Source organism: Electrophorus electricus, chromosome 2 (genome assembly GCF_013358815.1).
Source record: "Electrophorus electricus isolate fEleEle1 chromosome 2, fEleEle1.pri, whole genome shotgun sequence".
NCBI lineage: Eukaryota > Metazoa > Chordata > Actinopteri > Gymnotiformes > Gymnotidae > Electrophorus > Electrophorus electricus.
This window is the reverse complement of record NC_049536.1, coordinates 10,986,832-11,058,239: the sequence shown is the minus strand read 5'-3', so window position 1 is coordinate 11,058,239 and position 71,408 is coordinate 10,986,832. Positions and strand designations below refer to the sequence as shown.

Genomic DNA, 71,408 nt, shown 5'->3' with positions numbered 1-71,408 from the left:
TAGCTTGCCCTTAGACCCTGCACAGCTGTCCTTCATTGTCACCCACACCCTTTGTCCTATATCATAAGAAGGGGTCTCTCCACATTTCCTGTCAGCTTTCCTCTTGTATTCCGCAATTGTATAGCTGCTGATGTGTTTCCTCCCAGACCTGCATCGACACCAACTCTCTACTGCTGGTTGGTCTGATGCAGGGGTGTTCTAGGGGTAGAGTGGCAGCTGGTATCCTAAAACACACTCAAAACACGTTAAACCAGTCCCAGTGTGACGCAGCAAGTTTTGCGCATATTTGGCCCAGGAAAGGTAAGTGCACCAGGTTTTGGGGTGTCGTTGACTATACAGTCGCAGGAACTTACCTAATTCCTGATTGATCCTTTCTACCTGACCATTAGCTTGGGGTTGGTATCGGGAAGTCTGGCTGACTGTAATATTGAGTTTTCCAAGGAGTTCCTTCCATACACTCAAAGTGAATTGAGGTCCCCTGTTGGAAACGATGTCCACCGGTAGTCTGAATTGCCTGAAGATATGATGGAAGAGTAGATCAGCTGTTTCTAAGGCCGTAGGCAGTCCTGTTAAAGGAATAAACCAGACCATCTTAGAAAACCGATCAACAATCACAATGATGACCGTGTTACCCTCAGAGACAGGTAAGTTGGTTATAACATCCACTGCGATGTGTGACCACAGGCGCAGAGGAGTAGGCAACAGAAGCGGTTTACCTGCGGGAGGGGTGCGGGGTGTCTTGCTGTGTGCGCAGTCCGAGCATGAAGTCACGTAACTCACCACCTCTTTGTTCATGGCGGGCCACCAGTACCGTGTGCTCATCAGCTGCGCTGTGATAGACCCCGGATGCCCTGTCCCTAATGAGCCGTGTGCCCATGTGATAAGGGCACGAACATGTCTGGGAGGCACGTTGGGTGGACAGTGCAGATGTGGATTGAGCGCAGCTATTAGCTGGTTAAAATCCCAACTCAAGGACCCCAGGAAACAAGAGGGAGAAAGAACCAGGTCCGAACTGGTTGACTGAGCCACTGCGTGATGTTGTCGGGAGAGTGCGTCAGCCCTTAGCTTTTTTTTCCCCCGATCTGTACTTGGCCCAGAAAATGAAACTGGAGAAGAAGAGTGACCACTTTGCCTGTACTCCAGGTTTTTGTTGTCTGTGATCACCATAAAGGAGTGTTGTGCTCTTACTAGCCAAGGAGTTCTCGGTCTCCGTAATTCCTCTCTGCCGGGCTCAGTTTTCGTGAAAAGTAGGTTATGGGCCTCAGTTTCTCTACCTTTCCTGCGTATTACAAGAGCACTGCACCTGCTCCCACATCTGATGCATCCACCTCCACCATAAAGGGTTTCTGTGGGTCTGGTTGCTGTAGCACCGGAGCGGTAGAGAAGGCGGTCCTGAGCCCCTTGAATGAACTCTCTGCTTCAGGGTTCCATTTTACCCTTTGGGCTTGTCCCCTTAGTAGGTCGGTGAGAGGTTTAGCCAGCATGCTAAAGGATTTAATAAATCTCCTATAGAAATTCGCAAATCCAAGGAAGTGCTGTAACTCCTTACAAGTCTGCAGTCTTAGCCAGGCCATCACAGCTTCCACCTTGCTGGGTTGCATACGCACGCTGCCCTCCTTAATGATGTAACCCAAGAAGGTTACCTCTCTGCGGTGGAATTCACACTTCTCCGCCTTAAAGTAGAGGGCGTTTCGCAATAAGGTACGGAGAACAGCCCTTATGTCTCGCACATGTTGGTCCCAGATGGAGGAATACATCAAGATGGAGCTACCCAAGAACTCCCTTAAGACCTTGTTGATGTACGCTTGGAAGATAGAGTGCACCATGGACAGACTGTAAGGCAGTACTAAATATTCGTAATGCCCTGAAGATGTGCTGAAGGCAGTCTTCCATTCGTCGCCCTCTCTAATCCTTATGAGGTTGTATGCACTGCGCGAGTCTAATTTGGTGAAAAACCTGGCTCCCCTTAACTGCTCAAGCACCAAAGGGACCAAGGGCAGGGGATAGTGGTACTGCACTAGCAGCTGGTTAAGACCTCTATAGTCCACACATGGCCTTAAGCCGCCGTCTTTTTTTTTTTCTTTTTTTTTTTTTACAAAAAAAATGGTAGCAGAGCCTGGCCACTTAGAGGGATGGATATATCCTTACCTTAGGGCCTCTGTTATGTATTGCTCTATGGTTTTCTCCTCCTGAGAGAGAGGACATATTCTACACCTGGGAGGAACTGATCCCTTCTTGAGGGTGATGGCACAATCCAACTCACGATGAGGGGGAAGTTGCGTGGCTTTGGTAGGGCTGAACGCTTGCACCAGGTCTCAATACTCCTCAGGAATGGTTTAGTGTTTTTCTGCCCCAGGACTCTCTACAGACGTCGTTTGGAGTGGGATAACCCGGGTGGTTAAACATATTCAGTTGCAGGAGGGTGCCCACTTAAGGATATGGTTTTTGTTCCACTGCAGGTGAGGATTGTGAGCACACAACCATGGTAGACCTAGTGTAATGGGGTGAAAGAGAGAGGAAAGGAGGTAGAAGGCAATATGCTCAATATGCTCCCCGTTAGTTTCAAGGTTAACATGAGGAGTGAAATGCGTGATTTAACCCGAGCCCACTGGTCCTCCGTCAAGCACTTGCACATTTAAAGGGGAGGGCAGGGTGATGGCTTTTATTCCTAACCTCTTTGCAAAACCCCAGTCCATAATGTTGCCTGCTGTGCCAGCGTCGACTAGCACAGATGCAGCAAGCCGACGTCCCTGGTGGAATACCCTCACCAGTAATTTAAACATAGAAAGGGTCAGGGAGCAACTCACCAGATTATTGCATCTCTGCTGGTTCTCAGGCTTGCGCCTTACCCATGCCACTCCCAGTTCTATCGGCTCCTCTGGAGCTTCGGTCTGCCCAGTCACCAGAGTTCCCTCTTGCAGTAGCAACCCTCATTGAAGGTAGCGTCTTTGCTCCTGCCGGAGGTGGTCGTATGTAATGGCAAGGTGAACAACCTCATTGAGTGTGGTAGCCTCCTGTTTACATGCTAATTCCACCTGTAGATCAGCCCTCAGTCCGCTTAGGAAAATGTATATCAAGGCAGGTTTGTCCCAGTGTGAGCCTGCAGCAAGTGTTCTAAACCCCATAGCGTAATCTGCTGTGGTTCGGAATCCCTGCCTTAGTCTTAGCAGGACTTGTCTGCAGAGTCTCCCCTGCCATGGATGGAAAAATACCGCTTTCAATTCATGAATGAAGCTGCGGTAGTCATTCATCAACGGGAAAGAGTTGGCCACGAGTGCAGCTCCCTAGGTGCGTCCCTTTCCTGTAAGTCTAGATATCACAAATGACACCTTGGCATGGTCAGGCAAACGGGTTTGATACCCCAAAAAAAGTTTGCATTGAACTACAAAGCCCTCACAGCTTCTGGGTCTCCCCTGTACGCCTTAGGGGTAGCAATGAAATATCGTATCCCCTCCAGAACAGGTGGGGTGACGCAAGGGGTTGCTCGCTGCTTGGGACCCATGGTCAGGCAGTTGATACACTGCCCGAGACTCTGGACTAGCGAGCAGATTTCTCCAATCTCCTGCTTCTGCTGCTCCAGGGCAACCATCTGGACAGAAAGCAGTTGAGACCAATCAGGGCTGCTTGCCTCGCTTCCAGGTGGCTGCACATTCTGTGACAGTAGCGCCACAGAGGAAGCAGGAGGCAAGGGTGAGCCAAAGTGCTCTTTATTCTCCATTATTTTAACTAGACAGAAACCACAGCAATGATGAGACAATGCTTGATCCACTACGTGGTGTAGCAATCTACAATGTGGAAGAGAGCAGTCCGGCTTTTCACTAATGTGCAGTGCCTTCACTCGGGACCTGTGAGTTTATATAGAGGAAGAGAAGAAGGACCAGGTGTAGGTGATTAATAGGCAGGGAATTGGGAACGAGGCAGGTATGTTGTGCTATCTCTAGCAGGAGTGGGCATGTCCTCCCGTCTGGATGACCGGCCAACCATGACAACCCATCATTATAAATGTTCTATTTTCATTCTTAAGTATATGCATAGGTTAGTAGAACTAAGATGTGTCGGAGGGTTATTTATGGTTTCCTTTTCATTCTAAAGGTTCCTTAAATCATAATATAACCTGACTATATAACCTGAATAATTTAACTGTTGGGTTATACTGTTTTTCAAGAATATTTATTTTAAAAAATACAGTGAACTGGATATGTTCTAAAATATGATTCGTCTCTTGAGGTTCTGGAGTCCAGAGCCATTGATCATTTTATTTTTGTTCAGTACCTGGATATGGTTTATTCTATGCAACACAAGAAGGGTTTTCTGAAAAGATATTAAAGGCGCTGAATGACTTAGGGCTGTTCAGCACAAACACATTATTAATTAAAGTCTTATTATGGAGACGGCATGTCTCTCTGTGCTAGTTGGGCAGGTCACCTCCGAGCACTTCAGTCCTGCTCCTGCCTGTCAGCTTGCTCTGATGGAGCGCTGTAATAAATGAATGTTAGGAAGGCTTTGACAAACAGCACTATGAGCTGAACACATCCATACTCAAAGCTAAAGACTGAAAACATGCACATGCCCACACTTACACACTTGACAAGGTAGCCTTGTCAGATGTTCCAAGAATTCTGTAGTGCCAGTGAATATTAATCTAATTAAGCTTGCCTGCTGGAACCCCTCATTAAACACACCATTATAACCTTAGATAATGTCATTGTCAAGTCATAGATCATAGTTCCTGTACTTTCTGGAAAACTACTGAATGTGAGTATTTTTGTCTTTATTTTGTCAGAATCATTCAGATGCCTTACTCAAGCCAACACTTTTCTAAAGTCTCAATGTTTACTTAGCATTTAAAGGAGCTTAGTTCAAATATATTTTATTCAGAAAAGTGTTCTGACTACCAAAGACCAAAACCTTCACACTGTTTTTGTTTGGGGAATTCAGACTAGAATTCTCCGAAGAGTGAACTGTTTGTGCCTATGAACCTCATCAAAAAGCACAGCATAGAATAGTTTTGAAGCTGTCTATTTCAAGCTCTGCCAAATCCAAACAGCAAAAAATATTGCCCAGAAAATACTTCAAAGTAGATAGTCATCCTTTCAATCAGTTCCAGTGGAGAAATCATTGAGAATATTGCAATATCAATGCCAACCTCCAGAGCTTCCATCCTGCTTTTCTTGTGCATATTCTTGTGCGCTGACTTGTCATCACTGTGAGTTTAATGGCACATGGGGTAATAGGTAATAACAGGAGCAGAAACCTGTAATAGAAGTGTCTTTTTTCCTCTTTTCTCTTTCCCCACCTTGCCCACCTATGGTTGCCATAACTTTTCACCATAATTATTATAATGTATGACTTTATATTATAATATATAGCAAGATTAAGAAACAAATCAAACAGAAAACAATTCATGTACATTCATGTTTTTGTATCTAAAATATCCACTTTTATTTATATAAAATAAAAGCCCCAAAATGCATGTGGCTGAGACCACAAATTAAAAAATAAAAAAGATTAAATATGTAAATATCCCAAATTTAGTGTTACTTTATGTAGACTAGACACATGAATCAACAAACACTGGGGGAGTATTAAAAATATTTTACTCTGTGTTTTTCTACCTAGCCATCTCCTTATTAAATATACACAACACAAAGACACGTTACTGGTATCATATCCAAGGTTTCTGGATTCTGCATTAACTGTTTAATCAGATTTTTTTTGAGAGCATTTTAAATGTTTAGTGCATTTTGAATGTTTACAAGTAAAGGTTTACAAATTAGTAATTTGGTATATAACCATTTAATAATATTGTTGACACCTATTTAAAAAAGCATTTATATATACATTGAAGAATATCAGTAAAAACTATTTTGCTTTGAACCCTTTGCATTGACTCATAGATGCTTTGGGTTATTGCACCACAGTTGGAGAATCACCCGCCTCTAATCCGCTGAAAGGATTAGAGACTTCAGGGTTGCATCAGGGTAGCTCCTACATTATAATGAGCTACCTTGTTGAGTAAATAATTTTTGGCAGTTGTTTTTATCTTCAAGACCAAATTTGAATTTGCAATCATTGTCACCGGTACAGTGTAATTGTAAACAGAGCACATTCAGAATTTGGTACATCATATGGATAAGGCTTGTGGATAGAAGACCCTGTTACAGCTTGCTGAAGATATGTTATTTATTCACCATATTAGCCCAGCATTTTAAAATATCTTTCAAACTCTGAGATGCAAGACTATTGAAAACAATGTAGCGGTGACTGATGTGATTAGATTGTTTTCAGGTGTTTCTTCTCTGCATTATTATTATTGGGGGTTTTTTTTGGTAGTGTTTGTCAAAGAGGGGCTTTTCAAAGAGTAATGTTTTGAGAATTTCATGCTGATTATGTATGTATTTGTTTATTTATTATTATTATTATTGTTGTTCTTGTTCTTGTTCTTGTTATTATTATTATATTTATAAATACACACAGGTCATGGCATACAGAGATCTATTCATTTTTGTCACTGTCCGTTACAGGCACACACAGTATGTCGTCACAGAGCCTTGAATCAAACTGTCTTGCTTGGGTCATCAGAGAAAGCCAAACTCTTTCCTCAGGGAGCATTATGGGAATAAAGTGAACTGGGCCGCATTCTCAAGAAAACATTTGCTGGAGGGGGTCAGGACTTGTGACGGAGGTCATTGATTGAAATACAACCTAAGGCTCCATATTATTGCTTATTGTCTACTTGGGAATTGAAGCATGCAGTTTCAATGTACAAGACTATGCCATGCCATCATACCATTAGTGCCTTGTGCCATTTCTCTTTTCCTGTCATGGGTATGTCCTGGGAAAACACCAAGAATAGCTTTACATGGCAAGCTGCTGTTGTATTGTGTAATTGGGAGTACAAGAGAAGAGCCAGTCCTTGGGAAGGCTGACAGGAAGCAGCATTATTCTGCTTTTGGTTAGTTGCTGTGTGCCCCCTCAATACGTGGCCCAGTCAGAAATAAAATGCATGAGAACTGAAAGCACAAACTGCGAGTATGGGCTTATTACAGTGCTTGTATTGTCTCCTTCCTATCTCCTATAAAGTGAAACAATGGTAACTGTGCCGTCCTGTGTTCCAATGTATATGCTGAATATTTTTGAAACACAATGATATCTGTGTCTTTGTGAGCAGTACATTTTCTCAAATTCATATATACTCTGACAACCTGGGTAGTTAAGCAAAACATTTTTGACATCATACACACTCTTAGCAGCTCACTTCCCAGTGCAGAACAACCTGTGCTGCTGCAGGGTTCTTTAAACATTCTGCTCTAAAGTGTTTTGTACTGCTTTATTCAACAACCTGCCACATCATACATGGAAATAGATGTGCCTAAATTTAGCCTTGTCCCTCACTGGCTGTCGGTTACTCTGAGCCATGACTACCATCATTGAATTTGGGTCTACAATCAGTTCTTTCATATGCTAATAAATATAATTGCAATGGGGAGGTGCTAAGTCAGAAATCATTCTTGGAGAAAATTGACTAACCTTGTCTGGTAGGAGATGGGCTGGGCTGAGGATGTGCATGTACATTATGCACCAGAGAGATGACCTGGATTCAGTATTAGGGCTGCTATTGCAATGCTATTGTTGAAGTATAAAAGAAAGTCGACATGAATCTGCATGCCTGAAGTGAAAGCTTTAATTCTCTGTCTGTTTCAGTCTACAATTCTCCTTTAAAAATCAAAATTCTTTGTTGTTGGAAGTAATGGTTCAAAAATAAATTCACTGGGAGGGCAATCAGTAATAATTTGTGTTCACAGACGTAAATGGAACAAACTGAAGGAGCTGAACACCTGATTTGTCGGTGACAAAAATATAAGCACTTTGCATGTGTTGCATGTGGTGCTTTGTAAATGTGAAAGGCAAAGAAGCCTGTGCTGGAAATAGTGCTAGTCTTTGGCAGTGCCCATGCAGACAGCAGTCCCTTCAGGGCAGGTCCTGTAGGCCAGCTGAAGCGAAAGAGCCAAATATGTTGGCTTGACTTACAAAAACCCCAGAACCCAGGGAGACACACACAAAGAGAGGGTTAAGGAAAGTGGATATAATTGAGCTGAAGAAGAGGATGCAGTCAGAACTCTAGACATGCTGCCACCCCAACTAAAAATATAAGAAAAGAAAAAGAAAAGGCACTAGGTGTGTTCCTTCTGGACACAATTACTTACAATTACTGTTCAGGAAGTAGAATGCAGAAGAATAAGACGTTATTTCAGTTATGATAGTGATGATTATATCTAAAGTAAATACTAAGGGTCCTAGCCACAAAAACATCATAGAACGAACTGAGCCAGTCATGACAATGTACAAATAGAGAAATAAGGTTTAAGCTTTAATGAATCATGTCAATTGGCTCAAAGCCTTTTCACTTTGAGAAGTTCAGGTAAAAAATAAAAACACAAGTCTTTTTAGTTGCGCTAGTGTTAAAAGGAATGAAAATCACTTTGAACTTTTGAACAGTTTGTGCTGCTTCAGATATCCACTCCACTCCTTTCCACACCTCATTAGAGGCTGGACCATATGTTTAGACAAGTCGCAGAGGATAAAATAATGGTGTTTTTTTTAGCTAATGTTTTTTTTTTTATTGTGCTTATACAGATATGCTAATATAGGGATATTTTGGTTCCTAATATGAAGAAAAATAATTATGTATTTGTGCAAAGTATTACAAATTTTCAAAGGGTGTTCATTTGCAATTTCTGCAACATTGTGAATTCAGGTCACCAAACATGTTTCCTGTTTTCTGTGTCTTAATCCTCATGTGCTCACAGTTTTTGCTGACACTGTATTAGTAACACTGTATTAGTACAGTATAACTGAATTAAAATCAAAAACCCATCAAAAACCTAACACAACTCACACTGATCATCTGAAGTGTTGTTGACTTGTTCTCCAAAACATCTAAGGGTTCCTCCTTCTTCACATAAATGATATAGGTCCAATGATGTGAAGGTGCTAGTCTCACATATTGCTATCTTGGTTAAATAATCACTGGGGGTACAAAGAGCGTTTTATTGCATGTTCTTAACATTCTCAATTACTGTTCTCATCAATATTACATAGGATGTACTGATCCATGCATACTTGTACAAAAAATACTGACATTTAGGCTGTTGAACTGACAGTCTGTCTGAAACAGTGAAACTCCACAGTAACCGTGTAAAATGTGTAACTAGATAATGTTTAAAGTTGTAAAAGCCTGATAATTTATCTTAATTACAATACATGTATATGTAGTTGCTAGAGATGTTGAAAATGATTTATTTTTCAAAACAACTGTGACTGTACTGATGTGAAGGTGCAACACATAAATAACCCTACTCAATATGAAAGATCAGGACCATCATCAGCATGCTCAGTATGCCCCAGAGTCATCTCAACTCTTTTATCTCCTCTCTATGAGATCACCAGGTTTTCATTTTTTTAACAAAACAACAACAATGATTGAATAGGGAATGGTGAAATTATCTTCTATGAGTATGGTTCAAAATCTTCACAAGAACTCTGATTTTCTGCAAATAATTGTAATACATTTACAAAAGCATAAAAAAGTCTGGTTACAAGCATAATAAGCATTTTAAGATGGATGCACATACCTTAGCTCAGGAAACCGATGTTACAATTGCTCTGACAAAGACTTGTTTGATATGTTTGTATAAGTTCATTTAAATGGGTTAAAGTATTTAAATGTTATAAATACATTTATTAAAATATTAATTTTGTAAGTGGATTATGTAAATACATAAAGCTTCAAGAACTTTTGACCAAAATTAGCTTAGTTTCTTTCTGTAGTGCTGGGCTACAAGGAAGCTAGTTGCATCAGGTCCCTGACGTTGTGGTGATACTAGAATTGTATGGGCAGTAGTTTATTACATTATTGCAATCTAATGGGTGGGCAATCATTTTTAATCTTCCCTTTAAATCATGATAATATTTTTTTTCCATCAATTCTCCACAGCTTACTTAAATAAATAAAATCAGAACAGTTATGAGTAATACAGGCTACACGAATATCTGTTTTAATATGTGTGAAAAGAAAAAAACATTTGTGGTGTGTTTTGCTGTGGCTCAGCATTACAATGCCTTCAGATTACTGAAAAAGCAAACTATATGAATGTGTGACAGCTGACTCTAGGTAATGCAAACTAAATTACTTGCTAAATGGTACTCTTCATGCTATGTTCCTGAGAATGGTAATTTTATTCTGCCATTGACCTTAATAATATAGTTGGAATAAAAAGGTAACCTTTTTAATAATGTCAATACTTTCAGCCACTAGCAATGCTAATTGATGGCTGCTAGCCTTCCTTTATCTCCTTTATTATAAAAAAAAAAAAATTCATTACACTCTTTGGAGTACAAGGAGAGAAACATCATTTGGTCCCTTAACTATAAATATGACAGTACATGGCAAAAGAAATCTAATCTAATTTGGACCAATGATTCCAATGCAAGTGCTTGTGTGTTTTTATATTTCACATGATCTGACAGTGAAAAGGCTTTGAGCTAACTGCCACCGTTTACTCAAGTTTAAAAGTTTACTCAAGGGTATTCCTTCACTCTAAAATATTAACTTACTCTGAAGTAGCTGGATTTCAGTGGACAGTATTTTCTGGAGAAGAGAGAATGCTTGTGTCTCAGCACACTTCATCTAGTTACTCATTCTTACACACTCTCCATCTTGTTATTCACTCTTATGCACATTCCAGCTTGACTGATGTCTTGGAGCAAACCACAAAGCACTTTGCTTCCCACCTTCACTCTCTTTCCTCTCTTTCCTAAAATGGATCCTGCTGGATCCTCCACCAAAGTCCTCCAAATTATGTGCTTAATAGTACATAATTGTCATTTCTCCAGGCATCACTGCATTCACTTTCAAATAAGCTCATAAGTGTTTAGCAAAAAAACATCCAGCAGAATCAGCTTTCAAGATTTCAGATGTAAACATTCATTCACCCAATAGCCAACATCCCCTGCCATCTAAGAAACTCCTAACCCCTCCAACCTTCTTAAACCAAAGTATTAAGAAGAGAAGAAAAAATAGAGAATGGTCTGTGTGGGTTAGTGATGCATGGAAACAGCTTGCTCTGTTACATTATCAAACCACCAAGCAGTGGAGAGACAAAAGGCCACAGCACTGATACTGAAAGAGCACACTATCACAGCAGCAGTGTCAAGGATATTAAAAGAACTTATAAGTAGATTTTAGAGAAAGAGAACTTTAAGTTAGATGGTGCATGCACATACCAGCTTTGTCCACAAGGAACCTTGTGGAATGATGAAATCAGAGGTGAATGTAAGGGAAAGGAAAAAGGCAAACATTATATATATATATATATATATATATATAAAGACGAGTCATTGAGTTTGGTTGGGAGGGTGCTGCGGATGTATGAGGTTTAAAGATCTGAGATGACACTGAACTACATAAGTCTGTTCCTTGATTCCTAATCAATTTCTTTCCCCCTTCTTATTACAACCTTACTTTTTCTACACTAACCTTACTCCAACCTTCCTTTAACTAATGTTAAACAAATCACACAATTACAAGAAAGATGTAGATGGTCGCAGTTCACATCTGTGCTTGTCTATAGGTTGCTAAATTAAATTACTTTGACTAATTTGAGTCATACTGTGAGGTAAACTGGAATAATCATGAAAGCCGACTATATATAAACTGTGCTTGGCATACTGTAATTCATGGAACAGAGAAAGACAATCTGGAATAGTTTGTCAGTTTCAAGATCTAGAAGAAATTTGCTGCTTACTGATAAAATTCAAGTAGGATTTAAAGTGTACTGCCATTACATATTCCCTTCATGATCATATTTAATCATGTCCTACACCACCTTTGAGTTCAAAATGGTCTTGTATGCAGCTGAGTTCAATGATTCAGTACATTATATTGGACATTTGTATATTATAGGAATTATGAATGAGTGTTACTGAATTTCTAAGGCATCAGTTGTTATTTAACTTGACAGCTAGTATTCTGACTGTAGTCATTTCAGTTACTTGTTTCCTATAAATAACATTTCCAGCTGGTTTACATGCTGAAGTTCAAATTCTCAACCCACAATTTTCAAATGAGAGCAGAGCAGTAAACTGCATTCTGCTTACAGGCATTGTGTTCTTTATGAGTGCTTACAATAAACGCACACCTACTGGAGAATATGGTGTCACTACTATTGTGCAATCTTGTTCTATGCACTGTGGAAAGTAGTTGTGAGACATAATTTCCTAGAGGCAGGTAAAAAAAAAAACAAAGATCAGCACAATAGGTACCAAAGGCTGTACATTTTTGTATACTATTGTTGTGTGATTGGTACAATGTTTTTATTGTCAGTTTTAATGTTTTATTATGAATGAATGAAGGTGGTCCTACTTTTCTTTTCTTATTTCTATTTATTTTCTACTGCTTTCTTTGTACTGAGTGGAATAGCCTTAATCCCAAAACAAACTGTATGAATGGTAGTAAACTGTATGAATAATAATAATAAGAAGAAGAATATGATGATGATGATGATGATGACTGAAGAAGAAGAAGTAATAAAATAATTAGAATGCTTTCCTCGCCAACAGGTGGTACAGTCGTCATAGCTCACTGTGTTTAACTTTAGTTCAGTTAGTCTAATCAGAGCCAAGTTACTTGTAAATATCAACAACTATTTCAAGATGAATTACTAAAATTTAGTTAATTAAAAATAAACTTTCTATGAATTTGTATAAAAGCTCCAAGGCTGACAAGAAATTTGCATTTTACTGATTGTCTCTGTTTCTGTGTTCAAGAGGTCAAGACTTCAGGAGAACAAGGAAAAAAAATTTAAGAAGATGTGATTGTTGCCCCAGTCCTCAGACCAAAACCTTTTTGGGGAGGACTGTGCATCCCTTCAGTTCCTCTGTAAGGATCACCCTTCACAGCCATGTCTGAAAAACCTTGGAGAATCACTGATATGCTTGAGGCATTTACAGACCCAGCAGAACCAGGTAATTAATAGACCTATAGCTTGGATCTTTAAGTTACTGGAACAAGATAAGAGAGAAGTGAACTGGGATAGAACAGAGCTCCAGAATAAGTGTTACAGTCTTTCCAAGCAAAGGAACAAGAGTAGCTTTCTACAACCAGTACTAATTCATGGTAAAGATTTGTGAACACATTTGAGGATATATTTATAGGGTTTGCACTGCTTTGTGACCTAATATGGACAAATTACTATAATTGTGCAGCAGTAGGAGTATTTATTTGTATATTGTTTATGTATACTAGTCAGGGAATATTGAGAAGCAAATGCTTAAAGCTGCAATCAGAAATCACTGAGACAATGCCATTGGCTACACAAGGACTAGCTTCAAGTTTACTGAACAATGAGGAAGTTAAATGTTCGTCTTGTTCTTTATAGTGGGTGTGCTGCTGTCATCCAGAGGACTGTTTCAGTACCATAGTAAAAATGGTCTGGAAGTTATAGGGATGGATGATTTGGGCTTTAGCCTCCTGGGACCCATGCTATGTGGTTGTTTATATTTTTAATTTCTTGTTGCTATTTGTAACTAGTAGCACCTGAAAACTATGGAAACTAAGTAATGTTTTCAAACAGGAAGTAGAGTTGTTTTGTTTTGTGTTGAATTATGTCCTCACAACAGTACAGCAGGTTTACACTCACCAGCCATTTCATTATTAACATTAATAAAACTTCAGTGGTTCTGTTGTCAGAAACTGACCAGTGATGAACAGGGTTTCAATTTACAGTCCTGAGCAGCAAGAATCCAGCACTGCCTTATGATTTCCTTGCTCAAGCTCACCTGTTTGACTCATTTAACTGCTCATCTAATTGCTAGTTGTTGTACCTGTGTTTGAGCAGGTCATTTACCAACTGTGTTGGCCTCAGCACTGGAATTTGCCAACAGATGAGCTGTATTCTATATTTGTACACTTATAAAAAGCACCTCTAAAATAATGAAGTTTTCAGGACAGGAGGAAATTAATACTGTAATCAAAGGAAACTAATGCTGTAGTCAGTGAGTGTGGTTTATTGGTATCCTGTAGGAGTGGCTGGTGGGCGTATTTTCATATAACATTTAGATATTTTGCTGGGGTATGCTTGTTTAGAGATGCATACAAGGTTATTGAATTAAGGAAATTGGTTTTGGCTATTTGAAATCCACTCTGCCAATGTGTTACAGTGAAAACAAAAATATATTTCATAGAAAATTTTAACCTCTTGAGGTTTTAGGCTGGAGAGAAATGTTTCTGACAACAGCTCGACTATTATAAGTCCATGGAGGGACTATTTGGAGATTATTCTGAGTGAAGCCATTACATGACTGTATATTCACAGAACATGTCTGAGACTCTGAGATTCACAGCACACATAATGAAAATTCTTACATTTTGAAATGCTCAAGTGTAATATGGTAAAAATTTGAGATTTTGAACCATTTATGATTGTGTTTCCAAAGATGAAGTAACAGAGGATTTTTGTTAATATTACACAATAACATAAAACTGGAGATCATACTTTGTCATAGGTGTCACTATAAGTGACATTATGTTAGTTTAGTTGATTTTAATTGTGATGTACTGTATTTAATGTAGTGGAAGTCTCCTGAATTCAGATTTAGTTTTACTATTTACTCTTCTTTATAATTTATTTTTTAGTGTGGTTTTATCAGTGAATTGGTCAAATTATCATGACTGAAATATATATTACATAAGCATACCTATAGAAAACTACACCATAACAAACATTGTGTGGTATTTCTCCAGAAATGAAAAATACAATTTGGCGATCTATGAGCAATCCATTATAGTTTGTAACTCTAACTGGAAAACAATTTTTTTTTTAATGTAATTGATTAAATATTGCAGCGAAACTTTTTTAAACTATCAAGGAGTATTTTCAAATGCCAGGAGCATTATTTCAGGAACACCCAACTCTCTACTCAGTGGAATATGCATATTCTGAAACATACACTGCATTCTGCTGATCCAAGGCTGAGAAATGCTCCAAGACCTCATGACTGCTCCCCACCTCTGCACAATGTGGTTGCTTAGATTACCACCTCCCTCCCTGCATAAGCATCACACTGTTACTGTTAACAATACATAAATGTATGCTCCCTGTATGCTTACTGTGAGATTTTGTCAGATGTGTCGCTTCACATTAGACAAGAACAATGACTGTAAAGCTGTAATCCCTATTTATGATCAGTAAGCTTCAAGCATGGCCTATGGATTTATTGCAAGTGGTTACCTTTGAAAATGCAGCTAATGTTCAATTAGGTGATTGAAACATTAAGATCACATTTCTTGGTAGAGCTTGACATTCCCTACTCTGCAATAATTGGTCAGACAGGAGTATAAGTGAGAGGTAGGGAATTAGACTCACAGCTCCTAAAGAACGGACAGTGTGGGATGAAGAAAGTAAGAAGACAATTTTTAGCCCATCTGCTGCAAAATAGTAATTTGATTGAAAATGGAATGTTCAAATTAGATGTGCTCTAGCACAAAGATTGCTATTTAATCTACAAATAGCAGTTGATATTTAGATATGAATTATCAAAATGTCAGAAAACCCTAGGGCAAAATCTTGGATGCCTGGTCAAACAAGGAAATAAATACAATAATTCAAATAGAAAAATATTACAGTCCTTGATGTTCCACAATAAAATAATGACCAGTCACCCTTTTTTTTATTTGGGTTGTCCTGGTAACAGTTGCCTTAGTAACTCTAAACCTGTAGACAGCAGCTTTGTAGCTTCTGGTACCTTAAAGCAAGTGGTTTGTTCACACACACACTTGTACACCATGCATATATGTTTGTAAGTGTTTGCACATTCACATACAATCCAACACACACACACAGACACACAGACACACACACAAACAAACAAAGAGGCACACACTCTGTGAGCTAGTGTTTTCCTATTAGGTAGAATGTATAGTCATTATTTCAAGTGTACTTGAAATTGTTAACTTTGTACTGTTGCAGTTGGGAGAAATAAAGATATATCTTTCCAATTGTGTTTAAATGTAGTTCATGTTCAATGTAATTTGTGTGACTGGTGTTTCAGAAGCTAATGGTGTTACGATGAATTATAATAACCATTGTTTTTTTCATTGGGTTATTTAGTGTCCCACACTGTTAAGAGGTCAACACAAAGTCACTCTAGTCTGTCTTTCTCTCTGATGTTTTGAATCAGCTCGACAGTAGCAGCTGATCCATCAGTCCAGATTTCAGTCTGGCCACTACCTTCACATGCCCTCCTGGAGTTGTGAGAGACATCATTAAGGCATACAACAGGCTTCCTAAAGGGGTTGTAGAATTAGAAACACACAGACAGGGTTTTTCTGACTGCTCAGGTTTGTTTGAGCATTCTTTAAGTGCCTTAAGGAGCACTCTTCTGACTCATCATGGCAACTGCACTTTACCTAAAAGATTACATTTGAGTTACACCCCATTTTGCTCTTGCTCTCTCATATTCCTTCTTTCTTTTATAGAATAAAATAGGGTGATAAAGATGATCAGAGTAGATATAAGATCTCCATTAATCTTTGCTTTTGGCTCTATTTCCTTTTAACTGTCCTCTCAATTATCCAAAATACCTCTGTGGTACAAATGACATTAAAATTGAACATACTACTAGTGTTACTACCAGTATTAAATTATTATTCTTTCACTGCATCAGTTTTAGCCCTTTATGCATTAAAGTAATTTTGTTTATTTGTTTTTTTGCCTGAACTACTAAAATAAATGTTAAAAATGCATGACAGACTGCTTTGCAATACAGGTTTAATGAGTTATGTAAATATTAAAGCAATATTTAAGCCCCTCAAACACTTTGAAATATCTGTTGTCTTAACAAAACCTTTTATGCCACACTGAAAACATAGTAAATCCCATCGAAATATTGTCAAAAGTTTTTTTTTTTTAGAAAACTTGTCCTTTTATTTAATTTATTTTAATTTAATTTCATAAAATAACGAACACCAGTGCTTAAATTTTGTAGTATTTTGATGTTTATACTAAACATACACAAAACCATATAAAAATACAAAAAAAAGAAAAAATGGAAATGCTAAATTATTAAGACCCTGTCTCTAAAACATATATGCACTGACATAACCACTAAAAGTGTCCCAAAAATATACCAGAACTGGTTTGTTAATGGTGTTTTTCCCACTATAATTAGTGTTTTGAAATTTTTTGTCAAGTTTGATGAAAAGTTTATTATAATATGTTCTAAGATTAGTTTGCCTTTTCCATTTTGATAGTATTGCTGTGTTAACGGCACTCCAACCTGTCACAACTCACAAATATTATTACAGGAGGTTTTTTCAAGATAAATCTAATGCTGATGGTCTCAGACATCACAACTTAGTGATCTTCAAAGGTTCAAAATTGCATCTTAATGTCATGAAACTTTAGCTGACTTGGTTAAAACTGCATTTGCCAAGGTTTTGTTAAGAGAGGGGCAACATACCTATATTGGAACTATAGATCTTACTGTATTTTCTTTTTCCACATACTCTTACTGATCATCAGTCTGAAGCTAACTGACCAGATAGCAGAGTGAAGGAAGGACACTGCACTCCAGATCTTACAGATCAGAGATGCTTATTTGTAAGCAGGAAAAAGAGGAACCCATGAGAGCTAGTGTATCACTAGTGCATTTATTCCATCAAGACCAGCAAGGGGGCCAAGGGCAGCAGCCCAGAAGGAGAATGTGTGGGAGGGTGGAAGAGAGGGAGAGGCAGGGCTAGAGAGTGGAAAGATGGCGTGAAACAATGCTGTCAGCATCCAAATCCAATCTGCATGATGAGCAGTGCGGTCAAATGCGCTCTCACTTTCATTAAGGCTGGCAGGAATGAAGCTGTCTGAACAACTGCCTCGCCAGTCACAATGACAAAAGAACATCAGAGTTAATGTGGTACTCTAAGCTGACAGGAAGGTTAGCTTATGCCAGACATTTATAGAAGGTGTAGATTTGGCTGGAATTATTTGTACTTGTGCTTCTGGAACAAGGCATACAACACTTTGAGTGTAGCAGCCACATCTTGGGACACAATATCTGTCAGAGCAGAAAAAGAGAAGACATCACTGAATCCTGCACTGAGATTTCTTTTTGGTGAACTAGACACAGCATTCACAAAAAGTGCATTAAAAATTAGTTCAATTTATATGGTCCATTCATGCAGAAATCCAGCTAATTCCAAACTTTTTTTCTTGAAAGTGTAACTGTACGGTCTGTTGTCATATCCAATTAATTGGTCATCCTCTACCCTAATTCATTACTAGTCAGTTTCTGATGACAGGACTACTGCTGACTGTATGTCATTTTGGTGGTAGCCCCTTCTTAACCTGTGACAGTAATATGGTAGTGGGATAGTAGTATTGTGTTGGTATAAGTGTATAAGGCGCAGCAGTGTCACTGCTGCATTGAAAATGGTCTGTAATGGCAAAAATATCCACTCAACATAAAGCCTATGGTCATAAACTATTGATGAAGAGATATAGCACAAATTGTGCATGGCCCATAGGTTTTGAAGACATTAGCATGATCTGGTGGTTTGTTTGTTCATAGGGTTTCTGCTGAACTTTACAGTTGTCATAGAATATGTCATAGTATAGTATATGTATAAATGCTTTTCTGATATGTTTATGTGGTGTAGTTTATATACTGTAGCTCACCTTCTGGTTCCACATTTAATACTGGCATATCTCTGTCACTGAGGATATCCAAAGCCAGGGTTGCATTGTGAAGCTGGAAGTAAGCAAATAAGAAATGCATATTTTGTGTCCTTCATAAGTTATGCATATTTATATTTAATTATAATTGAATGGCAAGAATGTGATGTACTCTTTTTTTCTGAAATGAACGAATAACAGATTAGCCATTCTGTTATACTGTGCAGATGCCAGTCCATTTGGACTAAATGAATATTTGTAGTCACAGCTAGGTCTGACATCTGTCATCTCAACCCACATCCTGTGTTCAGCACTGTTATGAGTGGGTGAAGATTAATCATTCTAAATGAACAAAAGACAGTAGGCATGCTATGGGGGTTCTGAGTAACTTGGCAAAACTGGGTTGGATACAGTTCAGAAAATGATGATGCCATGTTATTTTTATGAATTGTGTTTAAAGGTTTACCAAAAGGTTAATTCACCATTTACTCAGTTGGTATTGACACTAACAAAGAATGATTTGCCAGGTTTTTTTTTTCTTTTTTACAGAAGTGATCAATCTATTGGCCCATTTTTCACCACTACAGAAGAGATACTTTCCAACCTTTTGTTACTCAAGGTAGTTTTTACTTCTTTATCTTGGATTTTTGCTAACTTACTTTTAGCCTGTCATTTTCAGGGTGTGGTGGCTACATTTCTCTCTATATTTATTGTACAATGTATTTTTTGTGCACACAGCACTACAATCCTTCCAACAGAGTGCTTCTACTAAGGGTTACTGCACCACAACGTCAAGGCTTTTTGATGCATTCAATTGTAATTAAAGCTTTGTGTTTTATATATAACCTAGCTTAGTGTTATTTTTCATTGTGTATTTCAGAAGTGGTGGTAATCAAACAAAGCCATTTGAATCATTTTATATGTCCAAAATATTATCATTGTATATAATTAGGAAGATTGGTCATCTTCAGGAAGTGCTATTCACCATGCTTTGCAATAAGCTCATTTTTAATATTGCTTGCTCTTTTTTAACCATAGGCCTACTTTTAAAGTTTATTTTTCATAAATTGTGATTGCGTTTTTGCATTTTGTATTAGACTTTCATGTGAAATGGACAGAACTAACCAAATCCATAAATGTTTAGGGTATGATGGTGGTTACCAGCACCATTGTAGTGAAATGTAGTTTACAGCAATGAAAATGCAGCATTAAACTTTTCATGGTGTCTTAATTTTGCACGCTCAGGGGCAATACTTATTTATAACTTAATTATAATAACAGGCAAAGTTGATAAAATTAAATCGTTGGAAGGTGCCTTCATATGTGTGCTTTGCACATAACAGCATTATCTAACCACATGTCTATAATGAAAAGTTTACTCTGAACAAAAAAAAAAAAAAAATGCAAATCAAAACACTGAAATTTATTGTATCAAATTGTATGGTGTTAGTGTACTATCGATAATTCCATTAAAATCAATAATGTCTATAGAGTCTATAGTATTGGTGTTTTGGTCTGAAATAATAGCAAAATCTGGTGGCATAGGGGTGGTAGCATTTCAAACATTATCATAGTAAAAAACAGAAATTATCCTTTATAAATGCATTGCTCCTTATACAATGACCAAATAGGTCATACCATTTCTGAATGGGTGGTGGGAGAGAGGTAAAACTCATAGAGTGGAATGAAGAAGCCCTCCAATTCACCAATCAACAGAAGGAGGATCACACCATCTGCAAACTGATGACATCAGTATGTAATACATACACATAATACATAGATATGAAAAAGATGCATACATTCTCCATTTGTATAGTTCTGACATATTATCCAAAGTTTGTTGCCTTATTTGGTGAGATGATCAGGTATTTTTATTTACCTGTTTCTCGATGTCAGCCACCTGCAGCCTCAATGGAGATATGTTCTTATTGACAAAGTGTAAGAGAGCCTGTAGGTATAGAACCATATCTGCAGTCAGTTTACTGTATACCTAAAATATTTCTGACCTGTTTGAATGGTAACTGCAGTGAGTAGGGTGCTACCTTCTTTACTGTGGCAATTTTATGTTCATCAAGTTTGAGCACCTCATCTATGGGGTCATCATCTTTTAAGAGAAAGACAAAAGTGAAGGAAAGTGGCAAAGCTCTTTTTTTTTTAATGTTTTCATGTTTCAACAACAATTATAATCACACTTAAAAATCACTTGACTTACTGTGAGATGCTCCACCTGCAATCTTACTGAAATCATGGAAGAAATAGTAGACGGGTACTGTACCTTTCTTAATATTCATCACAAATATTCACAGTTTATATTAAAATATAGTATGATTTGATGTTCATACCTTTGTGATGTAATGCATTCTATCTGTTTGTCAGATTTGATGCCACCTTTGTTAACCTTGATTTAAAATGGAGTTGGTGTATGAAAAGTTAATGAGTCAATTTAGGAAAAATGAAATCTTTGAATCATTTCAATATGTACATTTATTTTTAATATGCATACATTAGCATAGTAATTATGCTCACCTCAAGTAAAACAACTTCCACACTGACATTTTGGGGTAGTGCTAAGTCAGGCTGGTAACGCTTCACCATGGCAACCAGAAGATGAAGAGTCGCCAGCAAGTCTCGGTTGTGAATGACTGACCAGCAGAGATGACACTCATACACATTAGATATCGTCATAGAAGTTAGTAAATGGTGGGACCATGCATTTAATGAGCATGCCGTTACTCACGTTTCACATTCCATTTTGCTTCAGTGTCTGTCTCAGGCCCAATCCCAAGGTCCTGATTTAGGGCCTGCAGGATTGCCTCCAGTTTGCGCACCTGAGCTGCACTGTTCACTGCGATCTCTTCCACCTCTAGGTGCAGTCCTCCTAACTTGCCTAAAGTCAGAGCACACAGGTAAGGAATGCTCTGAAGTGTTTTGTGCATGGAGACTAACAAACAAGAGAATTTGTCTGAGATCCGCTGATATGCACACAGACACTGCGGGAGAATATCGGTTCTTACTCAGCAGGTGATGGAGCACAAGTCCATCATACAGGTCTTCCTCCAGTAACTGCACCACAATATGCTCTGATTTCAGAGTGCTATTGATCCAATCTATCAGTATCTGCCACACAAAGAGCAGTTCAGGGGTGAACATAGAGGTCAGATAAAGACATATTGGACCACATCATAGCTTTAAAGAGAAGGGCACAAAAAAACTATTCTTCAAGATCTCACCTCTTTAAGCTTTGCCAGTTTAGGGTCAATTAAAGACACAGGCTGGATGGTCTTCCTTCTTTCCCCTGCATAATGAGCATTATTATGGTTAGTTTCATCACATTTTGCATATCTGTAGCTGAAAGAAAAAAAACAAATTCCATATCGGGTACCCAGTATAATGCAGGCTCTCTGGACTTCACATATGTTGATAAAACAGTGAATAAAATCAACCTTCACACAGTAAAGTACTCACCTACAAAAGAAGCAGACGTGTCAGTGCCTTGTATTAACTCTTCCATTTTTTCCCACTTTTTTATGTCTGCTTTTTATGTACGCTGTTGAGAGCACATACATAGACAAATAATCAATAACAGCTAATAAGTCAAATAATTTAAATAATTCAATTATTATTTATAATAACTAAAGTCACCAGAGCCTGGGTCATAAAACAAATTAATTATAAGACTTTTGTGACTCTCATTATAGCAACAATATAGCAATAATATTACTGTGACATGCCTCCCTGCCTCCGTCCGTTGGCCATGTGGCCTCTTTTTTAAGTTGCTTTTCTGTTGCACATGCGTATGTTTTAGTTTTGCACCATGCCTCAGGTGGCACATGTCTACTCCCATTCAGCGTGTCCCCTGTCATTATATAGTCTCATTCAATGTGTCACCTGTGTGTCATTATGTCATTATATAGTCTCTTTCGACATGTCACCTGTGCGTCATTACGTCATTTATAACCCCTTTGTGTTGTATGGACAGTTGTTAGTAATTAACATTACGCTGGCTTTCCGTAGTTGTAGTTTTGTGCATGCTTATGTTCAGTTTCATTTAATTAAATTCTTCGGTTGGAAACTTGTTTGCTTCCTTCCTTTTTGCATGTTCTTCCCCCTTGAGAGTTACCAAGTATTTTGCTGACTGACATAACTTGAATATGATACTCAGCTTGAAAGAAAAATTTATTAAGCCGATGTTTTTATGATCTGTTGTTTGTTTAATGTTAAACTGTAGGAATATTATGATTTCACATCCAGAATGCAAATGAAACTTGACTTAGCTCCCCTTACAGAGCAGTGAGCCCTGACATCTCTGTCTAAAATGAACCTCTAAAAACAAACACACACTGCAATACTTTTACTTCTCAACTATATTCTCCAAGATCACACATGCCAACTAACACGATACATACTGACAAATAAAACATCACTCTCTGAAACAATGAAAACCGTGCTCTTAGAGTGAAAAGAAAAAGCGACAGCACAAGAGAGCTTGAAAGAAAACCCAAGAGAAATGTTTGTTTGTGCATGCTGATGGTTGTCAGGCCAATGTGCTGCTAGGTGACATGGGCCTTTGCTCCATCACTCAAATATCTGAGTAAACAGTCCTACCTTCAGGAAAGCTGCTGTAGCATGAAGATGCAGGCCTTGCCCTGTGCCCCAAGCTGTCCCTTTTGTGTGCCTTTGCAAGTCAACACTTCAGTGATCAAACTCCCACAGCACAAACAGATCCATACACATTCGAAGACATCACATTCCAGTCAGCAGTGTGAAAGGTTTTCCACCTAATATTTTAAAGACAAGTGAATGTTTAACAATTGAAAATGCACTTGACCAAGAAGAGGAAGTGTCAATGAAGAAATGGTGCTTCCTGTTTACAGCTGGCGCATAGGCGGAACACTGAAATAATTTGTCACCTAAAGCGCAACCATTCAGCACAGTAGGTGAAAGCACAAATTGATATATGAAAAAGTATCTTCAGTTTTATTATTGCAGCACAAGAGGCTGAGTTCCTTAAATGTGGCAGTGCTTGAATATTCTCTGCTTCCCTAGCAACCAGGTTTTATTCTCTCTATATTACAGTTTCATGTGTACTATTGCCTCTGGATTTTTTGAGGTTTTCCACAATATTTAGAGAATGTTCCCACTGAGATTGTTTTCCCTACCCATCCCCTCCTTAGAAAGATAACAGAATACAGTACATATTCTCATTCTCTTTGTCTCACTCTCTCTCTTTATGTCATGAGAGCAGAGTTAGAGTCTCTGTCACAAGGAACCAGCAGTAATTTGGGCAGGGAGGTTACCATGGTAACTTGGCAAATAGACAAGATACGATTAAGCTCTCAAATAAACATCACTTTAGAACTGGAAAGAAACCAGTGTTTACAATGAAACCTGTAAAAAAACAAATAGAATACACCTAAAGAATATGATGATGGTATCTTAAAAATACAGACTAAACATCTGTTTTTGAAAAAAGATTAGATTAAACCAGTGATTTTGGTTTACAGTTCTGCACAAATACAAAATACTCATGTTTAGCTTTTTATTTTTTAATCCAATTTCCCATATATAGTTTATAAGATTGAGCTGCATGTAGGTGGGGGAAATAAATGTTGAACAAGTAATTAAATTACATTCAAAAACAATTAATATAAAAGTGTTTCTTAGGAATTATTTTAATAACAGACATCATACTTTAAATATTACACAGCATATAAAGGTTATAAAACATTATTAATCCAATACAGTATTGTAAACAGCAGTGGGCGGTGTTTGCATAAACTGTGCACAGTAAAGTGTTGGAGCCTCTGTTAATGGTTTCTGCAGAGAATCTCAAAACTTTAAAGAAACAGACCACACAACAGGCTGAATTCTTCATTACAAGCAGTGTGCATGTGTTATTAGTAAGGTGCAAGGCCTTTCCCACATCATTCTGCACTTTTGTAGTTGGTGAAGAGATTATACAGGACCCTCAAGGTAGACTTCAGATTCAAATTCACAACATCTACAATGAACACAACCAGTTTTAGTATTCAACAATGACATGTTAGAATGTTTGTAATAAACAGTCATTTAACTATTATTTTTAGAAACTAAAAATTAACCCAGAAGACTGTAAAACCTAACAGGAAATCTTAATGAAAGAATATTTGAGAAAAAGGAATTTATTAATATGTATTCATTTATTTGATCTACCTTGTACTTTATGGGCTATTGCAAAATAAAAAAAATCTTCAATTCATAGGCCAGTAATGGTTTTGTTCAAGATTGTTCAAGACCGTTTAGATTTAGTGTTATTCAGCTCAGACTGTTTTTTACATCAGTGGACCAAGTAGCCCACAATATTTTAAGTAGGCATAGTTTGTGCAATAATTTTGGGAGAAACTACAATTATTACAAATATTTATCCAATATTTACCCAATATTCATCAGCAGTGCTAATTGCTACATGTGATGCTAAATATAATGCTTAACGATGTTCTCAAAGTACTTTTCCAATGCTAGACACCCATTCATAAGTCTTTTACAGCATGCAGCACAGTTAAATAGATGTATTTTATATAACAGAATAAAACTAAGTATATAATGTAAAAACTAATATCACTGAATGTATTAAGCTCTGCACTAAGAAACAAGCTCTTTTATGGCCAGTTTCTTTCACAGTGTAGCCATGCAGCTGCCTTACTACATCAGTTATTTGCATATTGGAGCAGAGTCATCCAACGAACCATAGTCTGTCTGAACCTGTGTTCACCTGTCATGTGTGTTTATTTATTAATTTGGATGGATGGATGGATGGAGTGTAGAGTATAATATAAGTTATGTGAGAAGGATGTTAGAAGGACCATAGAGGTCACTTTGTGGTAATAAGTGAGCCAAATGAAATTCTTAGCCTAAAAATTTCCATTTGTTACATTTACTTACATTTGATTTACCCCAAATAAGCCTACTACCCAATAATTCTAAATTTAGAACAATGACTGGAGTTAATGCAATTCATTTGGTTTCCTTAAGTTTACCCAACAATTTTGTGTGCTGTTCATACTCGATTTAGGTAATAACCGACACACAGATAGCAACTGATTTCCTTAAACCATTTGAGTTGACTAACTCAGATTTTAAAGTCTACTTTAAGAATCCTCACAAACAGCTGACAACTCGTAAGCCTGACAACAGACTGTTTGGCCTATGATGTATAAAAAGTATGATTATAGTATTAGCCAGATTTAAAATATCCTACAAGTTCTGAAAAATGCAACACCATTGAATATAGGTTACATGATGACAAAGCAAATGTCGCCATCTAGTGAACAAACTAGATACTACAATCCAGGCATTTTAGAGAGTAATCTGTATTTTATGTGCTCTACTGTAAGCATTTTTTCCCCATTGTCAGTATACTGTTCACAAGTTCTATAAATGTTACAAACATCATAAATGTTTGTATATACAAACATCAATCTGAATGATCTATCCTGTGGCAATTATTCTTGTCTGCCCTGAATGATCTAGTGTTCTGTACCTTCTGGTCGAGCTTTGGGTTTCTTCAGGCCTCCATCCTGCATCAGCTCAAAGGCAAATGCTACATTATGCACCTAATTGACACACAAATAAATTTCATTCTTCACAATTCAAATGGCTTTTAACATGAAAAACTAGCAGAAGTAAGAGTAATGTAATGTCACCCCTTTTTATACTTTCATTTACCTTCTGTTCAAAGCTCTCTGGTGTGAGGTAAAAGTTATAGAGAGGCACGAAATAGTCCTCCAACAAACCCATGAGCAGTACCAGATACACACCATCTGCAAACTACAAACATGCACACCACGAATTGCACACAAATACATGTACAAATGTCTGAGCTACATTAACACAGGCCAAGACACTTAGGTTACCATGCTAGGACACTGTACTAAGTTATCAGAAATTTGCATTACTATTAACATTCAGTGATTATTTTTCCAAGAAGTGTAACACTTTTGCAGCCTGGCTCACCTGTGACTCCAGCTCAGTTACTTCCAGGTTCAGCTTGTTCAGATGCTTATTTACAAAAGTGATCAGTGACTAAAAACCACAATAAATGATTCTTGTCAATCCTTACCCTACAGGAAATCACTTAACAGAGATGTACTGCAAAAACTATTTGGTGAAATATAATTTTACCGTTTTGACCACGTTAAGCTTGTCAGGGGCATGGTCCAGTAAAGTGTCAAAGGCATCTCTCTCTGCAAATGTACAATGTGTATATCTTATAAATATACTGTACTGTATATTCCTATTTTAATATTATGATGATCATATTTTAGCTATATTGACTAACTACTTAACTACTTAAAATTGAAAGATGTGGTGCATATTCAGAGCAGGCAAGAAGAGGTAACTTAGACTAGTAAGCTTACCACCACATTATATACTCACCAAATCTTCCCATCATCATCCTGTAGAAGAACAGGAAGGGTATCATGACTATCACAAGTGTTCTGAACATTAGATGACGCATAAGCACTAGTCAAATATCACTTACTCTGTCGTGGTTGTAAGTTCTTTGGTTACATGGGAGGTTTGTAAGATGCCCTCCCGTTTCTGTGCAAAATATAGAGAACACCAGGGACCTTTTTAATTTTTTTTACATCTTACACATGTGCAATGCATGAACTGAATACAGCACCTGTACTTTTGAGAGGCTTACACACCTTGACCACCACTACCTGCACAGAGACATGCTCAGGTAGCCGGATGGGGGCCAAGAAGTGCATGGCCAGAGCCACCAGCAGGTATACAATGGCCACCAGGTTCTTACAATGGATCACTGAAGGGATAAGAACCAGGACTGGACAATTAACCTCACCATGATAAACGCAAATGTCTTAGGCATGTAAGTGCACAGTCATATATACTCACAATCCACTCCCCACTCTATTGTCCAGCCCTGAGGGCGGAGCAGGTCATTCACTGCCTCCAGTACAGTCTGAAGCTTCTGTTTCTGACCAATCTCAGACTGGGTCACCTCAGCTACATTCAGCTTACGGCCCGACAGCTTCTCTGTCAAAGAAAACACAGACTTACAGGAACACTGAACTGGAAACATATTCTAGTTCCTAAACTACTGTAATGTTGAACTGGAAGCTCATCTAACTATATGGGTAAAATACCAATAAGAAGCTCCAAATTTAAGATTATTAATCTGTGATTCAGACTATTGAGACTTGGAGAATGAAATACCTCTCAAATCTTTACTTGCAATGACTCTTACCAAACAGTTTCTGCAGCACCTGCCCATCATAGAGATCCTCCTCTAGATCTTTTACAATGATCCTCTCCTCTTCCAGTTCATTATTAATCCAGTCAATTAGGACCTGGTTACAAACTTCATAATTATTATAAGAACCTGTGCCTCTTATGGTCTCAGCACTCTGCTCAGAAAGCAATCAAACATTCGACAGGTGTCAGAGATTCATTTTGTTGAAGTATTTTAACCTTCAACACAGACATGTACGGCAGACATTTGGAAGCCTCACAGAAGTACTTTTCTCAGGGTAAGTTGTTTGACATTTGATTTTTCCCAAAAGAAAAATGGAATTATCTTACCTTCTGTAGCTCTTTAAATTTAGGATTCTCTCTAGAGGTGGGATCTAACATAGTCTTCTCAGCACTCTCATCTACAAGAGGAGTGAGAATTAAGAAAGCATACCCAAATATCACGGAACGATCCTTTTCCCACTGATCATGTGGTACGGTCCACTGCATGCAGTGGGAGTTTAACATTGACTGTTTCTTGTGACTTGTCTTGTTGGTGACCACGCCACCTTTTTGCTTCACACCTGCACCTTATTCTGTGTTTCGTTTAGTTTTGTATTCAAACCCTTGTGTTTGAGTAGCACAATGTTGGTCATTAATTCTAGTTGTAGTCATAGTTGTGTCCATGTTAGACGTTCAAATTGTGTGTCAATAAATGTCTGTCTATGTCAGGGGAGTCTGTGCGTTCTACTCCTTGCCCTGTGGCCCTTGAGTGGTTACACCAAACACAAACACATCCATACACATATGTACAGAATATATTCTCTCACTCCTCCCACTTCTTACCCAAAATAAGTTTAACATTGCATCAATCCTTGAGCTAATTTCGCTGAATATACACAAACGAATCTTTCCGATGTACTATGACTTTATTCCAAATCTGGGTGTAGCCACGGCAGTAATGAATGGGTTTGTTCCTGTTGGTTTTATTCCATGCTTGTTTTTTTCCTCCACTTTAATTCAACTGTATTTTGTTATGCTTAGCAGATACAGTTCCAATCAAGAACATTTCCCATTTTAAAAACAGCCCCATGACCTCTGAGCTACCTCTAAGTGTAAAGGGGGCTTCCACTAAATTAAAAAAATCCACTCACAGAGAACTTAAGAAAGAAAAGAAGGACATTTCCAAAGGGTTTTAATTTTGTTTGGTTGTTGTTTTTTTGCTATCCAAACTACCAGTGTAGCTACAAGTGTCTTAATTATTAAACATATTGGTTACCAATAACATGGTGAAAAAGCTTTAGAAATGTTGTATGTCAAAACTTTATCCCAAAACCATCATCAGTATCTAAGACATCACACCCATTTTTGTATTACTTTCTATGAAGTTTTAAAGACTCAGGCCACAGGTAACAAAAGTATCGTGGGAAGTTGCTACATTTATGGCATTTAGCTGATGCTTTTATTAAAAGCAACTTACAATCATGGCTGAGTACAACTTTGAGTACTGAGAGTTAAGGGCCTTGCTCAGGGGCCCAGCAGTGGTACCTTGGCAGTGATCGGTCTTAAACTGGTAACCTTCTGATTATGAATAAATTAACCACAGAGGGCTACTGCCCTGCCCTAACTAATGGTGAATTTTTCATCAAAACAAGCTCAGTGGAATCTCATGAGTATCATATATGTTTTAAAAATGTATTTAAAAATTATAATGAAAAAACATGTACTGAAACAGTATATCAGTGCAGAGCTCCAGAAGAATATCTTATTCAGTCCAAGCCAAGCTAAACCTTGACTACACCAAGAATTATTTGACTGGAGGTCTCTCAGTAATGGGCATTGAGACATTAAATGGAGTGTGGTATTCATAGGGAAGGAGTCTGTTACCCAGCAACAGTTCCTCTGGGAGCAGGTCAGCTGAAGAAGGCAGTAGTGGAGCGTTGATGGCATTTTTACCTTCTTCCTGGAGGTCACTCACTAAAGAGACAGAGAAAACAAATGTGAGTAATAGAAGTCTGCCACAATTGAATCCAGCCAAAATGTATGCATGATTCAGAAAGCCAGTTACAATATTCTCTGCTATTCCATACCCCACCTTTCTTTCCCCTTCTCTCTGTGGTTCACTGACAACCAATCACAATGACATGAACGTAATTTCTCATTTTCTCTTTGGTTTAATACATTGAGCACAGATTTTCACTACTGCCACGATATCCTCTGTCAGAATAGGCGGAGACAGAGATTCAAGTATCAGTTAGACATCAGAGAATGTAGGCACACTCATTACCACTCAAACACACACCCACTGCCTCTCTGACACTGTGACATCAGAGGCCAGGCATTACATACATTATGCCATTCATGCAACTTCAAGTCACAGAATACAACTGAGCACAGTTTCCAACATAATATAGACAAAAAAAAAAAAAAGTTCATTTCCACTTCATTTTCCAAAATATGCTGCTATAAGATCAAGTGCATAAGATAGGCCAGTGTAGCCAAGAAGCAAAATCAGCTTTTTCTTTCATTTAAATTTTGAGAATCTCAAGTCAGTTCCACAAATATAGTCTTCCTTTGTTTCCCTTAAACAATTCCCATCGACCCAGAGTCTTATAGTACACAGTCTACATAAGATGTATCTTGTGCTAAATCAGCATTTCCTTAATTATAGCCTTGTGATTCATCGTAATTACACTATTTCCTCTCAAAACGATTGTAATACTGCCTAAATACCCCTGGATCTTTGAGCACTGTGTATAAACAGATTTTAAATATAACAGACAATCATGGGAATTTAAGGCTTGTTAGAAATAAAGGAACATTCAAACAAACATGACTTTTTTGAACAGGGGACAGTTAATGTCAAATCTTGTAGTAAAACTAAATAAAGATAATTGTTTGTAATTATACACAGAATAAGATGTCAAATATCCTGTGCCAAACCATTAGTTTACTCATCATGCTGATGTCCACTCATCTATACCAAACATATCCAAAGAGATACATTTTCACTAATAATGCAGGAATGTTCCTCCTTAATGACATTCAGTAAATAACATTACACCAGCATATAAACTGGAATATAAACCAGTTCTTCCTTTTGCCACAACACTACCTTGCTTCCTTTTCTTAGTCCCACATAGTAGCCCAGCCATATTACAAAACCCAGTCCAGGATCCAGCAGGTTCCCTCAGGAAAGTGCAGAAAGAAATGGCATGAGAGTGTGTGCGATTGTGTGTGTGTGCGCGCGTGTGTACGTGTGTGTGGATGCAGCAGGTTACTGTCGACGGCATAATGGCAGTGCAGCTGGCGTCAGTAGGTGTTATTTCTGTCCATGTCAGAACACCCCACCCTTCTCTACTCCTGTTTCACAAGGGGGAGGCAAAGAGGAGGGGAGAGTAGCTGCTGGGGAGAAATAGCAGAACAACGCATGCCCGGAGCCTCCAGGACACAGCAGCACACTCAGCGATGAGACAGCTCCACAGAGGTAGAGTGTGTACATTCTCAATAATGCCACTCATTTATGGGATGATATGCATGAGCACAGATTACATGATAAGGAAAACAAATAGGGATTTTCTTATATAGATGGCAATGGCAGTGGCATTTTCCACCAAGGCTGTTAATAGAACTCACAAATGTGATTCATTCTTTCCTTTAAGGAGTCACCACTAAAATATTAGAATATTGGAATATTTCTTCTCGAAATGGATTCTTTGTTTAGCTGTGTGTTTTGTGACATACTGCACTAATTAATTTAACACTTCAATTAATCTTCAGGCCTTTACTAGGGTGCTATAAATCTGCTCAAAGCACTGCAGGCATAATCTTCTGAAGCCACTTTCATACTCAGGTCCATTAGCAAAGTGCAGCAGAAAGATGACTGCAGCAGAACTGCAGAACTACACTTTTGCGGGCATACACAGAGCAGCACTTACAGACACTATAGATCAATACAATTTCAGCAATTCATGCAAGGAGAAAGTTATCTCAAAGTGCTGACCCAGGATCAGTTTTTCATATCCTAATGAACAAGTTTACATACACGGGCAGCTTATTTGATCAAAGGCCAGGATATGCATATAGACTTAGTCCTGGATTAAAGTATGTGGTAATTACAAGTACAATTTAGTGTGCATACAGTTTTGCTCACATCTTGTTATTGTAAGCACATTGGTTAGGATTAGGGCTATGATTAAGTTACTTAAAGCTTTAAGGGTTTTACATGAACACAGGATTAAACAGCTAAAAAGCCAAATTTAACTCTCCGCAAAACAGACATGCCCCTTCAAGACAGAACTACATTTGAAATATTTGTATGGAAAGCTATTTTTTGAAAAACTAATTTTAAGACAAACTAAATAGCATTTGAGCCTGGATGCAGATTGGTGTCACTTTAAATTTAGCTGGTTATTTCTGGAGTGCCCTGAAGTAGTTTGGAAGCAACTTACAAATGGGCAACAGGCTACAGACAAACTAATGTCATCCTATACTTACTTCACAATCAAAAATGCAGAGACCATGTTACTTATTTCAGACATTTTTAAAACTTATCTTTTAAATGTGCTTTATAAACAACAACCATAGTGGTGCTGTGAAATATTGGCCAAAGATCCACACCCCTGTAATTATCATTCTCTGCTGCTATTTAAGTTTAAATCCTGCTGACTCCTTTTATTCTCTCACTTATTTGTGACTAATTATGATTTTAACAAACTGTTTTAAATAGCATTTTAAAATCTGTACTAAAAACCTGAGTAAAGACACATCCACATGAATTTATATGCACCATAGGCATAAACATTTTGAAAAGCCTACACTATCATTAATAAAAACAGGATATTAACAAAATATAAGGTAAGATAATTAAGACATACGAGCATATTTTGCACAGAATAGGTTCCACAATAAAAAGCATATCCTTAATTCTAATAGTTTAAGGAAGCCAAAGTTACAAAATATAAATTACTTACTTTCCTTGGACTTATCAAGTGGCAATATAGAGTTTTTTTAGTTTTACATTACAACTTGTTTGGAGAGTGTAACTGAAAATATGCAAGATCATGACTTGCATTTAAGCTAGTCAGTAAGTGACATTTGAGCAAACATTCTGACAGATCATAGTCACAGACTTCCTTCTTGCTTATCTGAGAGGAACATGGCATCCACTTGCACAATAGTTTTTAATACTCCATGAGCTTATCTATTCTACTGATTTAAAGACTTTCGATCATATTAAAGCATGGTCCATTTTTTGAACATAATATTCATACTGGAGAAAGACAACAGACCTGAATAATAAGGATTACTTCTACCTGCCTTTAACCACAATGACCACTGCAACTCTTCCTTATGACCTCTTGAACTGGGCTCTCCAGTCTTCACCAGAGATGGACAGAGTATCCTAATATAACTAAGTGAATTTAAGTGGCAAAGTGTAAGTACCCACTTAGCCTAATATAGCTAAGTTTCATTTCCTTTCAACTATACTTGAGTTGAAAAATACCAATCAAGTAAAACCCAAGCTCATGTAATGTAAAGTAAGAAGCCAGTCCAGCATAGTAGTTTGGAAATATGACTAAAAGTCTTACAGTAGTGAATCACCACTGACATTACAATTTAGTCCAAGACAAGGCTTAATCCATCCAAAGAATTCTAAAATAAACCAGTCCATGTTTGTGTAAAGAGAGGCCCTGATAGTTTTTAACTACCAAGTGCTAAAGCAAATAAAGCAGCCCACTTTACGGTTTCTTACAGGGCCCATGAATGACGCGCGCGCATGCACACTTTGCAGCTGTTTGCATAACAGCTATTAAACTAAGTACTTAAATAATTATAGAACCTCAGCAGCGTACTAAGATTGTTTTTCAAAACAGTTAAACTTGTTGATATTTAACAAGTCAATGTAAACCAGTTTATGTCTCGTCTTAACCTTGCATTCCCAGCATAGGTGGCATCTATTTATAGTCATACCATCAAAAAATATGCCAGATTTTCTCAGAAATCTTGTGTCTCGTGGAGATGACATTGATTTCGTTTGTGACTTGCGTTTTAACATGAGTCTCAGATTTATGAGAACTGTGGTCATCAAAGGTCTAAGAAATATCATAAATTAACAATGTTAGCAAATGGTCTGTGTATATAGACTTTATGTTTAAAGAGGATAAATTGACAGCCAATTGTTTCTTTGCAATGTCATGTCATCCCCCCCTTGACAGAGAAGAGAAACAATCACGCTGCTTTGATTTAATATGAAATCAATTGTTTCTAATGACAATACCGACGTTACAGTGTAATGCCCTGAAACATCAACTGTTCATACGATTTTACCTTCTTTTGCCTTCTTCTTGCGAACTAGTGTACCACCAAGCTTTCCGAGAAGCGATTCGTCCTTTTTCATCCTGCCCGGCGGTCCTGTTGATTTCGTTGAACTTGCGTACATCTCTAATTTTGTATCCGCAGCGGAGCCTTAAATCTGAAATCTGTTCACTAGCACGCGTACCCGGTAGTCGGCTTTCAGGAAAAGGACAGAAAAATTTTTAAAACCTTAAAACGGCAGCGGAACAATGGACAGCTGGAGTGTGCCTAAATTAGAACAAATGGAACCGTGTCACTCGTTTAATAGAAGCGGTTCGGTAAATGTCTCCTCCCACAGCGCCTGTCCATGGCTGGGAGTAGGTCAAGAGGACATCAGCTCGCACTTTAAGCATTGTAACATCCTTTACACGGCTATGCCCAAGACAAGCTATGAAGTGATAGACCGCAGTGAGCTTCTCATTTTCTTGATACCTGTTTAATAGTTTCAAATGCATGCAGTTACAACCCAGACACCTTTTTAAATTAGAAAGAGCAGGCTACATGCATTACTCATTTAAAATCAGTGGCAGTCAAATGTACTGTGATTGTGTTATGAGTGTTGTGATCAGTGGCTGCATTTGAGTGCTTTCATTTCCAAAAATAAAGAATTAAATGAGAGAGAAAAAAATACCTGTCCTAAATATTACATCATACTTTACTTTAGTAAAGACATTACTGCTATAATGGAAAAATCTTTTGTCCCAGTACAAAAAAAAATTAACGAACAGCTATTTCAGTGAAAAGAGTAAAACATTTTATTAAACATAGTAAATTACACCATAAAATGCAATGAAAACGTTCACTATGTCCATGTTCCTTATTAAGCCCAAATCAGGATTACACTAAGTCAGTATTTCACAATTTTCATGTGGCAATAATGGGTGAGGTTCATCATCAGGGTCATCATGAGTTATAATAAAAATACACACAACTTGAATCATCTTTAAAGCCAGTTTACACATGCACCAAAATACAAATACTAAAAACATCTAAAAAAAGTAATCATGTAGTCACTTTAGAAAAGAAGAACATATAAAAGTAGAGTATTCTGGAATTCACACAAGCGTGTGGCAGAGAGTTCATTTGTCCTGACACTGTGTTCTGCTTTCTGAAATTAAAAGCACATGCATGCATGCATGCATGCATGCGCACGCACACACACCCACACCCACACCCACACACACACACCCTTTTGGGTATACACTCAATTTCTCAAACATGACTCATGGCTAACCCATGATTAACTGTTACTGCTCTCAAGGTTTAGCAAAATCATTGAAAATGGAGGAAACACCTGTTTTTAGCAGGAGACCCCATTGGCTCTTCAGTCTCTGTCTCTGTGCCTCTAAAGCCTCCATATTCTCAGCCAAAGGGGTGCCCAGGGGCCCAAGAGAAGGGCCAGGGGAGCCAGACAGAGATGCCCCTGTAGCATTCACCATCTCCGGATCACAGCCTCGCTTTACAAAGAAAATGTAAATATCACACTACCCAAAAAAAAAGCCGTTATGCATCTTCTCTATAATGTGTTAGACAGTGAATTGCGAATAAAGATGGATTATGCAAAGCACATTATCATTATATGGTCCCCATTGTTCCTATTAGACAAGACTATAAGGCAAGAAGAAACATGCTAGAAACACAGGCCTGCTCTTGCCATATCAGTACTGACCTGGAGGAGGGCAAGTGTCTTGCCCTGTGCCAGCCCCTGCAGCAGGCTGGTGAGCTGCGCCCAGATGGGCACCTCCTGCTTGCTGTTGCACTTTCCCAGCACCTGGACCACTAGGCCTGGGTCAAACTCATATGCCATGGGCAGAAGCAGACACAGCACAGCCTGCATGACACTTGCCCTGTCATGCAGACCCTGAGGGAAGTGTAAAAAAGACAGCGATCTTACACATCTGTTATACATATCAAACTAATCAAGTCACTATATAATGTACAGTGTGGTAGATAACTGAAGGCAATGCAAGTATGATGAGGCTGTGACAGACAAAACTGAATTGAGTTCATTTTACTTATTGATTTTTTAAGCAGGAAAAGCCATCTGGGAAAACAGCCTTTTTATGTGGGGGCTGAAATAAGCCTACCAAAAAAATTTGTATAAAAAAAAAAAAACAGCCAACCAACAACACTAACCTGACCTACTAACAGCCATGTGCACTACACAGCACATCAAAACAATTCTCTCAAATTTCAGAAAAATGTGATTAAGAAATCACATCATGAATAACCTGATGTGCAAAGAGAACGATCCCGTTATAAAGAATAGGGGAGTGACTGTACATTATATTGTACTGTATAGTTTGAAACGAGACTGTCAGTTTGAAAGGAGTGATGTGCAGTGCATGCTTCCTTCGAGACACATTAGGCCCCAGCAGCAGTGTGAGACACCCTAGCAGAAAGGAGGTTTGGATGTCACGTCATGGTGACAGAATGAAAGCCTCTTAGTCGTGATCTGAATAATACATTCTACAGAGTAGTGAAAAGTGTTGCACAAAAAGCTGATTATCATAAACAAGCAAATGTGAATATGTCTGTTACATTACAAAGCACTGCTTTTCATCGGTGCTACATATGCAGCACAGAAGCTCCTCTGAATGGATCAGGCAACACTAGTGTTTTATACCAAAGGCTCAAATGTTAGTTTTATAATAAAAGGCTGAACACAATGTATAGTAGTTTCTCATCTACTCCCTAATATTGCTGTACTTCAAATGTAGCATATCACGATTCCACCATTTTGTAATCAAACAGATTACCATATATGTATGACCATAAGTATAGGGAAATTTTTGCAGAGGCTTTAAAATGAGTATCAAACTCTCTCAGGACCCTATTTACTATTTTTGTTTAATTGAGATTGTGTTCTTTATTCCTTGGTTCACTCAGTGAGTTAACAGGGAGGGCTGAGAGCATATACTGTACTCTGACTATATCTAAAGATATGAGATTACTTATATCATCACCAGTTACACTACCCTTGTTATGTTATAACCAATTGCAATGAACCTCAGTAATACAACTTCCATACAAACTCAATCTGCTTAGAGGAGAATAAACAAACCTTGCTCAGACACAAAGGCACATGGTAGTGAGACTTTTCCCCTTCAGGCTCCTTACTGCAGATCTGCACCAAAAGCACTCTTCTGTAGGGATATGTCAAAACAAAAATGAATGAAACGAAGGTATGTACGGGTGTGTGCCTCTGTGTGGCTGGCTGTCTGCGTGCATGCATGCCTCTGTGTGGCTGTCTGCGTGTGTGCATGCCTCTGTGTGGCTGGCTGTCTGCGTGCGTGTGTGCCTCTGTGTGGCTGGTTGATTGCATCAGTGTGCGCCTCTGTGTGACTGGCCTGATGACTGTAAATCAGTTTCTCTAGTGTAGTGGTTTATCACGTTTGCCTAATTCAAATACTTCACATCACCTTTAGACTGTGTTCTCAGCAGAGACACATGAAATGGTCTAAATACACACCCATCTTGAGTATCTAGAGGAACAGTGTCATCCCCCACATACACCACCAGAACCCTGAAATAAATCACATTAGACAAATGCATGCAGCACCATAAAAGTATGACATCTTAAGTAAACAAACATGCTAATTAATAGAGAATCCAGTAAAAGATATGGAATAAAGTTCATACCGATCACAGTAGGAGCTTAAGGTATGCTGCACAGCACAGCTCACAAACACAAACACATCAGGAACCAACACCAAGCCATTACGCACCTGCAGCAGGCAGTTAGCACTGGCATTATTTACAAATACTATATGTACACGCAAACTATTGTAATTTAGTTACATAATATCTCAAATATTGCCATTACAGGAGGCATGTTTTCAGTAGATGAGCAAAACTCTTTATTGCATGGTTCAGCTCTAATCATTATACTATGTCTGGATGAAAAATGAAATAAGTGTAGATAAATAAACGCACAAATAAATAAACAAATAAATACTTAAATATATGTCATGAAACTGACATAATACAATTAATGCATTCATAAAGTTTGGCCATTTCTGTATTTCTACATTTATCTCTGCATTTTCACAATTAATTAATTAATTAATTAATGTGGCTGCATATTAACTGGGTGGGCAGACTTAATCTCAGTCAAAAGCAGGATTGGTCAATTGGACGAACAAGACAGTCACGGTTGATCTCCCTACAAAATGAGGAAGAAACCTTGAGAGGAACCAAAACTCAAAGGGGGTGGGGGAGGGGGGGCATCCTCCTCTGGCCAACAACAGTCACCACAATAATAATTGTAAGAGAAAAATGCCCTATGCCCCATGTCAGGATACTCAAGGTACTTTTTTGTTGTCCTGATAACCTTATGTAAAGCAGTATAATGGACTGAAAAAAAATTCACTTCAGGACACCACGAAGATTCAAGATATTCGCACTGCAAAATGTATGTGGTTTAATGATAAAATTCCAGTTACTCATTGGCATGCCCGGATTGGAGACCATGTAAACAGAATCTACATAAGTGAAACAGTTCAACATTTCAGAATGAACAATTATCACAACAGCCATACCTCTTTGTTCTTGATCTTCTCCAAAACTGAAACAACATTCTGGAGACACTGTAATGACTTCTCATCTGTCATCCCTTGTGCATGATTATTCCTGAAGACACAGAAGACTTTATAAACATGCAGCTTTTTATAACATATTAAATGTTAACCTAGAACAACTTAAATGGGACAAGAAGGAATTTCATTGCTAGATTATAATAATATAAATACTTGAAAAGTAGATTACATGTCAAATCAAAAGGTGCATGTCAGTGCATGTCATTTTTAGTATCTTGAAGCATGAGATCAAATTTAACTCTAAGAGCTACTTAGACTACAGAATGCAATAGTGTTCACAATGACACAAGATTACTAGATAAAATCCGGTTCAGAAGCATCAACTTAGTCTTAAATCTTCAATACTCGATTCTGCAGTTCTTGTTAACTTCTGCCAGACTTAGCCACACCTCTCCCTTCAAATACCTACACACTTAGTGCTAGCTTAACCTTCTGTGTGTGGCACATACACACATATTAATTGACCAACATGCAGAACCACCTTCTGATTTTTTATTATTTAATAAAGCCAGGCCACACTAACAATTTAATTTTGCTTAGTTACAGAACCAAGGATAGTCACCATGATATTAATATATTACTGAGAAAGCAAATAAGTAATTACCAGCAGATTCAGAAGGTGAGGCAGGTAAGAGTTTAATCTATAGTAGCTTTACATAATAGCCTACTTTTTCTTTTTTTGCATCATTTTAGGATTGGCAACGGTTTCAAACGGTGTTTGAATTGTCATGTTTAGGAGGGATACTAACAGTGCGAGTCATTCTTACCAGTACCCAGTGTGAAATCATGAAAAGCAATACTAGTTAATATGCATTTAGAAGCTTCCTATGCATACCTACACACCACAATATATGTTTTCTAGTCAAGTTTAGGGAGAGCAAACCCAATTATTTTAATATAATTTCCTGTGCAAATGGACAAATGCTCTATGTAGCTACAAAGTAATTGTTAACAGCAAAGTGTATAAACCTACTTCAAATAAAAAAAATAATTAAAAAACAAACAACAACAAAAAAAAACAAACAAACAAAAAAACCACACACACAACTAACCTTATTTTCTTTGCCTCCTCAATATACATTTGTGATATTTCACCCAGCTGCTGACAACCCTCTGGCAAACAGTCCTTCAGTTCTGTAGAAACCACTGCAGCCATGCGCACAGGAGGTGCAGGTCTCAGTAAAGGTTCAGGCCACACTATATCCTCAGTTTGGTCCTTTGTCTCATTGTTCTCATCTCCATCTCTGTCCTCCATTCTGCAACACTTGGTTATGGGCTCCGACACTGAGGATGCCGTTTGACAGATTGAAGCCATTAGTAAACGTTAGCTTGAACTGTTGATCTGTGGAAACCACTTTCAGAGTACTTTCTGTTTACCTTTTGGTCGTGAGTGAGATCCTACAGTGTTAAGACTAACTACAGTCCTATCTGAGGAGGAACATCAATAATTCAGGCTAAACTAAATGAGCAAATGCTGATCATGACCAGCATCTGAAAGAAAGTCATTTTCTTGAGGACAAAAACGTGACCGAAGCCATTTATATATTAACCCAACCCAACAATTCACACCAAGTACAATCCCAGTTTTTTTGGAGTTTGTTTGACTAATCAAATGCTGGATTAAGATGCAACTGTCACTTAAAGAAAAAAAATGCATTAGACCTCAAAAGGACTACAATTCTTTACTAATTCTTTTTCCTTAGTAAATCAATAAGGTTTTAAGGAAAGAAAAGAAAGAGGATAAAATAAAGCAACAATTCTTGCTCACCTATGTGTTTGAAACAGTTCCAGTAGTTCTGGTGAACAGCTCGAACATTCTGAACAGACTCCAGAGCACTAAAGAGGGTTACTATATCTTAGGCAAAAGCCAAATGTGGAAAATGCATATTTTTAGGAACACATGCTAACAGTTACTAAACTGAATGGGTTTGAACAAAACATCCATTTTACTGGGTTTCCTATAATCACTCTAATATTTTAGACAAGGCTTTCCCTCACACAGCCATTTACTGCTATCTACACAGAAGTAATTACACAGACAACTGGGCAGTCTAATTTGCTTTTAACCCCACCTGTGACAAGGGGATCCAACACTGGCCAATACAGGTGTGGGATCTCCAAGCAGAGTCTGCACTGTTTGGCAAACTGACTGAGCAAGAGAAGACATGTTGTACCCACCCTAAGAGAAAGATGATTAATTATTTTTAAATAAATGCTGAACACATGCATGTATAAGGACTTACAAACATGTGAACCATCACACCTCTAGGACGACACACAGTCTGCCCTTGGCTAGAGACATCAGCAGATGTGTAAGGTGTCCAAAAATCTCTGGAGAAGCACACATGTGACCCTGTAGAAAAGGCACCTTAACCAATGTCATTCTAATATGGATATTCACATTTTTTGTGCGTTTTTTTTTACATGTTCCTTAGAAATATGCTCATTAAAAATTACCAGAAGAAACACATCTGAGCTTTCTTAAACTATAAAAACAGAAGAGGAGTTCCGTGAACAAGACTAACTGAAATACAATCAATGGGGATACTCAAGAAAAAAAAACTTTTACCAGAAAACCATAAATCTGTTAGCAAATTATAAAAATATGCCTGAAAATCTGGATTTAGAAATATCAGTCTCCCACCTCTGGGTCTCCTATGGCAGAATCAAAACCTGCACAGATCAGCACCAGCTCAGGATCAAACTAGGACAATAGGAGGGAATGTCAGCAGTCACACTGGCACATCCTTACAGGCCTACTACAATGTCTGGCAATAAATCAGTAACTAGACCCCTCCTGTCATATTTACCTCATAGGCCACAGGTAAAAGGACTTGGAAAAAGGCATAGAGGTAGTCGCTGTTGGTCATTCCCACCTGCATAGGTATTGAAAAATAGGTATTGAAAAACCTTGTTGAGCTTGCTAATTTTTCTGTTTACAAAAATGAAGGCCTGCAATCAACAAAACACAAGCTCAGTGTTCAAATAAAAAAGACTATCTGATTAACTCGTTTCTAAATGAAATACAGTGTACAGTGACAATTTGTGTTGTTCTGGCAAAAGACTGTCAGCAAGGAGAGAGAAAAATGGGCCATGCACACTGTTTTGGGACCAAACGTGTAACATCTCAGTCTGCATAATGGAGAAAGGAGTCCTCCCTTCTTCCTGTTATTTATATTGTCAAGCATGTGAGCACAGAACAAGAAGACATGGACCAATGACTACGTCAACTCTAATTCAGTGGGTGAAAATTTTTATACATAGTTTGCCCAGAGGACCACAGGTTAATAAATAATTGGTTGCTTAATTGTTTCTGGACAAATTAATGAAATCTTAAATAAAACTGTCATGTTTAGTATTTGGGAAACAATTTTGAAGTTTGCAACCCAGATACTGTGCATCTTCCCTGATGATGCTCTGTAATGCAGCCCTTTTCAGTTCCATCTTGTTTTAAGGCTTGTTAATTGTATTTTGGTTTCAGTTATGAAAACCCCAAAACTAAACCCAAAGGGCTGTTTTTCTAGTCACAGAATAAACCTTTCATTGGACTAAATTTCTACACCATGAACAACATTCCCTTTTACTCCAAGTCCAATGTTAGGCTAAGCTGTATTCAAAAAGCATGCCTTTTATATGACTGCAACCAGTCAGTGATTGAGAAATTAACCATGCTAAAGAAAACAATGGTTAATTTTTGGGATGCGTTCAAAGTTAGAGAGAAATACCTTGTTCCATGGCAGGTTGATGTTGAAGCCAGCTCCTTTTCCCTTACCCACTCCATCAAAGTCAGACTCAGCAAGGTAGGGCCAGAAACTCCGGTGCTCATAACGATGCCATGAGAAATAGAGCACACTAAGAGCCAGACAGATGGAGTGAGTGGGAAATATAGGAAAGGCAAAAAGTAAAAAAGCTGTTCGGTTGGATGAATGGAAAAAAAAAAAAAACATATTTGCACAATGCTTACTTAGGTTTAGATGCCTGATTGGAGGAAACATGCTCACCTTGGATCCTCTTCAAAGCAGTACTGCACCCCTTGTCCATGGTGAATATCCCAATCCACAATCAATATCCTGAACACACAAAAAGCACCTTAAATTGTGAAAATTAGCTCCATTCCACTGGACAATGTGCACTCCATCTCATCTCTTATGACACACTCCACTCTTTACCTGCTGAGGTTGTAGTGATTCTTGGCATGGACAGCAGCAATGGCCACATTGTTGAACACACAGAAACCATTTGCTGCGTTCCGCTGGCTGTGATGGCCAGGGGGCCTGAAGACAGCACAGAGAAAAAGCAAGAAAGAGAGAGCAACAGGCCAAACAAATATAATGCACAATTTATAACAAAAATGAAAAAGTAAACATACACATTTTAAAATAACACTTTAATTAAGCATCAGTATTCAGTGTACAAGGTGATGGTTCTATGGGCAACTGCTATGAATGAATTAAAAGCAACAGGCTCTAGTCACACTTACAAATAAGTCAATGCATATTTGATTTAAAGCAGAATTAGATGCTTGATGTTCACCTTACAAGAGCCATTCCATTCCTCACTTTCCCTGTCATCACATTATCGACTAGCTGGATTGTGGCCCCAACAGCCATCTTAGCGCAATGGTAAATATTCTACAAAAGACAGGAATGCAGGGCTAGACAAGGGGTGTTTAGGTAATATTTTACATACCAAAAAGAAATCTAATTGGTTAAAGTCATTGGCCTGCTTTAATGGCCACCTACAGTGGCACTTACAGGATGGAAATAGACATCGCTATACTGCTGGGTGAAGGTCCTCAGCTCCTCCAAGCTCAAGTGAGGGGTCTGTTTGACTGCTTCAAGGTACTCTTTGCTGCACAGATCATACAAAACACAAACAATATATTAAAGACCTAGATTCTTAGCAACTGCCAACATTACTAAAATATTATTTACTCAGGTGAGCTGTTTGACATTTTGGTATACAGTTGGGCTGTAAGGTTTTCAACTGAGAGTAATATTCTCCTCATTTTGTTTAAAACTACAATACACAATATATAACAGTTGAATGTGTTAAGAGGAAGTGAAATATCGATTTTATATATATATATATATATATATATATATATATATATATATATATATATATTTTTGTGTGTGTGTGTGTGTGTGTGTGTGTGTGTGTGTGTGTAATAAAAAAAAAACGGATATAAAAGTTTAACATATTTTATAAAACCAATTTTCTGCTATCTCTGTACAAACCCACCTATGAGCTAGAAGAATTTCTTCCTCGGTTGCTTCACGGATGGGAAAGGACTCACAGCGTTGCTCCAACCCTTTGCTTTTTAAGGCTTCGTAACTAACCATCAGCCGCTCAGGTGTCTCGATCTCACAAACCGGGCTAGGCAGATCAAACAAAGACTCACTTTGCAGCAAACTGTTACAAACATAAAAAAATCACCTTAATTCGAAGTGAACTTACTCAGTCCAGAGAAGTTTGTACCGGGTCATTTCTTTATCATAGATTAAAGCCGAACCAGACATCTTTGGTCTTCTGTGCTAAAGTGGAAAAAAATCTTATTCGTATAAAGTTTAATTATTTAGGCTATTAAATAATCAGGGAAATTCCAAAATTGATTTGACATCAAATGTGGAAATCGCGCATTAGCTAGTTAAAGTTTCCTTTAGGTCGCAGACATCTTGTTTCTTCTTTGAGAACAAAGTTTGGGTGGACCTCAACTTTCATAACGTTCATCTTCTTTTATTTTCCTTATCTCCTTTCCTTGCGTCTTTCCTCAATCTGAGGAAAGAAGAAAAAGCTGCGAGGATGGACGAATCAACCAACACTCGCGGGAGGCGCTAAGCAGAGAGCCGTCAAGCCGGACTGTTTTACCTGCCGCACCCGATGTGAGCTGCCAGCTCTCGCGGGATTCAAACAATAATATACAATCAAATTACGCATGTGGGCACACTATCAACACAATAAATATTTTTAATATCTTGCATCCAGGATTAATTACAGTTTGTGGGTACATGTTTATCTAACTAATACGGACTAAGTTATGTCGTCATCAAGATACGGCTTTGAAATTGAGATTATATCGGAATATGTCGCCGACAAAAATTGGACAAAAACTAACAGATAGAACAGCAGATGCCGGATTTAACGTTGTAGATTTTACCACATTCAAACAAAGTATTAAAATTAACTGGATTAGAAGACTCCTCAAAAATCATGCGAGTATGTGTAACCGAATTTTCTCGTCAGAAAAGTTAGTAAATTGGAATTTTTTGCTTATGTGGCCTTACATTATTAATAAGATGCCCATAAAATTCAGACTTTCACAGACAAGCTTTGTTAAATTGGTTATTAATTTACAAAAATAATTTTCACCCCATTAGTCTTTACTTTGGAACGAGCACATTACCTATAGGGAAGATCACTGTTCTCACATTTGTGGTTTAATAATGTTTTGTTATCATCAGTTACTTGATGATAATTATCATTTTATTAAAATGTGATTTCTGTTAATGGGGTTCATATAGTACATAAGAAATGTAACGATTATTTTATAAGGCAGCTATTATCTCATAAATCTGTAAATTTGTTGATGTGAGTTTTTAAAAGGGCCACAGAATCTTATTCTTCTACTGTGTATTTTTTTATATTTCTGGATTGATCTCTTTTTACACTTGAAAATTACTCTTAAAAGCCACTTTTATAATATTCGCTGACAGCATGTACCCACAAACTAATACTGCAAAGGTTTACATGCGTATTACGCTTTTATATATGCTTACACGTGACATTCTATTTTATAAGTTTCAAACAAATTTTATATATTTGCAAGAATCCAGCGAGAATTGCCAGCTCACGAGGGGTGCGGCAGGTAAGTGTCCGGCTCGTCGCCGCTCTGCTCATCATATGTCGCCTGTAACCGACCAAGCGGTGCGCAGCTCAATTCGAACAAACCTGTTGATTCCTACATCCTCGCGTCTCTTCCTTGTTTCCTCGAAGGGAGCAGATGAGACGAGAGGAAATGAGACAAGGAATCAAGGATAAGCAATTATGCGACCAGCCTGTTAATCATATGAACTGGTGAATTGCCTCCATCTAGTGGCGGTACCGTTCACATACACGCTTGTCGACTGCAACACAACCTCAAGTTAAAAACCATTATACGTTAGGATGGTGAAGTCAAGGTTACAAATTAATTTACTCAAACCTTATATTTGATTGAGCTAAAAAGAAAACAGGGCAAAGGGGGTTACTTTATCTTACTGGATATTAATGTAATTTCCCATCATTAGTAAGCATAATTCATGCATTTTACTTAAAATCGAAGCATCAATGTGCTTAAAATCTATAACAATAACTGCACCAGTGTGACCTACACACATTACCAAATTCTTTATCTTGTCTTCTGGAATCTTTTGTCAGCAGCAGTTTCAACTGGTTGTTTTTTTATTTAATATGGCATCCGACCTGTTTCGCTGTCAACAGGTCAAATGCCTGCTTGGTTGGATTTAAATCCCAAGACTAATTTATATAATGTACTCCTGATGAATGTACACCGACAGTGGGTTTTACAATACTGGCTTCTTGCAATTTAGGAATTTTGTTGTATTTAGAGAAAATGTTTAACTGTGAAAATATTTAACTCTAAATAGTCTGTTGGTAAAATAACTGTTCACTTATGATTAGGGTAGCTTAGATGCAGAAGCCATGAATGCTGACACATTTGCTTCATTTCACAGATAAAGTGGTATTCCTCAGACAATCATTATTTTTCTTTATTGTTTTAGATAGTATTTTGTTGACACATTTTCACCTTGTTATTTACAGGTTATTGATAGGGTGACATCTTATGGTGCAACCTTTGACTTTCAAACTCCTCCACAAACATTGAGTAATAAAACCTCCATTCATGCACTAAGGTTATTTGTGATTTCACTGGCAGCTATATATAATATAAATCCGTATAGGTAGTTACATAACTTTCTATTGTGCATAATCATAATTTAATTCCTGAACAATTCCTTTAACAGTCATTTCTTTTTAAAATTTCGTTCACATGATACACTTGTAAAATTAGAAATGGTTGTGTTTTCAACAATAGTAATTAGTAATTATTTAGTTATTACAGTAAAAGACTGTAATAACTTTAACTGGACTACAGATGTTTCTGAAGATTGTTCAGACATACTGACAGACATAAAAAAAGAAAATGGATGAACCCAAAACTACATAGTTACAGATGTTATAACAAGCATGCAGTCAGTGCAAAAGACCTGGTGAATAAATAAATGAATTGAAGCCAAATGATCTAACATTTATGATAATCTAAAAATTGAAGAATTTCTGAATTAACAGCATAGAGTAAATTAAATTGTCAGCAGAAGTCTAATGGACTATAAGGCCTTTCTGGTTATTGTACTGATAATTCCACCCTCTGAAACCCCTTCATTACATTATTTAGAATTTAAGAGACATCAAACAGAAATATAGAGGGTAAGGGCTTCAGAAACCAAGAGCCTCTTCTTTAACCTGACACTGCAGTACAGCATTAGCAGCAAGTACACATTCAGACAGGTTGGCAACTGCAAAACAAACACACAAATGAACATCTTCGTTACAATGGCACAATCATGGCTCGGTATAAGAAAGTACTGTTTTTGGTTTGTATTTCTTAATGTTGGGACATTATTTACTGATAAAACATGCTATTTTAATGCAAGTTCAATGTTAGAATTATATAATACAATGTTGGTTACGTTTATTTCTGTTGGATTATGAGCTGTGAGTGTTGTCTTAAATGGAGAATTTACCTTTCCTACTGCGAATCCATGAAACTGCTTTTATGGCCAAAAACTGCCACTCATCATGAGCATCCATTTTAAAGCCATGTAACCAGATCAGAGCCAGAACTGTAGCCCAGATCCCTGGTTCCACCTGAATACAAAAGCATGTAATACACAGGGTCATACTTATCTCCACATATATAAGTGCACAAGGTTTCCAGAGAAGCAGGCCGTTTCAGAAAGAGGCCCAAGTAAATATGTGTGTGGTTCTACACCCTGCATCAGTATATTATTCTTCATATACTATTTATACTGTCAAGTGTATGAAAATGCAAAGCACTTTATGTAATCTCTATGCACAGTTTGCAATGAACCACCTTAGAATAGCACTTAACATATTGAAAAATTACTGTATTATGCACCAATAAAAGTAGTATAAACATTTACATTCTTTGTTAGCCAGTTTAGTAACTGTGTGATCCAAATTCTAAAATGTAGAAATACGTTTGAAGACTTACAAAACAATTGCATGTTATTTTCAATAAAATTATATAAAGTTTATTTATAATTTGTAAAACTTTCCCAAGTTTATGGTTTAACATTACATTTATGTCAGGTCTACATTCACTTCACAGGTTTGCCACCATCACACTGACACAGATCCAGTTTTATAATACTTTCAACATGAAATTAAATTTCTAATATATTCTATATCCTAATAAGCTTGATTAGTTTATCTGTTTGGGGCTATGTGGGTCCTTCTGACTTGTGTATAAAAGACTACCACGTTTCCAAATTGGAAAGAAAATGTTTATAAAGAAAATAGACCTAATATTTATTTATTTATTTATTTATTTGACATGCATTTATGTGATTGATATGCAATGTTTTGTGTAAAACTATAAGCTCCACTTTTTACCATTTTAGCATTTACTGACAATTAAAATCTAATTATATATATCATCATGTAGTCTCACTCATAGATTGTGGTCTTGTTTCAAAACACAAATATTTCAGAGGACGCAGGAACTGCACATTTGCCTCTGTGGACTATACAGAACTCACACATGCCATTTTGGACTATATAGTGTTCACATAGTATTTTTGGATTATACTGCATTTACACATGGTATTCTGGCAAAAATGTCATAGCAACTGTTTCTGCTTTAAAAAAAATTTTTAAAATCCAGAACCGCATAATCCTCGGATGTCAAAACATTTTTAAAATACATCACCGCTGCTGGTATACATCACTATTCATGAGTAGTATTAAATGCTCGTTTTGTGTACTGTTTCGTAGATTGGACGATCCATTCACGTTTTACCACTATTATTTTCAGATCAGGTTATTTGGCCTACAATATTTCAAACATTACACTGTTTAGAAATGTCTCAGTTAAAACTTTTCACAATGAAATAAAAGACAAATGGTCCTGAATTTATAACCCTTCATATTTTCCTTTGGGTGATTATTTTAATGAGATTTTGCCCAGTTATCCTGTATTTTACATTGTGGACTTGAATCTAGGACTTGAAATGTGAATATCTGATGTATAGACGTATTTCAGAATGGTTTGTGTGTTCCCATATAAACTCATTAACAATTATTTATGGACCCAATTTATTCTTTTTTACATGTTTTACTTATTTGTCCTTTTACTTTTTTTAACATTTAATCTTTTTAAGTGAAAATTGATATTTAGGCATCACAAACATGTGTCCTACAAATCGGACATCATCTGTTCAATTAATCTAACAAGTGGAATTCAGATTTTGCCAACCACCCTGACACAGTGACACTGAATTCGTTATAAAATCGCTTTATACACTACATGGTCAAAGTATGTAGACACCTGACAATCACCCCGTTACAGCTTATTGGACATTCCTTTCCAAAACCATGAACATCATTATGGAGCAGGCCCCTCTTTTACAGCTGTAACAGTCTCCAGTCTTTTTGGAAGGCTTTTCAGAAGATTTCAGACCGTCTCTTTGGGAATTTGCGTCCATGCAGTTAGGTTTGTGAGGTCAGGTACTGATGTTGGACAAGAAGGCAATTGACATTCCAATTCCGCTAAAAGGCGTTCAGTGGGGTCAAGGCTCTGTGCAGAGTACTGAAGTTCCTCCACACCAAACTTGTTAAACCATGTCTTTAATGCATTTGCTTTCTGCACAGGGGCACAGTAACTGAGCTGAAACTGAAGCCACAAAGTTGGAACTATATAATGGTCTAAAATGTCTTTGTTTGCTACTGCATTAACATTACCCATCACTGGAATTATGGGCCAATCCAGACCTTAAAAAACAACCCCAGACCATTATCTCTCCTACAACAAACTTTACTGTTTTACTGTCTACTGCCAGACTCATCAGCTCTCAGCAGCCCTGTTCTGTGAGTTTGCGTGCTCTACTGCTTTGTGGCTGAGCTGATTTTTTGTTCCTAGATGCTTCCATTTTATAAAAATAGCAATTGCAGTAGGCTAGCAGGGTAGAATTTTGACAAACCAACTTGTTTCAAAAGGTGGCATTCTATGACAGTGCCCTGTTTAATATCACGGAGCTATGTGGACTATACAGAACTCACACATGCCATTTTGGACTATATAGTGTTCACATATAGTATTTTGGATTATACTGCATTTACACATGGTATTCTGGCAAAAATGTCATGGCAACTGTTTCTGCTTTTAAACATTTTTTTAAAGTGTTTAACGGCCTATCCAGACTAACCTCTGCAGGCATCTGCTTGGTCACCTCCTCTATTGTTTTTCCAAACACCTGTGCCAGTGTGGACTCCATTTTCCAACAGCCTGAAGCCTCTTGGAGGGAGATGAGCTGGAGCAAGGGGTCTGAAGGTTCTTCTACAGAGACACATACATGTGTGTATCATATATTATTAAATATACCTCACACCTTTTACATAACTAAAAACTAAGTATAACAGACAACTACAATTGATTGAGTATTTGCATATGTGTAAAGAGGGGGAGAGAGCAGAAGATTTATTTGTCACATCAGCAGCGAACGTTACCATTTATTCCACCATCATATGCAGAGTCATCAGAAATCCTGAGGAAATTAGGGGTCACACCTACTGGGAACAAGGAAGAGTGGTGGAGTACTGTATTTGTGCTATAAAACAAATATCTTCAATACTATCTTCTTTACTTTCTCATATTTGAAATCTCTAACATTCAACTCTTTTTTTAAAAACCACCAAAATCCCAACATAATTGTAGGGAGACTACATTTTTATTGACAAAGTGGATGAGAAAATTCTGAATTAATATTCACAGAGTACAATCCAGTATCTACTTTATATTCTGCATCAGTACATTTTCCACCACAATGTTCTGTTTAACTTCATTAAAAACATGGCAAAAGAAAAGGAGCTAATGCAGCATTAGACTCACATGCTCTCTGCTTGTTCTTGTCTTTAAATTACTTTTTCCAATCTACCTTTAATTTTTATCCTGAATAGACATTTTTCAGTCCAACAAGTTAGAATCTATTACAGTTGAGATTCCAAACAGCTATAAATGTGCAATCATTTCATTAATTGAGCTGAAGAGGTTTTTTGCACTATTCCCTGGATACAAAATCCTTGGACTTCTCAAGTATGACTCCCCTGGCCTCACGCTTTGACCACTGCATAAACCGTTAATAACTGTTAGAAAAGATCACTGTTCTTGAAATTAGGATAGTTGTGGTAAATCTATCACTATTACAAAAGAATGAATCTCCAAGCACTCTTCCTCAGGAAGAGTCAGAAGATGCACAGGACCCAGTCGCTCCTGCCCAAAAACAAAGCCATCCGTACCCAAGTGGTTTGTATGATACTCCACTATCAGAAATGTTACTGTGGCTTTGCTGCCTACGTGCCGTCTTCACAAGACAGAGACTGAAACAATCTGCAGTGGAAAACCTTTAGCTTAAGGTAACAGCATGCTGTCTTACCTGCTTGTGCAGCTCCTGTAACTAAAAGGAACAAACTTCAAAAAGGTAATCTTTTGTCAGGGACACACCTGAGGACATTCACCAAATCATCTGCAGTCAGAGTAATAACAAATGATTTTTGTTTCCCATTGGCCACTCATCTTCCCTGTGCTCTGGTGCATCTAGCCATAACACCACGCAGTTGTGTGTGTTCAAATACCACATGATCATTTGGATATTTCAGACCCCAAGGGCCTCTTCTGTCACAGCCTATGACGACCCACAGCTGACAATGTGAGTGACTTGAGAACACAAAAAAGCCACAACATTCACCAGGCAAAGATTCAAACTTCAGCTTCGGGTGTGCTGACACAACGTCAGGACTGTGACATTAGCAAAAGTAACATACTACAGTCTCCTCCACCCTCCGTCTGCTGAAACAAAGCTCAATTATTTCATCTCCATCAAGTTTTACATAGTAAACACCAGGCCCTCAGTTACATGGAGTAAGTAAAATGGAGTCTTTAATCTACAATGAAAATATTTGTTCTCCATGCTTGTTATTTAACTTGTAAGCAGTGCATTGCACCCATGGCTGCATTTTAGATTGACCACTGAATTTCATTTACAATTTTTCTTTTTGCCTTTTTAAATTATATATGTTTAGTCAATTTAATATCTTTTAAACTCTTTGCTGTTATTTCTATGTAAAGCACCCTGAATGACCTCTATGTATGAAAAGTACTATATAAACTTGCCTCTTTTTCCTTCACTTTCTATTGCATTTTCTTTCCCCTTTCCCTTCTCTCCAGAAGTCATTCTGTACAGCCGGTTCCTCTTTACAGCTGTCCATAACTGTAATAGTTCTTTCTGACCCCATAAGTATATCATGGGATCGCTGTCTATGTTCAAAAGTGATTACTGTAACTACATTATTCCAGAATGTTAAAGTCTGAGAAACTAACAATAACCTCAGCTGTCCACATGTAAGTTCAATTAAAGGCAAAGCAGAATACATTAATTACTGATTCTGCCCCCAGAAAAGATAAAACAAAAAGATCAAAAATACATTTCTAAGCATGTATCTATTTATAAATGTACAATTAAGTAATATATTTACAAATGTATTGATTTTTTTTTTTAGGTTTTATTCCAAGTGTGTAAAAATGCTTTAAATACAAACAGTTGGCATTTCAAGGATCTATGCATATTCCTTCAAAGGCTAACACAGGTTAGGCCTCCTTATTTGAGCAAAAGGTGCCCATGCACTCTTAGAGTGGTTGTTTCATATGTGAAAATAGCAAAACAAAGTATATTACCCTCTATTTGGGAGAAATGTTTAGAAACTACCATTTTCCATAACTTACCAGAATCCAAATTCAAGTCCGGTGCCATTTGTGCCATGTTTGGCATTGATGCCATTGGAGCCATGCATAGCCTTCGTGACCCACATTTCATCTTTGGCATAGCCATTAGTGGCGCTGCTGCACAACATGTTTGCATACGTGGCATAGCCATCATCGCTGGAGAGAAGGAAAGAAAGAAAATCAGCTATGTGTATGTGCCGTAAGAGCACAGAAGAGCAATGACTCTGTGGAAGAGTCTGAATGGGAGGAACACTGACAAAACCCAGGCAGTCTCCTCTTCAGCAGGGGCCCTTTCACAGCCTCTCCGCTGCCCTTGTGGATGGCGATGAAGGCTGTGTGGGAACTGCTCACTCCAGCCTGCACACTCAGCTCCACCACTCTGGCCCTCAGCTCCTCCTTGCCGTCACCCTCCGCCTGTTGCTCCTGCTCCAAAGAGCGGATTCGCGACCGTGCAGCCAGCCTGTGGATGGTCAGTCTGCACAAACATGCATTACACCACATGATTGTAGTAAGGCCAGCTGAGGGTTTTTGATACATTTTAGCTAATTTTACTACATACTGTTACTAATATAGACCTTATGTATTTTGTGCTTCTAGACATCAGCATTGATCCCTGTATTTCTACAGTAATCTAGATCATTGGTATATTGGACCCTAACCTACTCTATTGGCTAGGCTGTATTCTATGAGTAAATTATAAAGCGCTTATGTATGTCGCTCTGGATAAGAGCGTCTGCTAAATGCCATAAATGTAAATTTAATATACTACTAATTATCAAATCCAGCTAACAAAAGGTCCCTGCTGTGCACCAGAGAGAACAGTACTAGCATTATATTTTCCATTGGCACATGTTGCAAAACTTGGGAAGAATGCTTTCAAATCAGATCAGTGCACCCACTCCTGTTTTATTGTTGGGATTATTCTTATTGAGAGGTCATAATCCCCGATGGGAAACTGGTCCTCCAACAAACCAGAGGGGGTTATGGAGAATGTGTGTACTTGTACTGTGGAATCTAAGTGTGTGTGCGCATGTTACCCGGTATTCTCTGCAGGATTGAGAGAGAAGCTGAGTGTGTTTGTGACATGTTGATCTACTAGGCGATACTGCACTGTTAGAGTCCCCGTAGAATCTGAGCTCTTACAGGCCTACAGAGAGAGAAAGAAGTATAGCTTGCGAGCATAAATCTAATTCAGATTTGATTTGTGATTTAAAAAAAAATTCATAAAATAAATAGGGTTACAATTCAAAAAACTGTTCAATCTATCACTAACATTGTATTTCTTTCCCTTGATGAAATACCTAAGCATGCATGCATAACTATATACTAATGTAGTGATCAATATAGGGATCACATTATAGCAATTTTGTAGCCCATATTTCACCCCTACTTTAGTAGTTAAGGCAAAATCCACTCACCATCATGCAAGCTGCCATATGACAATTATTGACCATGGAGGATGCAGTGAGCACCTCCTTCCTCCAAAAAACATGAAGGTAATCTTTTTGAGCTACTGTCTATGTTACAACACAGGGCAGCTGAACTCTCTTACAGGAAAGCTCCAACAACCTTTGTCAGCAAGTATGAGCACACAGATGTCCACAATTGACTACTGTTGCTGTGACTGACAGAGTAATGCTATCCATCCCACTAAGAGAGCAGTAATAAACAACATCTTAAAATCTCTCACCTTTCCTTTCAGCTGGGCATAAATTAGTGCCCTTTGACCGTTGAAGAGTACTTTCACGGGTGGACTCAGAAGAGTGACAGACATGCCCTCTGGGACTGACCACACTTCTGCAATATCAGTCACAGCTGGTTGTAAAGCATAACGGAGAGACTGCATGACCTAGGAAGGGCAGAGAAAGAAAATATTGTACAAAATAAGTGTGACAGATGAAGGAAAAATGTGATGAATGAGTATGCAATGTGTAGAGCATAGAAATATTTTCTTGTTGTTATCTTAGTAATTTGTTGTAGTGAAACAGTGTTTTGTCTCTTGGCATTTAAGCACTTAATATTACATCCATTACTATAGAGAATGTAGTACAAAACTCCCCCGCATTTTACTTTGGACTGCATGCGATCAGCGCCTGTGATAAACTGGGCGTGGCCAGATCCCTCTTGGGCCATTCCTGTGATGAGCGCAGTGCTTGCACCTTCCCCAATTCCAAATGAGAAGCACCTGTGCAACCAACATGAAACAATACAACCTCAATCATCATCATCAGCAGGGGATTATGCACTTTCCAGCCACTTCATTAAAAACACTCCTCTGGCATCTACATTCACTCACTGCTCTATAAAGTACACTTATACAGTGGGGAAAATAATTATTTGATCCCCTGCTGATTTTATACGTTTACCCCCTTACAAAGACATGAACAGTCTATAATTTTCATGGTAGGTCTATTTTAAACACAGAGACATAATATCAACAAAAAAATCCAAAATAACATTAAAGGTCATAAATTAATTTGTATTTGATTAAGTAAAATAAGTATTTGATCCTCAAGCAAAACATGACTTAGTATTTAGTACAAGGAGAAACCGTTGTTGGCAAACACAAAGGTCAGACATTTCTTGTAGTTGGTCACCAGGTTTGCTCACGTCTCAGGGGGCACGCTCCAAATCCTGAAGGTTTCAAGGCTATCACTTGATCACATCTATCACATCCATTCTTATAGCCCATTCCAGCCTTGTGCAGGTCTAAAATCTTGTCCCTGACATCATTTGACAGCTCTTTGGTCTTACCCATGGTGGTCAAGAGGTTTGAATGGAAGAGACCGATTCTGTGACAGGTGTCTTTTATACACATAACAAGATCAGATTAAGAGTACTTTCTTAACGGGACAGGACTAATTTGTGTGCACATAACCGGTCTATGGGGGTCAGATTTCTTGCTGGTTGGATCAAATACTTCACTTAATCACATACAAATTAATTTATAACCTTTGATTTTTTTAAAAAATATATTTTGTTGATATTCTGTCTCTCTCTGTTAAAATAAACATACCATGAAAATTATAGACTGTTCATGTCTTTGTAAGGGGGTGAACTTACAAAATCAGCAGGGGACCAAATAATTATTTCCCCCACTTTAGGTGATTTTATAAGTGTACTACTACAAACTGGAGCCAATTTGTGGACAGCACTTATTCCATCAGTGAGACTGATGTGTAAAAAAACCCAACCACTCTGCTGTGCCTAATACATTTGTAATATATTATCACCCAAATCTGTGTATGCACAATGTTGATGGTGTGTTGAGAATGGTTCACCACCCAAGTAATATTGTGTCAGTCATGGAGGGAGGCTAAGACAAACTGTACATAACAATGCACTCGAACTATACACATACAAGATATTTCTCATAAAGCGTTATAAGTAGTAATGTAGATTTCTCATGAACTATTCAACTATGAAACATTTAACCAGCAAATAACCATTAAATCTGTAATTTACTTTGAAACATTTGTGGGCTTGGGTTTCTTATAATCTTCTCAACACATTTTCAATACGCTACTCATTTATGGCTCCTAATATTGCAGTCTCCTTAAACACTCCGTGTCACGTTACGGCCCCGACCCCTCCTCAAACGTCTTGGTGTGTGTGTGTGTGTGCGCGTGTGTGTTCGTCCGTGTTGCCACGTCCTTTCGTGTCGTCCACCTGTTCTGTATTAGGTGTAAACCTCGTGTGTGTTTATATATATATATATATATATATATATATATATATATATATATATATATATAAATAAAAGTCTCCTGTGTTGTATTACATGTTGTTGGTGTTTGAAAGGTGTTTAGTGTTAGATGTGTCGTCTGTGTGTTAATAAAAACGTGTTTGAAGGTGCCCCTTCTCCGCATCCTGTTACGCCTCGAATCGTCACACTCTGAAGTGTAACTTAGCCACCATGAACTACTTCAGGTACAATATTGCTGCTTTTACCATGTTATCCAAACACTTAGTTGTAGAATAAGGAGTGTGGAACCTCCATGCATGCACATATGCCAAAATGGCTTTGATGTTTGAATTTCAATTCGGTTTCACTATCCCTCATCAGGGATAATAAATAAGCTGTCTGTGAGGGAAAATCCTTAATGCTTGTTTAAAACAGGAAGTAAGAAATATGTGACCTTTGCCCTTGTCTTGACCAATCTGCAAGAAAGGCGAATAGAGAAGTGATGGAGTATGACAGTTATCGCTTAGCTGTTGCTGGGCATGGGTGCAGCAACAGGGAGTAACAAACTGTTCTTAGCAGGAAAGAATATTGAAGGACGGTTGAGATGCCTGGCACCTGGAGTCACAAGATTAGCACATGAGAGAACAACAGGGAATGGTGGGGGTATATGAACTCATGTGAAAAGAAGTGAGAAGCTTTTCTCCCTCAATGCATTAGGGACAGAACTGATAAAGCTCGCTTATACGCACATCTAGCTCAAGTCTGACTGATTCTTCCTCCACACTGTCGAAATCTCTGAAAGAACAATTAGCACGGCAGTAGATAGATGCCTAAAGCATAGTTTATGCCCTCTAGATTAATCACCTAATTCAACTACTAGGCCATAAGGAAAGTGTACTTGTAGTTCTAATTGTAATCAAACATTCCAATCCAATGGTCAATCAAACATCCTAGGTCTAGTTACCATAAAGGTATGATTCTGTCTTGGGTATGATTCCCAGAACGCACACAAACTGTCATCCTGAAAAATACTCTGAATCAGAGCATCCACCAAATGCTGCAGATGTAAATGTAGCTATTCTATTTTAGAGCTAAACACCTAAGCTCCACCTAAGAAAGTTTTTATGTTGGAAAAATCTTCCAGGCTTTGAAAAACACATGCCTGTGGGAATCAGCATTGCTTCTCACGAGCTGAAGAACATCCTTGGTGTTCCCCACCTCTCCATCAGTGAAAATGAATACCTGCAATCATTACATTAGAGAACATTAACTGTGTATATTCAGTAAAACGTCTGTGCTCTCATAACCCTTCACCCACTGGTGTGTTACACTTACTCTAGTTGCAGTGGTCACTGGTACTAAATACATACTCCACCATGTGTGAGGTGAAAGGTACAAGCTCTATGACCTACATACTATAGATTTAAAACTAAATGGGGCATTGTTTTAATATAAAGGACATGTGTTCAGACATAATGACAATGCAGCATATATGGATGTTAATCACAACATTACCTGTCTGGGGTGGTTAGGGATGCAAGGCTGGCTGTAGATGTGTTTTAGAGGCTGCAGAATCTCAGTGCCACCCATGTCGGCCTGCATTTGTTTTACTCTTTGCACAACCTGGTCCATTGTCTCCTGACTGTACTCCACACTCTTCCTGAAACAAAATGCACAAAATCACTCGTCACACCATCATTAGGTGAGGGAACATTATAACACATGGCAGTATATGGTTTCAACATGTGAGTACTCACGGGAAGAAGGACTCATAGTGTGAACCGAAGCCATAGATGTTGAAGTAACAGCCCATGGGGAGACTCTTTAGCAGCAGCAGCAGGGTGTTCTAAAGGCATGAGATAATGTATTCATCCAGCCACCCATTATTAATACTGATCAAGTAAAATGTACATCCAACCCTAAATGTTTTGAATTGTATTTTATGGACCAAAGGTAACAGCTATAAATTCTTAAGAATTATGAAAAACATTGACGTTCTCAGTGTTTTTTGCAGACCAGTTCAGTGGTGAACCTTACTCTGGCACTCTTGATACGCTCTTCTGCATTTAGCCCGTTATGCATCTCGCAGCTCATACTGCCAGACCTATCCATTACAAACACAAACTCGCCACAAGATGACACCATTGATGTGACTGCCTCAGGGAATTCTGGATACAAACTTAGCATGACTACAGAATCTCCCATAAGAGACCCTTCAGAAAGAAAAGTTGAAAGAAGTGTTATGGAAAGGAAACAAGAAATAAGAAAGTAGACAGACAGATAATGACACGATGAAACGATGACGAAGACAGAAGTCTGTGAATAATAAAACACCAGGATTTTCCTACACTGTTTTACATGTGGATTATAGCTCTGTTGCGTTAAAGGAAAACATTAAATGACAATTGCCAAACAGTATCCCAAAAGTAACTTTGGTATACACAAACTCAAAAGATATCTCCTTTCAGATATTTAGCTTAAGGTAGATCCTAAAATGCTTTCTCCTCTATGTATAAGACTATATTGAGGACAAACCACCCAAAACATTCATGTAAGAAATGTTACATTCTGCATAATATTTTAAAACATAATTAGGACAACCAATTATGTTAATAAAATAACATTTTGTTGACCATAGTTTTACAGATTAAAACAATTCAACAAATCTAAATTAAGCAGCTTTTTTTCTGTTTAATTGACATTGAGACTAAACATTTTTAAAGGATTAGTTTCTGTATAAATATTGGTTCAGGTGTACCTGGCTGAGCTGTGGGTACTCCAGCCTCCACTATAGCAGTGGGCTGATGGGTATTCTGATAATACAGAAACAGCTCGACATCTCTGTCAAATTTATGACCTGCACACAGGCTTACCTGAACACACACACACAACCATGCACACAAATGCACAAAGAGAAGACAAAACCAAAAACATCAAAACCTTCCCTCCATATTGCCGACACTATAAGCAAATGTAATTTGCTTTTAGAAAATGACTAGATTGAAAGCTGTATAATAAAACAGTAACCAACACTGTATATAACAGCAACTTATTACAAAAACACTAACAATGAAATGACGGGCAATAAAGCCACCTTCACCCCAATCACATTTCTACATCTCACAAGGACTTGTAATGAGTGAATGTGTGACAAACACATCACAACAGTAGTGAGAGGAACATTTATTTTGCAACCACATTTAAGTAAATAAATAGGTCAGTAAAGCTTTCAGGCTACACCTTAATTATTGTTAACTTGTGTCAAGATATGTACTTGCTCTAATAAAATGAACTTTCTCACTTGCGCACACACACACACGCACGCTCACACACAGGCATGCACACACGCACGTACCTTTGCTTGTGTGTGATCTGCGTTGAGGAACTCCACGGGCTTAAGAGGACATTTGGATTCGACTTTAGCGATTGGATTTGGAGAACTCAGATGTGCAGTAAGAGAGAGTGAGTAAGGAATCTGTGCAGATCCTGGTGTTATCTCTGACACTATACCATCACTCGCACCTAAGAGAAAAACCAGAGAAACCATGGTAAAAGTCAGCTTTTGAGATTTATGATAAAGAGCAGATTAATTAGAAATTATATTATTGAGGCAAATTACTATATACTGGAACTATGTGGTGCTATAAATTACCCTATGGCCTTACCTTAATTAAGTTAGTTGTGTAGCAGAGATTGCTTTTGTCATGTGCTCAATACCAGATGTGTCATTCAGGAATGCATACAATATGATATGCGTTTGGGTTTTGATCAGGACTGGCTATAAATTAAATGAGTACTTGTGGACAACATTTTGGCAGCTATTCTTTAACAACATAAGGACAACAGATACAACTCTTATCATCTACTGTATACAGGACACCCATTTTACACGTGTTCATGTGCTCATCTCATAATTCATTTATGTGACCTGAAAGCAGAGCGAGGAGTTTGTGTTTGGTACCTGGTGGGGAATAGCGGGGGTTGAGGACTACCGGCAGACAGAAGCGAAGGGAGTGGTCAGCCTGCACGGAGAGCTCGGTTACATAGACAAAGGTGACTGCAGCACTCTGGCCCGGAGGTAGGCACCCCACGCTCAGCCGGAACACATCTACGCTCTCTTCACTCTCCTCCAATAAGAAGGCCTGCTCGCCTGAGCTCAGAGAATCATCGTACAGCTCTCGCGCCTGCCATGGAGACAAAACACACCCTTAAAAAACCAGTTCAACCTTATCATTTTGCATGCCTTTTTAGCATGAGAAGAATGTTATGAAGACAAATTCTACTCTGAGCAGGCCATTGTGAATGGTGGTTTATTACTTCCTTTATGTCATATAGTCCAGTTCAGTGTTCTCCCTGCATGTCCTAGTTTTATACCTCTTCATTGTTTTTTGTTAGTCTTTCCTTAGTGTTTAATTCCCTTGTTACCTAGTTCTCACCCTTACCCTGTTAGCCTGTTTTTGTTCTGTTTTATTGTGTTAGTCTGTGTCATGTTTAATAACAATTATTTAGTTATTCTATTCCATCTGTTCCTTCTATTATAGCTTCCCTATGTCAGTGAGTTCCGTTTCATGTCCAAGGCGCCGGCACCTTGCAAGTGTGTTCGCGCTCTACCTCCCACGCGCTACACTATAGCTTAAGCCCAGATATCCAAGGTAATGCCAGAAACTGCTCAAACTGAAGTGTGTCCAAGTGCAAACTCATTGATTTCCTATACATTGTAAGAATCTATTAACTATCTCGTATCAGGACTTGCACAATTCCTCCTTGCATGGAACCAGTAAAAAACAGAAGTTAACCAAACACAAGGAGCAACCAACAGCCCATGTTAATGGAAGCTCTAGTTTTGTGTAGGATTTTCTTCACTCCATTTTGGCCTGATGAGCTTTGAAAATGCATCAGTGCAGGAATGGAGCCATGTTTCCCTGATCACTCTATTCCTCATCCTCTCTGACTCACCTTCTCTTTCTCCTGCACCTCAGCCACAACCTCCTGGTCTGCAATCTTGGCACTGAAGTGGCACAGAGCAGCCTCTGCAGGCATAGGGAACACAAAAAGAGCCTCCACGGAGCCCTGCTCCTCATTCACATACTGCAGGGTGGAGCTGACTGTAGCTACATGCCCCTGAGCCTGCAGATTCACTTCTATGCTCTTCAGAGGGACTGATAAGGAAACACACACATAGCTTAGTTATCTGATGCAGACAACTTGAACCATTCTACAAGATAAGCAGGATGGGCAGGTCGGGAATCAGTTGAAATTCAATTACTTAAGACAGAGATTGTTTTAGATGACAAATGTTTTGCAGTGTTACTCTGGGTTACTCTTGAAAGAATAAGAGCAACTGTACATGGGGAAGTTTGTCAAATTAACAATGATTTTTTTTTTCCAAACTTAAAATCTATCCATGATAGATTTGTAATTATTTGTGAAGATGGTTCACTTTCCAAATAACCGCTGGAGACAAAAATAAAAAATAAAAAAATAGACTGCATTATTAACGAACAATTGGTACAAAGGGTTTTTTTACTTTATTTTATTTACTTTTGCAATATTTCATATAATTGCTCCAGACCTTGTCAATATAATACATGCCCAACAGAAAACAAAATTATTTAGTCTCTCTGACGGCCCCAGTTCTGGAAAAAAAACAACATGATATGAGCAAACTGACGTGAAAATGACGTAATCTAACCACATCTAGCGACGTTTGAGAAGGCTTTGGCTACTTTCCATTGAAAATCATTCGTACCACTGATTAGGCCATGTTTGATTGCAGTTTCAGAACTGCTAGTTTCAGCTTGACTTCACCTAAATTCGCTGACTATCACCTAGGCAGAATGAAAGTTCTTGCTGCCAGACGTCTATGAGCGCCACTGACCTTTTTATTCCTTGGGGCTTTAAAACAAATAAGTACAAATATCTTTTAGCAGCGAAGACAACTTAATTCTCGAGTTCGTACCTGGCTCATTTTTGCTGGTCACCAAGCCACAGTTCACCATTTTGCACACTGCGATAGCTATGATTGGGATCTAAAACAAAACAATATTCAGAGTGGAATTACCCTGAATTACGTACTGAAATATTTGGAGAGTTGGCAAAAAGGAAAACAACTCAATACAGACAAGGTTAGGTTGTCCAGAAATTGACCTATTACACATTCGTAAGTTTTAAGTGAAAGTGGAAGAGAAAAAATACCTTTTAATGTATAGCTCACGGCTGCAGGACCGTTAAACTGAAACTAATGTCGTATTCAACCGTGTAGATCTGGAGGTTGTTTTGCGTCTTTACTTCCGGCAATTTCCAGTGCAGATGCAGTAAACTGTCTGTTCGGGCAGTAGGGAAACGCCTCCCACGCACTCGTTGGGCGTGTCTAGACAGCTGTGTTGGTGCATTTTAGAGATCCTCATTACAAACCTATCGGGAGATTTTGCTAATTCGAAATTGTTTACATGTCAATGTATCCAACCACTGCAATGTTTTAATATTACAGATTTACACATTTAATATCCCAAATGTCATTATTCAAAAATATTATAATAACCTGTCACAACATGACAAATTACATAGTGATGAGGACCTTTCAAGTTAAAAAAATATTCGGTACGTCGAGTATTGTTTTGTTTGCACACAGTCTACACGTCACAAGTGAGGAATTGAAGTCAACCACTAGCGTTTAGCTAAGAAAGTGCGACATGGGATGTGGCGCCATGGTAGGCGTATTTTTTTTTCCCATTCTACGTTTTGTGTGAACTAGTAGAGACATAACCAGAGAATTTCTAGAGGCTCTTCCTTTAATTTTGTAAATGTATGCATTACACTAAAATAGTATATTTATTTTCTTTCAGCAAACGGGTTTTGGCAATAGGACATATTTCTGAGATCCCAGCGTCAGCTCACCAACCAATCAGCACTCAGTAGCGAACGTGGGGTTTGCCTGTAATAACACTTTCAAGTCCCCAGACATAAATTGCAGGATCGAAAAGCCCACCACTAATGCACATAAAGTGAACGAGTGGATGAGGCTCTATACCATATAGAATAGTGTTCACCACACCAGGAGCTAAGCCCATCACACCCACGTTAAAGCATTCACAGGCCAAGCCCTCAAAACCATATGCTCTGAATGGGGGTGATAAATATCTCCCTGTGTCTGAGTTAGCAGATGCCATTGCAGCAGGAGAGTTCAAGGCATGCCATGGAAAAGCTGCACAATGTCTACCAGCCAGTGCTTCCCTGGCCACTGTGAGCTAATGAGCATGACAGACAAGCCTTCCAACCTCTCTCTGACTAAAGTTGTAGAGCTATGGATAAGCTAAGATACAGCATTGTCTGAGGCCATTCATGAGCCAAAGTACCTATCCTGAGCAGTGCACTCTGGTTGTGTATATAAAAGAACAGAGGGCACTGTACGTAAACCAGTTGCATGTGTGAGTAAGCATTCTGAACTTTTCCTGTCAAGTTTGTTCAGAGTGCATAAATCTAGAATGGCCTGCAGCCTGGAAGCCTTTCTTTGGGATAACACAAAGTACCTTGAGTAGAAGCCACTCAAGCTTTACGCGGGCAGAACCACTCTTATAGATACTTTCTCCAGCAATAAGTTTCTTCCAGAAAAAGACAGGCTGATTCTTCCCTCACCTGGGAATAAATAATCCCTTTGAAATCTGGGGAACGTGTGGCAAACTGCAATCTGTAACTGTACTGCAGTGTTTTCAGTATCTAGCGTGATGCAGTGCAAGTGCTCCAGCATGTCTATCCATGAAGCACTGATCCCCTCCTGTGGTTGCAGAGTGTCCTGCACCGTGTATGTGTGAGTGGTGTGCATAGTGAAAGTTTATGTGTGGTCCACCTCACCTGAGAGCTTGAAAACTCTCTTAGGCAGGGTTTTGATGTGCTTTGATACTTTAAACTCTTGGCATTGCTATGTTTTGTAACATACTGATCTTTATTTTGTTTTGCAATGAACTGACAGATATTAGAAAAACATCTCTTTCTAACACTGGTAACCTTTGGGAACAGAGAAGGTGAGGTAGCATTGTATCACTGCTCTTTTTGCCCTGGGCAGACTTTTCCCTTCATAGCATGATTCAGTAGGCTCAACTTTCACCACAGGCCACGCAATTTCCAGTCCCGCTGACACATGTGGTAGCACATCTTGTGGGTCAACACTCCAGTGCGGGAAGGATGGTGCCTCTCCTGTCTCCTCTACTGTTGACTTCCACTGCACTGAGGTGGGGGGGGGGGGGGGGGGGGGGGGGCAATAGGAAGTCCATGAATTCATCATCTTCCTCAGATGAAAAATTTGGAGCTACTGCCCTCATACTGATCCTTCGCATCCACTTTTTCCTCCTCTGCTTTGAGCAGAGAGGACAGAGGGTTGCAGACATCGAGCTGATTGACTGAGCTTAGTGCCAAAGGGGCAGGTGTCTCAGCAGGTATGGCAGTCTGCTGCATGGAAGATGCCTGGCATGAGAGAGTTATGGTTTTCAATCAGTGTCACCAGAACCTGAAGCAGAAATCATGGTTCTTAAAAAGAATTTGAGAAATTTAGTGTTATTGAAAATTTTAGCAGCAAAAGTTTTGATATTTGACCCAGTTGGGGGTTGGGGATCCAGAAGGGTGAAGGAATATCTACATTTCTTTGTTTGAATTGGAGGCGCCCACTCCACATCTGATCCAGAATCACTGCTATAAGAATATACAAACAAAGATATTACATAAGTGACAATAATAAATGCAAAGCTTTTGATTTTATCAAAATGCTTGATAAAATAAGTGTATATGTGTTTGTATGAGGTGGTCAACAAACTTAAACAAGCTTCAAAGAATATGTTACATACTTGTCAAGAACAGGTCCTCTCCATTGAGAAACACATCCTCCTCAGCTCAATCATAGCTCTCCGACTGCAACAAATCCCTGTTACATCTTTGCCGGATCCTCTCCAACACCATAAAATACTTACTTCTTTGATTTCTGGTCTTGTCTGGAAGCCATTTTAAAGCCAATTTTATTGTTTGGATTGTTGTTGCCAAATAAAATTTGGCATTGTCTCTTTATTTCAGCCACATGTACCTTTATGTTTACATTTTGCCTTCTTGGATGTGTGTCATCATAACTTGGTCTACTGACTTGATAGACCTATAATTAGAAAGCTTAGAATCTAATCTTTATGGTAACATGGTTGAAAGCAAATGTTCACAAGGATCATATTTTAATAATTTTTAAAATCATTGTATTTATTTTGACTTATTTTTTCCAAATACTCTACACAAAAGTGAGGATAATGTGTGGAGATCCATACTTCCTGGCCCGGCTGGTAGATAGGGGTAGGTCTCTGGTGTCAGTCAGCTTGTGTTTTTGCCTCTAGACCACACGCCATTCTGTTCAACTTCATATAAAAGTGACAGTGCCTTGCCATTTTTGAACCCGGGTCTGTAGCTGACAGTGAAATCAAAGCACGTAAAAAAGAGTGCCCATCTGGGATTAAGCTGTTTAGTAGCTCTAATAGTAGCACTCTGTAGGAGTGAGTTTATGGGAATAGAAAGCACATGGGCAGAGCTTAGCGAGGGATCAACTGTCATTGCGACAACATTGCTCCAGTGCCTGTCTCAAGTGTCCACATGGACGACTAAGAGAGGACAGATTCGAGCAGTAGTGAAATGTTCTTTGAGCTGAGAGAATGCTGTGTTTGCAACAGATATCCACCATAGATTGTGGTGTTTCCCTATGAGGAGGTCCGTGAGTGGGGAAGCTAAAGAGCTGAATCCCCATATGAAGCAGAGGTAAAAATGTGCGAAGGCCAGAAAGCTTTGAAGTTCTTTTATAGTACGAGGCTGAGGCCAGTTGGTCACCATTTTGATTTTGTCATCAAAAGTATTCTGTTACCAATTAGAGTCAGACGCAGAAGAGGGCTCCATGTGCAGCATACTTTATTAGGCAAACCAGACAAGGGCCAGAGGCAGGAATCTGAGGTCAGACAAGTGAGGGTAAAAAATACCAGGATCAGAGAATGGCAGCAGTACAGAAGGGAAAGGCAAAATTCCAAAAAAACAACAGGGACGAGTTCAATGTAACAATGTAATAACACTGCATATATGCAATAAAAAAAATATAATAATATAATACCACACTGTAAAGGGAAGGCAAGACAAGTTTATTTAGATAGAACCTTTCATACTGGTTTAGTCAAGGTATGTATTGAACCATTTATAACTGTTATTGAGAGTCCAAGCCAATGTTTCAAATCTACCTATTAGAATGTTATGGTTTACAGCATCAAAGGTTGCACTAAGATCAAGCAGTAACAGAACTGAATGAATGTCATTAATTACTTTAATTAGAGCGGTCTCAGTATTGTGAGTAGCCTGAAATCCTGACTGAAATTCATCTAGACAAATTTCCATTTGCAGATAGAAAATCAATATGTTGCTTGAAGACAATATTCCCAATGATTTTCCCAATAATCAGCCATTTGAAATAAGTCTGTAATTACTTATTACAGTTGCTTCCAAGTTTGTTTTTTTTTAAATAGAGGTCTCACCACTGCAGTTTTTAGCGTGTTAGGAAAAACACCCTATAAAAATGGGATGCTTCCTATCTGAAATACATTGGCTGCTATTGAGTGAAACACATTATTTAACCCTATCAAATTTCAAGACATTTTCTCTGTTTTTGTACATTTTTAATTTCAATTTAAAGGTACTTGGTTATAGCTATATGATACCCATGTTTCACATCAAAATGTTTGGAACAATCTCAGCTCTCTTCCTAATGAGGTACCATTTGACCTAGAGCACCATATAAAGATATGTCTGATTTTAGAAATATATAATCTCATATGAAAACACCTTTACTCATGTGAACCAAATGTTTTGTTGTTTGAAATAAGTGTAACAAAGAGGTTCAAAAACATAGTGTAATATATTAATAAAATAGTATAGAAATGTGTGATGTCTAAAATGACATTTTGTACAATTGTTTATTGAGTAAAGGTGTGGTCTGTCACATTATATTCACCAAATCTTAGAATCACATTACATGTAATTCATGATTGTTGGTGCCCTCCTGTGGCATTTTTAAGGGCTGCAGAGAGGCTTAATTTATTTGTATTGGTTGATTCCAGTCATATGATTAGAGATCACAGTTCAGTACAGCATACATGAAGCAAATCCTGCATCAGAGCAATTCTCTATCCATTTTGATTCTTTCATGTTTACCCTGGAGAAGCTTTCCTGTGAGTTATATCATCAATTTGTTAACTAACATTTCGTATTATTGTAGTTTATGATTGTCTTGCAAACGGCTTCCTTGACCCACTACAATGTTAAGCCATCCTTTATTACATGTTTAGTGTCTGTATATGCAGTGGAGATTTGTCAGTTTTTATTGCTTAAACCATTCTAATGTATTTTGTTTTGCATACAGCAGTACAAGATGTATTAGTAAAGGACACATTTTATATTCAGTTTCACAAGAAAAAAGAGAAATATTGGAAGCTCATGTTGCTCAAGACATACAAGTAAAGAACACGAAACTTTACTTTGGCACTTGTCTTCATTCAAGCCTTCCAGGTCATTCAAGCCTTCCAGGTCTCAATGTTTAGCTCTGTCAATTCGTGCAAGCATACATGGCTGAGGACTGAGAAAATGTGACTGAACATTAACTTTTTATTAGATATCAAGCCACACAGAATAACAGTATTATAATATAATAATGCAATAACATGTTGCAGTTACACATTGTAATAATGTAACATTGTAATAACTATGTAATAACACATTGTAATTTAGTACTTTCCGTGGAGTGATTATGAGGCGGACACATGCTGAGAAGAGTCAAAGTTATTAAGAGCAAATCCCAAATTAGAGTCGTTACAATGTCATTAGAACGTTGAGTCATTAGAATACAAAGTCAAAGAGCCAACATGGAGGGATCTGGGAAACATGATAAAACATACAAAGAAGTAAAACATGAAAACTACAAACAAGAAAACAGGCTATGTACAAAATTATAGGCAGCGTGAAAACACAGGGTAGAAAAAAACACTACGTAAAGCGCACCCAACAGACACATGGATTGAAAATGACCAGCAACAAGACAGAACACACACAGTATACATACATGTACTGATGAGAACTAAACAAGAGATCAGTGATAGAAATGATGGGCAGAGAAAACGAAACAAAGGTAAAGCCACACAGAAGCAAAACAGACTCAAGACAAGGGAACCAAGGAGACGGGACACTAGGAGGGGCCTTTCGTGACACCGAAGACTGTTTAGACATACTGGCAGACACAAAATAGAACATGGATTAATCCAAAACTACAGTTACAGATGTTATGATGTATGCAGTCAGTGCAAAAGACCTGGTGAATAAATTCATGCACTGAAGCCAAATGATCCTATATTTATGATAATCTAGAAATTGAATAATTTCTAAACGAACAGCATAGAGTAAATAAATTTGTCAGCACAAGTCTACCAGGCTATTAGGCCATACTGATTATTGTATTGATAATTCCAATATAGAGGGTAAGGGCTTCAGAAACCAAGAGCCTCTTCTTTAACCTGACACTGCAGTACAGCATTAGCAGCAAGTACACATTCAGACAGGTTGGCAACTGCAAAACAAACACACAAATGAACATCTTCGTTACAATGGCACAATCATGGCTCGGTATAAGAAAGTACTGTTTTTGGTTTGTATTTCTTAATGTTGGGACATTATTTACTGATAAAACATGCTATTTTAATGCAACTTCAATGTTAGAATTATATAATACAATGTTGGTTACGTTTATTTCTGTTGGATTATGAGCTGTGAGTGTTGTCTTAAATGGAGAATTTACCTTTCCTACTGCGAATCCATGAAACTGCTTTTATGGCCAAAAACTGCCACTCATCATGAGCATCCATTTTAAAGCCATGTAACCAGATCAGAGCCAGAACTGTAGCCCAGATCCCTGGTTCCACCTGAATACAAAAGCATGTAATACACAGGGTCATACTTATCTCCACATATATAAGTGCACAAGGTTTCCAGAGAAGCAGGCCGTTTCAGAAAGAGGCCCAAGTAAATATGTGTGTGGTTCTACACCCTGCATCAGTATATTATTCTTCATATACTATTTATACTGTCAAGTGTATGAAAATGCAAAGCACTTTATGTAATCTCTATGCACAGTTTGCAATGAACCACCTTAGAATAGCACTTAACATATTGAAAAATTACTGTATTATGCACCAATAAAAGTAGTATAAACATTTACATTCTTTGTTAGCCAGTTTAGTAACTGTGTGATCCAAATTCTAAAATGTAGAAATACGTTTGAAGACTTACAAAACAATTGCATGTTATTTACAATAAAATTATATAAAGTTTATTTATAATTTGTAAAACTTTCCCAAGTTTATGGTTTAACATTACATTTATGTCAGGTCTACATTCACTTCACAGGTTTGCCACCATCACACTGACACAGATCCAGTTTTATAATACTTTCAACTTGAAATTAAATTTCTAATATATTCTATATCCTAATAAGCTTGATTAGTTTATCTGTTTGGGGCTATGTGGGTCCTTCTGACTTGTGTATAAAAGACTACCACGTTTCCAAATTGGAAAGAAAATGTTTATAAAGAAAATAGACCTAATATTTATTTATTTATTTATTTATTTGACATGCATTTATGTGATTGATATGCAATGTTTTGTGTAAAACTATAAGCTCCACTTTTTACCATTTTAGCATTTACTGACAATTAAAATCTAATTATATATATCATCATGTAGTCTCACTCATAGATTGTGGTCTTGTTTCAAAACACAAATATTTCAGAGGACGCAGGAACTGCACATTTGCCTCTGTGGACTATACAGAACTCACACATGCCATTTTGGACTATATAGTGTTCACATAGTATTTTTGGATTATACTGCATTTACACATGGTATTCTGGCAAAAATGTCATAGCAACTGTTTCTGCTTTAAAAAAAATTTTTAAAATCCAGAACCGCATAATCCTCGGATGTCAAAACATTTTTAAAATACATCACCGCTGCTGGTATACATCACTATTCATGAGTAGTATTAAATGCTCGTTTTGTGTACTGTTTCGTAGATTGGACGATCCATTCACGTTTTACCACTATTATTTTCAGATCAGGTTATTTGGCCTACAATATTTCAAACATTACACTGTTTAGAAATGTCTCAGTTAAAACTTTTCACAATGAAATAAAAGACAAATGGTCCTGAATTTATAACCCTTCATATTTTCCTTTGGGTGATTATTTTAATGAGATTTTGCCCAGTTATCCTGTATTTTACATTGTGGACTTGAATCTAGGACTTGAAATGTGAATATCTGATGTATAGACGTATTTCAGAATGGTTTGTGTGTTCCCATATAAACTCATTAACAATTATTTATGGACCCAATTTATTCTTTTTTACATGTTTTACTTATTTGTCCTTTTACTTTTTTTAACATTTAATCTTTTTAAGTGAAAATTGATATTTAGGCATCACAAACATGTGTCCTACAAATCGGACATCATCTGTTCAATTAATCTAACAAGTGGAATTCAGATTTTGCCAACCACCCTGACACAGTGACACTGAATTCGTTATAAAATCGCTTTATACACTACATGGTCAAAGTATGTAGACACCTGACAATCACCCCGTTACAGCTTATTGGACATTCCTTTCCAAAACCATGAAC

General features: G+C 37.9%; 5 protein-coding genes across 12 annotated transcripts in view; all 5 read right to left on the bottom strand.

The window, feature by feature from the left end:
- Positions 1-17,691: 17,691 nt before the first annotated feature.
- Positions 17,692-24,148, bottom strand: parvg (parvin, gamma). Its single transcript, XM_027029797.2, has 13 exons — positions 23,331-24,148; positions 22,191-22,272; positions 21,956-22,020; positions 21,740-21,842; positions 21,463-21,612; positions 21,252-21,367; positions 21,068-21,123; positions 20,938-20,963; positions 20,768-20,829; positions 20,605-20,673; positions 20,364-20,465; positions 18,729-18,801; positions 17,692-18,108 (listed from the first exon to the last, which is right to left on the bottom strand). The coding sequence occupies exons 2-13, from the start codon at positions 22,234-22,236 to the stop codon at positions 18,035-18,037; spliced, it is 942 nt and encodes a 313-aa protein (XP_026885598.2). The 5' UTR covers positions 22,237-22,272; positions 23,331-24,148; the 3' UTR covers positions 17,692-18,034.
- Positions 24,149-24,373: 225 nt separating this feature from the next.
- parvb (parvin, beta) lies at positions 24,374-34,586 on the bottom strand. Of its 4 annotated transcripts, none has more exons than XM_027029794.2 (13): positions 34,290-34,586; positions 29,847-29,936; positions 28,311-28,381; positions 27,976-28,078; positions 27,624-27,764; positions 27,416-27,531; positions 27,247-27,305; positions 27,141-27,160; positions 26,886-26,947; positions 26,718-26,786; positions 26,430-26,531; positions 26,245-26,317; positions 24,374-24,726 (listed from the first exon to the last, which is right to left on the bottom strand). In XM_027029794.2, the coding sequence occupies exons 1-13, from the start codon at positions 34,399-34,401 to the stop codon at positions 24,650-24,652; spliced, it is 1,095 nt and encodes a 364-aa protein (XP_026885595.2). In that variant the 5' UTR covers positions 34,402-34,586; the 3' UTR covers positions 24,374-24,649. The 4 variants fall into 4 exon arrangements, with proteins under 4 accessions (XP_026885595.2, XP_026885597.2, XP_035378201.1 ...); XM_027029796.2 differs by lacking the exon at positions 34,290-34,586 and adding an exon at positions 32,933-33,021; XM_035522308.1 differs by lacking the exon at positions 34,290-34,586 and adding an exon at positions 31,075-31,256.
- A 393-nt stretch (positions 34,587-34,979) lies between these two features.
- hdac10 (histone deacetylase 10) lies at positions 34,980-44,779 on the bottom strand. Of its 3 annotated transcripts, XM_027029803.2 has the most exons (20): positions 44,375-44,779; positions 44,159-44,293; positions 43,669-43,765; positions 43,448-43,545; positions 43,084-43,188; positions 42,916-42,984; positions 42,640-42,766; positions 41,725-41,790; positions 41,559-41,618; positions 41,178-41,267; positions 40,987-41,093; positions 40,683-40,750; positions 39,967-40,198; positions 38,858-38,948; positions 37,959-38,044; positions 37,789-37,842; positions 37,381-37,462; positions 35,986-36,177; positions 35,611-35,773; positions 34,982-35,424 (listed from the first exon to the last, which is right to left on the bottom strand). In XM_027029803.2, the coding sequence occupies exons 1-20, from the start codon at positions 44,434-44,436 to the stop codon at positions 35,396-35,398; spliced, it is 2,013 nt and encodes a 670-aa protein (XP_026885604.2). In that variant the 5' UTR covers positions 44,437-44,779; the 3' UTR covers positions 34,982-35,395. The 3 variants fall into 3 exon arrangements, with proteins under 3 accessions (XP_026885605.2, XP_026885604.2, XP_026885603.2); XM_027029804.2 differs by having other exon boundaries at positions 34,980-35,773; positions 39,967-40,060; XM_027029802.2 differs by having other exon boundaries at positions 34,982-35,773.
- Positions 44,780-46,668: 1,889 nt separating this feature from the next.
- LOC113589925 (von Willebrand factor A domain-containing protein 5A) lies at positions 46,669-63,009 on the bottom strand. 2 transcript variants are annotated; one of them, XM_035520821.1, is made up of 19 exons: positions 62,878-63,009; positions 62,642-62,711; positions 61,639-61,841; positions 60,644-60,866; positions 60,038-60,204; positions 59,441-59,555; positions 58,720-58,895; positions 58,440-58,528; positions 58,198-58,342; positions 57,845-57,924; positions 55,068-55,182; positions 54,688-54,846; positions 54,035-54,144; positions 53,255-53,472; positions 52,998-53,153; positions 50,726-50,788; positions 50,425-50,555; positions 47,722-47,845; positions 46,669-47,493 (listed from the first exon to the last, which is right to left on the bottom strand). In XM_035520821.1, the coding sequence occupies exons 2-19, from the start codon at positions 62,679-62,681 to the stop codon at positions 47,414-47,416; spliced, it is 2,394 nt and encodes a 797-aa protein (XP_035376714.1). In that variant the 5' UTR covers positions 62,682-62,711; positions 62,878-63,009; the 3' UTR covers positions 46,669-47,413. The 2 variants fall into 2 exon arrangements, with proteins under 2 accessions (XP_035376714.1, XP_035376722.1); XM_035520829.1 differs by having other exon boundaries at positions 50,726-50,785.
- A 5,317-nt stretch (positions 63,010-68,326) lies between these two features.
- LOC113569153 (von Willebrand factor A domain-containing protein 5A-like) overlaps positions 68,327-71,408 on the bottom strand; it is a 15,221-nt gene continuing 12,139 nt past the window's right edge. For both annotated transcript variants that reach the window (XM_035520832.1, XM_035520836.1), the window contains exons 18-19: positions 69,530-69,653; positions 68,327-69,301 (exon numbers count right to left, since the gene is read on the bottom strand). In XM_035520832.1, the coding sequence (XP_035376725.1) occupies positions 69,222-69,301; positions 69,530-69,653 (204 nt within the window). In that variant the 3' untranslated portion in view covers positions 68,327-69,221. The remainder of the gene's footprint in view (positions 69,302-69,529; positions 69,654-71,408) is intronic.

Coding starts and splice junctions, on each gene's coding strand:
- parvg (XM_027029797.2), bottom strand. CDS start 22,236: ATGGAAGAGTTAATACAAGGCACTGACACGTCTGCTTCTTTTGTAG. Junction 21,843..21,955: donor AACTGGCAAAGCTTAAAGAG/GTGAGATCTTGA, acceptor TTTGTGTGGCAG/ATACTGATAGATTGGATCAA. Junction 18,109..18,728: donor ATTAAATGTGGAACCAGAAG/GTGAGCTACAGT, acceptor CTGCTCTGACAG/ATATTGTGTCCCAAGATGTG.
- parvb (XM_035522308.1), bottom strand. CDS start 31,252: ATGCCGTCGACAGTAACCTGCTGCATCCACACACACGTACACACGCGC. Junction 29,937..31,074: donor GACTAAGAAAAGGAAGCAAG/GTAGTGTTGTGG, acceptor CTGTCTCTTTAG/TGAGTGACCTCCAGGAAGAA. Junction 27,161..27,246: donor GAACTTACAACCACGACAGA/GTAAGTGATATT, acceptor GTTCTTCTACAG/GATGATGATGGGAAGATTTG.
- hdac10 (XM_027029802.2), bottom strand. CDS start 44,436: ATGTCTGGTTCGGCTTTAATCTATGATAAAGAAATGACCCGGTACAAA. Junction 41,619..41,724: donor TTTTACCTGTGGCCTATGAG/GTAAATATGACA, acceptor CTATTGTCCTAG/TTTGATCCTGAGCTGGTGCT. Junction 41,094..41,177: donor GACTGTGTGTCGTCCTAGAG/GTGTGATGGTTC, acceptor TCTTTCTCTTAG/GGTGGGTACAACATGTCTTC.
- LOC113589925 (XM_035520821.1), bottom strand. CDS start 62,681: ATGGTGAACTGTGGCTTGGTGACCAGCAAAAATGAGCCAG. Junction 58,529..58,719: donor AGCGTATCAAGAGTGCCAGA/GTAAGGTTCACC, acceptor TCATGCCTTTAG/AACACCCTGCTGCTGCTGCT. Junction 53,473..54,034: donor AATCCTGCAGAGAATACCGG/GTAACATGCGCA, acceptor ATGTTTGTGCAG/ACTGACCATCCACAGGCTGG.